Raw genomic sequence first — 55,265 nt, 5'->3', positions numbered from 1 at the left:
TGTTACATGTCTGTTCCACCAGCAGGTCATGCAAGGCTTTGACTCCTATTAGGGGCATATGCAGGCATTGCAGAGGTGGTTTGATACGTTGGGAATAATGTGAATACTTTTTACTATTATGTAATGTGTAGAACAAGGAAAATGCGATTGCTTTATGATTATTATTTAGTTGGTATTCAGTTACTTTATTTTGTAACTCAGAAAATGCAATGTAACCAAACAATCAGTATGTAGATGTGTGCAGGACATGACAGTAGTAGTTCTGAGGCACAGTTGGAGAGTGATCATTTAAGAATAGATGCTTAAATTGTGTATATACTTGCAAGATCTTTGATAGTGCATTTTAATTCATTTTGCATTTCATGTTCTTGTAAAGTGCATCTGCCACACTTCTGAAGATTGTCTACTTGTACAATACTGTATTAAGTCTTTTTTCAGGACTTCCATTATTGCTGGAGCTTCCAACATATGTTTCTTTTGCAAAATGTTCCTACTGTTACTTTTGTAAATATTTTTTGTATTAAATTTGCATGGATAAAACCCACATTTCCTAAACCAGTGTACATACTCTGTGTATAAATACAAACTGTTTCATAACTTTCATGTAGTCAAGTTATTATATTTGATTTCACTTCAGTTTTTATGTATTTGTAGTAAATAATGAGAATTTGCTGTATTTCAAGTGTCTGTGTGGCCATTTTGATAAGTGACCTGCCTCATTACATATCAGGAAGTATGTTCTTTTATAGTGACAAACAAATGTTAACTTATTCCAGGGAAATAAAGAAGACTTTTACATATGCAGTATGTTAGGACTTTGATTTTGACTAACAGGGACATCTGTGGTGAGGATACGTGAAGATGAAGATACTTTCACTTGTAGCAGGGTCTTTGTATGTTTACACACTTCCCTGTGTTATACAATGTGAAAACCACTCAATGTCTTATGGCATATGTATTTGGAGCAACATACTTTTTGAATCTTGCTAATAATCTTAATAGAGTATGGAAAGTCCTATGACAGTGGTGATCTGTTTCACTTCTGTTGCCTGGGTTGGATCTGGCAGTAGTCTAGATCACCTTTTGTGTGGTTTGCAGTCATTGATTGCTGATCCAGCATTAGGGAAACAAAACTGCTGTTCTGTTGGAGCTGTAGTTAAGGTGGGTTGTTCAAATGCAGGTTAAAATAGAATTCTATATGACAAAATTGATTTAACCCTAATTTCTTTCGGTTTATTTAAAGATCTGGACAATTTTATTATTAGACATGAATATTGAAAGTAAATGTTCTCTTTTGAGAGATTTTCTTTTTTCCCTGTGAGACTTTTCATTCTGTATCTGCATGCACCCAGCTGTTCTTTGTTTCCTGATGAAGCACAATTTGGGACTATAAAGCAGAAACAGAGGAACAGCATTACAAAGAAAGTGAACAGCATCCCTTGACAAGGGCACCTAAACAGTTGGAACGTTTTACTGATGAGGGGTTTGTGGTTGAAATGTTCTGTGAGTCTGTTGTTCAGTTTCCAGCTATAAAGAAAACTCTCGTCTTATGAAAAAGCCATTTGGGTCTACAAGGGGAATGGTACTATGTGCAGGGGCCTCTGTTCCAGGCTGAACTCCATGAACCATGAGATTCCCATCTGTCCTTGGTCATCTTCATGGGGAAGGTCAATGTTGAATAAGGAAAGTATTGTAAGCAAAAAAAAAAAAAAGTTATTTCCACATGGGATGTATTGAGAGAAATATTAAATTCATGAAGCTTTGCAGTGTAATATTTTTTTATTTGAGCTTGGTACATTTGATCAGGGTGTCACAAACAAATATGTCCCTTTATATTTAGATTGTCAGCTGTGGATAATATAGTTTAGACATGGACTTTTTTTCACTGAGTCATGAGGTGTTAAAAGCTTTGTAAGTGGCAGGCTTCAGCTATGAACAAAACGCAGATAGTTTACAACACCTGTCTTGGTAAAGGTGTCTGCTGCTGGCAGGCTTCATTGATGCCAGCAGGATTTGAGAACTAATAGCACTGAATACACTTTCTAGATCTTCATTGCAGTGCTTCCTGCACCCACTGGTTCTCCAGGAGCAGTTCTTAGATCCATACAGGTCTTGCTGACTTCAGCAACCTTTTCACATGTCACACTGAGTTTGTTCAGCTTCTAGTTCCTAAATCAAAAGTGGTGAGCTACTGCTAAATAGAACTTTGTTTTCTGATCAAGCCTGAAATCTGCATCTCCTTCCTTAGTCTGTCAGGTAGATGTGATGCATGTTCTCATGCTGTGTCTGGTTTTACAGTCTCTCTCTTCAGTGTCCCACTTACAGACCAGTCGTACATCTTGCTGTCTTCAGCTGCTGCTTTGCATTGGTTAGGATTCATTGTTATGACTGTAACCTTTTAACTTTCGTCTCTGATTAAGCTATGTCTACATATATAATCATGTAACTGCAGTGCCCCAAACGAGCAGTGCTGTTCTGATACTCTTAGTTTGTGGAAACTGTATGAGAGTTAAAAAAAAAAAAATTCAACTTCTCATCCATGGTTTCACAGAATTCTCCTATTTCTGGTCTTGTGTTCAAACACACTAATCAGTTACTCTGAGTGGCTACAAATACCTCAAATGGCTGTTCGAACCCTTCCAGGAATATTTTTTTAAAAATTTCAAGTTTAATGTTGCAATGACTCTAGCAGATTAAACCTATTTGCAAAATGTGTATGTCATTATTTGTGGTTTTGATTAGTTAGGCCTCACTAATAATGGAAATCTCATGCTAATAATCTGATTGTATAGCCAAAGAGTGGATTATAATATGAATATCTGGTTTTCACAGCTATAAGACATTGCCTTCAGAACTGAACAATGCATACTGGGCACAATAGCTCATAGCTACTAGTAAGGGCAATATAAGAAGAATTAGAACATGTTAACTTTTCTGAAATTCACAGGTGATTGTTAAAGGTTTGACTTTGTATCATCTTAACATAGTTTTCGTTGTAGTGGGGAAATGGAACAACTAGACTGTGTGTGGAACTTCTGTAGGGTTTTTTAACATTTAAATGTGACACACTTACTGGAATACTTGTATTTTTCAGCAACTCAATAAACATCTATCTTTGGAGTATTATAATTATGGCTTTATTATAATTATTTCATTACCAGAATTCATACAACTTTTCATATATATGTTCTGTTGCAATGTCCATGATAAAGAATCATCTCTACCACTATATCCATAGGAGGAAGAAAAACTAAGTTCATACCCAAGAATGCGTCTGTGGGGCTGTATATTGGTGCCATTACCCTAGCACACTGCTGTGAAAGCTCGTATTGGCATGGGGACTACCAGAGGCCACTGATTTTTGCATCTTCGTCTTGCTGTCTTTCCATCATGCTTGCACATGGCATTGCATTCCTCTGGATGTAAGAAAGTCTATTGAAGGTGGTTGTCAAAGGTCTCTGGGGCTCGTGGCTCCAATGAGTTTAAGGTGTGAACCTTCCAGAGGACCATCTCCCTTACTCATCCTTTCACAGCACATGGCCCCAGTGCCAGTCGTAAGTTGTCTCATTAAATGGCATACTATTAGTTTGATCTTCCATGAAGTTGTTAGATAGAGCTACATTTCATTTCCTGCTTTTCAGCATTTCAAAGAGGTTTGTTGCTTTTTTTCCTAATGCATTTACAGATATTTTTTGGCTCCAAGGTTAGTGTGTTTTTGAAATATTTTTGCAGCTTGAGTGAGCAATACTGATACCTTAAGTGTAAATGTTAATAAGAAAATTACATTCCAGGTAGACAGGTATGAATTCATGAGCTGATGAGACATTGTTCATTTCAGCCACTTGCTTTACAGCTCCAATATCTCCTGGTCTCCTGTAATCAGAAGAAGAAAAAATTAAAGCAACAGCAAACACTATGCTTCCTAGCGTAAGCTTCCAGGTGCATGAACTTCTGAAAAGTATTTGATAAAACAAACCATCTGACACTCCATGTGTTCTCTAGCCCCTAATAAACTCAAGCAAAAGAAAGGAGGGTTATCTCTGAAAACTTTCAGTGATATTGTTTAGAAGCGGGTAAGTAGTATTGAGTTTGGTCATAAATAATGTTTATGTTAAAGCTATTCTTCACTAATCAGTGAGTGTTGTGTCTAGCTTGCACATTCCACTGTGTACTGAAATGGTCAGTTTGTTCTGTTCTTTCTCCAGTAAGACATTTATACAATGATGAAATTCAGATACTTCTGCCAACAGTGATAACTTTGTGATTTTTGGCTCAAGCAACATAAACTTCTGTTTCCAGGGAATATCAGTTAAGTGATGATTATATTGTTTCTGGTGAAATGATGGGGGAATTATCAGTTTGCTTCTTCCTGTCTTTGCAAACTAAGGATTGCAAAAGAAGAAAGGTAGCGGATAGAATTATTACTCTTGGACCACCCCAGTAAATCAAGCATCAATTGTTACTCAATGTTCTTGCTGTCTCTGAGCAGTGCCATGCTTGCCAGTTTATCCATTATTGTAGTATGCCTGTATATGGCATCATTGAGCCCTATTTGTGTGTTTGGGAACTTCAGAACTCCTTTTGCTAGTTTCTTTAACTTTTGCATGTTGCTTACAAACAGCTGTATCTTGCAGGCTCCATTTGACGCGCACTCTTTTTGATAACTTGCATTAACGTTTTGTTTGAAGTTTGTCTGTTGCAAATTTGAGTTCTGTTTCATGCATAAATTAAAATGACAAACCTTGTTGTATTTAGGAAAAAGTACTTGATTCTTTCAGGATTTATGTGCCCCAAAATTGTGATTTTGTTTCACTTGGTTAAATTATTTGGCCTTTTCATTATCAACAAACATGAAATTCTCTTTTAACTAAATGCAAACTCAGGGTTGCCATAATGCACTTAGAAGGTATCTATAAAACACAGCGGGTCTTACCACTTCTCTTCCTGCAGGGAAAGAAACCTCTCCCCCATCTGTTTTTTTTCTCACTTGGACTTGTACATAAACCAAGAAAGCCTTATGTACAGAAGGTGAAGTTTAGTTTTTCTAAATAGGAAATTTTTAAACCAAAATTTATTGTTGTCTTTTTAAAAGCTGCAACAAATTTGTGACTAAATCAACAGGTTCCTTTTAACATCTAAATTGGTAAGAACATGCGGGTATTTTTCCCTTCCTGATGGACCACATCTGTTTGACAATACTGCAACTTGAATTTTCATGTGATAGCTTCTGAGCGCAGGTCATGCTCTGCCTATAGGCATTGAACCCCCTTTATTTTGATAGTAGAGGACTGGTCCTGCACTGTGGCCTCTAGGAGTACAGAGCATTCTGCCATTTGTCACTCTTTCAGCGTGTTTATACAAAACACCTTTGCTTGATGCCACTGGAGCTGTTACCCTTGCAAACTTATGAACATGAAAAACAAGCAAAGGAATTGGAACCGAACTGTGGTTAAAAATACACATCTGGGTAGGGTTTAGGGCTGCCTAAAGGGGTTTCAGTTCTCCATCAGCTTCCAGCAGTGTTGCCAAGTGTCGCTACAGTCTCAGCATACCTTCACCCCGTTTCCTAGCCAGGTAACTCCATACCTGCCTCTTCTATAATCCTTGCCTCAACAAAGTCTAGGGCTAAAATGTGTCTTCCTTAAATTCTAAACCAGTTGCCCAGCTGTTAATGTTTGACCCGTCTCTGCCCAGGATGTTGGACTAGATTTCCTGAGGTGTCTTCCAGTCTTGGCTCTGCTCAATCCAGGCTGGCAGGCATCTGCTTATGCCGCAGCTGTGAGCGTCTTGTGCTCTGCAAGATCTACAGTGTGCTGCCCTGCCTGCTGGCTCATGGGCTCCCAAGGATAGTGCCTCAGGAAGAGCTGACCAGCCAGCAGATTTTAGGCAACTGTGGAGGGTGGTTTGTACCAAATCCAGTGATTCTTTCTTTTGGAAATGGATGGGGAGCACACAGGCGCTCCTGTCAGCTGGCAGAATAGCGGGTGGGATGTTTCTCCACAAACAAGTATCCTCTGACATTTCCAAAATGAACAGCTGGATTGATAGGAAAATGTGTCTCTGTTGCTGGTTAATGTCAGGCATGCTGCGACTTTGATGGACTGAAGTAACCCAAAGGCATTTTTGCCCTGCCACACACCACGCTCTTTAGTTAAGCTCACAGTTTTGAGTGGACAGTTCATGCATTGTGATGCCATGAAAAGCAGCCACAAAAAGTGCTGTTGTGGGCCAGAAATCTTTTGATAGTGTAGCCGATAAATTTCAAACCATAGTAAGGCATTTGTGATTGAGCTATCAAAAGTGATTAAGGGTGGGGTACAGATTTGCTTGTTTGCTTTGTTTTTTTCTTCCTGCTCTCCCCAGCAGGAAGTAGCAGCTGACTTGTATTCTGTTGAGCAGTCCGTCCTTGTGGGGAGAAATTTCTGACCTCTGATGAATGTCTTCTGTGCCAGACATTCACAGACAGAAAACCTTGGAGTATGGCAAAATCTGTTTTATGCTTGATATTCTCAGACTATAAAATAGAGAGTCAATGAGGGACAGATGCTGCAGGCTGGAAGATAAGCCAAGGCAGTTTCTCTTGCAAACTGTGGCTCATCTGCTTCCTCTGGAGCAACTTCCCCATTATGCTGGGCAGCCAGCTCTCTTCTTCCTTCAGCCCCTTCTCCTCTCCTCCAGCACACACACAACCATTCCGATATCCCCAGTGCTCTTCTATTGCCCATAGCTGTCCCTCTGCCTAAGGCAGCAGGGCAGGCAGGGTGGGCACCAGGCTGAACTGGTGGCTCTTGGCCCAGCAGAGACAGCAACAACCTCTGCCCGTTGCTACCTGTAATCCCAGCCTGTGTAAAGGCAGTGACCTGGAGCAGTGAAGCCATGACTGTTTCAATGGTTGAATGTCTCTGAAGACCTTTCCTACTTATCCTGTTCCTGACAATACATGGGTTTTCTTCAAGCCCTGTTAATTTAAATATAGCTTGGTTTATAATGAGCCATATTATATAGTGGTTTGGGCTGAGCCAGTGCATGGATCAAGGGACTTCTGGTCTTGGGGGACTTAGTAGAATGTATGACTTCACTGAGAAAGCATCAGAGTGTCTCTGTTTCTTCAGTGTGTTCCCAGGGGCTTTCTGCAGAGGCAGTTGGTGCAAGACTGAGAGATGGGAAGTGGTTGTGACCCTATACTTAGCACTGGTGAGCCCACACCTCGAATGCTGTGTGCTGTTTTGGGCCCTTCACCACAAGACAGACATTGAGGTGCTGGAATGTGTCCAGAGAAGGGCAACAAAGATGGTGAAGGGTCTGGAGAACAGGTCTTATGAGGAGCGGCTGAGGTAACTGGGGTTGTTTAGTCTGGAGAAAAGGAGGCTGAGGGGAGACCCTATCGCTCTTTACAGCTACCTGAAAGGAGGTTGTAATGAGGTGGGTGTTGGTCTCTTCTCCCAAGTAACAAGTGATAGGACAAGAGGAAATGGCCTCAAGTTGTGCCAGGGGAGGTTTAGATTGCACATTAGGAAAAATTTCTTTACTGAAAGAGTGGTCAAACATTGGAACAGGCTGCCCAGGGAGGTGGTGGAGTCACCATCCCTGGAGGTGTTCAAAAACCATGTAAATGTAGCACTTCAGGACATGGTTTAGTGGGCATGGTCGTGTTAGGTCAACGGTTGGACTTGATGATCTTAGAGGTCTATTCCAACCTTATGATTCTATGTTTCAGAAGAAGGCAACTCTTCAGGATTCAGGGTTACGGTTGGATTAAAAGTGTATTGTGAAGTCACCGCCCAGTCATCTTGTGAGGAATCTAAGAGAGTGTAACTCACTTTTAGAAGAGTGCATGTTGCTGCACCAACAGGCTTAAGGAATGTCTTTTACAAAAGCAGGCTAACACTGAGATCTTTTCATTAAAATAAATACTTTTCTTTCCTCTGTTAAGAGAAATCTTCCTTCTCCAGCTGAAATCTGTCTTTTCAGTGGCAGTTGATTAACATGTTGATGAAGGATTTATCAGTATATTTTTTCAAAGCCTGTTGAATTTTTTTTTTCCTGTTGTACATCTTTATAGTATTACTCAAATGTACTAAGTCAACTCTTAGTAATGCAGGACAAGTCCCAACTACAGAGCGTAGCACCAGTGAGAGTCAGAAAAGGGAACAAGTAGGAAATAGTGTGGTGATCTTTGGGCTTAATCCTACACACCCGCAAGCCCTTGTAGCCTTAGGAGTTCTGTATTTCTCAAGCATTATGCTTAAGATATTAGGTGTTGGCCAATATTTTTGTGTACAACATGCCCAAGCAATCTTTAAACAGGTGAGGTGAAACTGGGGCAAATGCAAGTTCTTTCCTACCTGTAACTGATCTGCTATTAAGCTATCCCAGCTTGGGTTTGTTTTGGGAGGTGGCAGTGCCTCTAACAGTGCCCAAGCATGAGAAATGCAGAACTGTATTGTTTTGATTAAGAACCACCCTCTCTCCTATTTTTCGTCACTTTGCATATGGGCGTAACCTTTATCAGAGCAAATGAGAATCTACCTCACCGAGGGAAAACTGTGAATCCCTTGCACAGCCTAGCAGGGTGAGGTCAACTTGTGACAGCAAGGTGCCATCTCCTGCTGAGAGCTGGAAGTGGGGGGGCTTTCCAAAGCCCTGGCTTTCAGCATCCCTGTAACCTGAAGGTACACACCAGATTGTTCAGGCAGACACCTGGCAGCTGTGTGCTTGAGGACCTAAATCTGCATTTGGCCATTACAGGGGTAGGGCCTTTATTCAGGCAAGCCATGGACATTGGGACGTACCTGACCTTCAGTTGCAGGAGTCCTTGGAAGAAGTGGCTTGTTGGGTGTTACAAGCTCTGCTTGCTCAGCAGTTGCTGAGTGGGAACTCAGGCATTTGTTTGCTTATAGGGCTTTGCAGTAGTGTCTCTGCTAGGACTGAACCAATAATTCATTGCTTTATAGCCCTTTAGTAGTGCCTTGATTAATCTTTTCAGTCAGGTGCGAACTGCATGTTCTCCATGACATCAGATTTTTGGCTGTGGCAATTTAGCATGCCTTTATCCATGGTGAATCAAACATGATTGATTTATGTTGAAGATATATTTCCTTAGAAATTTTATCCCAAGGTAAAAGACTGTGGGTGATGCAAATGCTGCTCTGTGAGCTCCTCCAAAGGGCAAACCCAACACAGCTCATATTTAAAAAGCATCATGAGGAGATTTGTGTGGGAATGGCCTACCCAAGGCTCTGGCTTTAGAAATACACTGTGCTTTGGAAGATCTTTAAGCAGTATTACCCTCAGGTCTGGTCACATGGACCCACTTCTTTGTCAGTGTTATAAATTGTTCATAAATTATCTGGGAAAAACTTCTGTCCCCAACATCCCAGGGGGTCAGAATCAGTCTCTCCCACTACCAGGGTGGCAGGGGACAGTTTTCAAAGCAGAGCTCTGCTTTTCCAAGCACAGCTGAGCTGCATTAGCCAGACCACCCTGGCAAGAGGCCCTGTGTATCATTTCTTTGCCCTCTTTGGCAGGCCATGGTCCTGCAGCAGCAGCTGGAGGAAGGCATCTTGCACAGTTACACTTCACAGAGAGCAGAGTGGCAAAGCAGCTCATCAATCTCCCCTGGATTACTGTTCCTCTGCTTTTCTTTCTGTTGTTACCTAAGGTGTGCATGGTCCCAAGCACGTACAGGGATTTCAACACTGCCAAAAGAGGCTGGTCTACCCTTTTTCCCTAATCAAATTTCCTGTTGCAGAACAAACCTATGTAAGAGTGTCCACAAGCCAAATTATACCAGTGAAATTCAACCTCTTCCTGATTTCACTGGCCAATATCCAAGAGATCCCAGTTGGTGCTGGGGAAGATCAACCAGCTGTATCTGCACCTCACTAGAGAGCAGTCCTGCCAACAGTTCCTCCTCCAGCACTGTAATTTGTAGCTGAACTGCCAGCATCATCTCTCAGGACATGGAGTCTGCTCTCTTGGTGAATCAGCCCCATCCTACCAGTGTCACTTCTGCCTGTAGCTGATTGTGGCAGTTTTTTCCATTTGTTGTGTTCCTGTCTGAAAGCAGCAGTTGCCTGATCAGGACCTTGGTCAAAATACATTTAATGGGAAATAACAATGGAACAAAGCTATTCCTTGATGAGAAGGACCCTCATGCAGTTTGAAAGAACCCAGGGGAAGCAAAGAGCAAAATTTCCTGTTGGATAAAAAGTTGAAGTGTTTTACTTTGATACACTTGTTTGTTTTCTTTTTCCCCAGAAATGAAGCAGTCCAGCTGTCATCTGCCTGTGGAGACTTGCCCACCCATAGCTGGGATGCTGATCATTAGTTCAGGGTGGGCAGAGCTACAGCAGTCACCACGTTGCAGATGATGGGAGCTGAGAGACCTGCAACCTCTGAAACAAGCCAGGATTTTCAAGGTTTTTCTCGTCTGCTCACTGCAGAGCCTCTAGCCCAGACCTTAGACACCAGAGCCTGTTAGTGAGCCACTTGCTGCTTGGCTGCTGGGGGTTTGCCTGTGACACTGTCCCTGCACTGGGATCGCTGCGTTACCAGCAGCCTTGCTACGAGCTGGCCAGCAGCCAAGCAGAAGACTGTCAGAAGTTAGCTGGAACTAGTGTATTTCCACAAAACACTTTAGTTCACGTTAATCAGTGTTTTCTGATCAAATTGCATCTTGTGACAGGAAAATCCCTCAAACACTGGTGTGGGGCTGTTTACTGTATTCCATGTGTGTAATGTGCTTACTTTGCTATCTGGGAGGGGATCTTGAGCCAGATGCCTGCCGTGGGCAGTGAGCAGCCACTGTCTTCCTTCCCTATTTCTTCATGTGCATCCTTTCAGGCTGGCTGTTCGGATACAGCTGCTTGAAACTTGCTGTCTAGAAACGGGACGTATGCAGGACTTTTTCTTCCATTTTGCTGTTTTCTTTTTTTAGAGCTAAGAAATATTTTCATCTTGTGCAGTACCTGGCTCAAAGGAAAATCCCGGTGTGTTATGGTAAGCCTCAACTATGTGATAAGAATTAAATCTCAGCAACTCTCACGCTGCTGCATTTAGCTGAATGGGGGTGGGAGAATTTGTCTGCTTCATATGGTGGGTTTATTTCGTGTGTATTGAAACTCAACATAGCTTCAGGTGTAATGCAGAATGGATTTGTGCATACCAGCATTTCTGTATGTGTGTGTATATATATATACACACACATTGAAATACAATTTATATATTATATACACAAAAGAGTTTTCCATTACTACTTTCTTTTTTAGTCATACTGATGTTTGTATTCTTGAAATACCTTTGGTTCCATCTGCTCAAAATTCAAGGTGATGCCTGAATTGCAGATTTTCAGACAGGCTAGTCTATACGTTGTGTGTGTGATATAATCAGAAGTACTTATGTCTGTCCTAAATCAGCGTTGGCATGCTGATGAGAGCTATCAGGAGATATCATTGACGGACTGTCTGTTCCTGGCCAAGCAGTTATTCTGGGTTAGTGCTTGCTCTCTTGGGGGAGGTGTCAATGATTTGCTTTCAGCAAAATCCATTCAGCAGTTTTGAGGTGTCTTTTTTTTTTTTAAAAAAAAAAAAGAATTTCTATTCTATTTATGCACCCTCGGTCTAAACTTTGTACCGTTCATAAAACATTTAACAAAGCACGTTTCAGCGCTAGTAAGATGTTTACATGATACATAAAGTCTTGGGCTGCTGTTTGCATTGGTGATCCCTGGTCACTGTATGAGAAATAGGCCTGGGAGAGCAGGCCAGCGCTGCCATCCCCCCTCCAAAGGCACCCTGAGCTTCAGGAAAACCACCTGCCCCCAAGGCAAATGCTGTTTTACATCCCTCAGGGTTGCAGCTAAGGGTTCAAGGATCAGTCTGTGACAACGATCGAGACCTTGCCCTTTCTCCTATTTTTGCCGCCTGCCCTGCTCACGCACTGACCCTGTGCTCATCCCTCTGGATCTGGCTGCCGGATCCTGTTCACCTGCAGCAGAGGCGGGATCAGGCTCTGACTGCAAAGTGCCCCCAGGACTCACTGGCTGCATTGTTAAGGGGGAAGGACCATTTCTCCTGGGCTCCCTGTGGGATCTACCTGCCCAATGTGTGCTGGGGACCCAGCAGTGAGAGGGGTGACGGCTGATCAACCCTTGGTAGATCCTGCCCTGGCCACAGCAGCAGCAGCGCTGCATCCCCAGTGGAGTTGAAGGCAGGAGGCAAAAATGAGATGAGCAGGAATTGCCAGATGCTCCAGGACCCCACGTTAAGCCACTCATCTATACAGAATATCTGCTTTTTTCATGTATTACTCCCACTGCACAGTGATGGCACCAGAAGGACCTCTACCAACATCTCTGTAAACTCTCCAGTACAAGACAGTAGATGGAGTTTAAAGGAGAAGGAAAGGGAAACTCATTTGGCTTGTCACAAGGGCTCAGGCACTTGTGGAGAAAATTTAGTTTTAAAAAATAATGCAGAGAGGTAAAAGCCGTGAGGTCATTTTTATTTTAAGATGTCCTGAAATCAGAGAGAGCATTGGCTCCTTTCACTGTCGGTGATAGTGCCAGCAGAGGCAGCGGTCTCTGCACATTAGGCATGCTGCTTTGCCCACCTCATCTCCTTCCCTCTCTCAGGGCCAATCTGTGGTGTGCTGCACTGCTGTCAGGCTTTTTTTCTCAGTTACTGTGAGAGCACTTCATGTGAAATATCTCTGGTTTTCTAACAGCTTTTGAGACCTCTTATTTGTCTATTTAATTCTGGAGCAACCTGAAAACAAGATTGGAAGTAACTACCAGTGTCCTGTGAAAACTGGTACATGAAATTAGGAAGATTAAAACCCACAGGCAGAAGAGAAATCTACTTTTGGGGGCAAATGCTGCTGGGAAAAAAAAAATCTGTGCAAGGCGGGTGGCTGGTGGGAGGTGGAATGCTGGTGTGATGCCTGCCATCAGCATCCTGCTGGAGGGAGGCTGGGCTGAGACCTAGGCATTCATCACGGGCGAAAGGCTGAGTGTGGCCCTGGCAGGGCTCAGCCATCCCAGCAGGAGAGCCCTGAGGATGCAGCAGGGTGAGATTTTCCCCCTCCCACACACACACTACTTAGCACTGAAGTAACTGTTGAAATCCTGCCTGCTGTCTGTCAAGTCACTCTGGTGACAAAGCTGCTTTTATGGAAATGCACCAGGCTCTGGCAAGGTGTTGCGCACTCAGGTTTTCAACAGCATGTTGGCAGCCGGCCTGGGAGCTTGCTCTTTTTGCTCCGGTAACTGCAGCTCGAGCTGGTTTCAGGATTACACAAAGATTTAAAAGACCTGTGCCATTCCAGGTAAACTTACTTTTGCAGCTGGGATCAAAGCCACATGGTGGGAAGACTTCAATCTTTCCTAAGACAGCCTCTGGGACAGCTGGGGGACCCACGTGTCCACCTGTGGGGACTGATGGATTTGGTGGGAGGAAGCAAATGGAGGTTGTTTTGTAACTTAATGAGCAACTACATGGTCACAGCCTGGTGCCTGGGAGGCTGCAGTTGGCTCCTGCCCAATCTGCAGGACAGGCAGGGGATGACAGTGTGGACGGGAGCAATTTATCTTTGGATATTTCAGGTTCTCTGCTCCAGACAGGCTCATGGCTCAGTCTGATGGGTATGAGGTGTTATTTCTGTCTGCACTTGCCTGAGAAGCAGAAAGTCGTCTTGGAGCAGCCCTGGGCTTCCCAGCATGGAGCCCACAGCTCCCACTGCCTCTGAGCAGCACAGATCTGAGTCAGTGGACAGGGGGTGACAGGAGAAACAGGGGAAATGGCACCTTCCTGTGGACCCGGGATGTGTAGATCTCCATATACCCTGCATTGCCTGGCAGAGCTGGCCATAGCCACAGGACCCAGTTGCACCTGGTGCTCATGGTGCTGGGACCAGCCAGGTCTGCCAAGGGCAGCCACGTAGCAGAGCTCTGTCTAGACGCATATGTAGGGTGGTACTTTGTCCCCCCCAGCTCCTGCTGGGAGCCATGTCAGAGCCTTACTGTTCTGGAGATAATTTTGAGCTGCTTTTGTGTTTCTGTCTGGATGTATTTGTGGTCTGTTTATTAGCTGGTTTTGCTCTGCCAGGTTTGTGTCTTCATTTTAGTTCTTCCTGTAACACCCTGGTGCATTTGGTGGCAGAATTTGGACTCCAGAGTGCCAGGCTGTGCTCCCGATCCCCTTCCAGTTTGCCAGTCCCTGGCATCCCCACAGCCCTCCCTGCACATCCCCAGCTCCTGGAGCTCATCATCTTTGCTACAGACTGGTTCTCAGATGCAATGATACATGTTAGTCAATGCTGTTTAATCCCTCAGCCTGCCTCATATTTTTTTGTATCAGGATTTTATGTGTACTGGTGTGCCAGGGTAGAACCTAGTCACTGAGTTTTGAAAAACTGCCACTGTGCCACAATTAGAATGAAATTATTGTCATGAGCTCTGCTAAACCCCCAGCCCAAGCCCAGCTACATGGGAGAGAGAGTCAGAGCAAGTCCATGTGTGGGCAAAGGGCATGTGTAGGTTGTGGAAGAAACTGCTCGAGGAGCAGAAGACGATGACTCACTGCGATGTGAAGACAGGAGCCAGTAGGTTGCAGATGCTTTGGTCAGGGTATGCTCCCAAGGCAGGAGTCATTCTCCACACAGACATGGTTTCATGGGCAATTAGAGGAAACTGAACTGAGTAAGGGGTGCCTCTTACATAGCAGGGAACCTGCAGCAGGGTAAGCTGAAAGGCAGAGGGAACACGTGACATTTGGCTTGCAGCTGGATGGAACTTTCTGGGAACAGAACTGACTACAGAAAGCAAAGATTTCAGCAGTGCCAGGTTCCACAGCAGCTGCCTTGTTGGCTTACATGATATGAGCACATTCAAACAGCTGCTGTGTCCCTTCTTTGAGATGCCATCTAAGCCAGGATTAGTCTCCAACAGTAGCCATCAGCAAAGAAATAGAGAAAACTGAGGTCTCCGCTCACCACAAGAATAAATACTGACACTGGACATTGCTAGAGAGTCTGGGTTCCTATAGTTTCCTGAAGCCCCATGGAAGCCCCAAGTGTTTAATTTATTAATGCAAAGAAGGGATTTTTCTTGCAACACTCGGTCTGTCGCCACTGCCCCATGCTCCTCTTCCTAGCATGTCTCCTTGTGGTCACATCCCATTTTCAGTGCAATTCATAACACTGTGCTGGAGGCTGCAGGTCTGTTTGGAATTGTCAAGCCTTTTATTCCAGTACCTCGGGAAGAGCTTATTTAATGCAAGTTGTATAAAAGAGACTGGCTTCCCTGAAACATGAGGCATTTAAAAGGCTTTTACAAGTCATTGATTTTTCATGCCACTGGCAATTTCAAAATGATCCCTTTGGATCAACTGAAACATGCTGTTCGATACCAAACGGCCTGTTGATAGCTGGAGCCTTTTAGTTTTTGTTTTGTCGAATAGGAAGCTACTTCTAAATATGGAGCTGAATTGCAAAGTTGAAAGCTTTTATCCTGAACTATCAGAGCCCAATATTTTCATATAGGAAGGCAACGGATTGCTTGACAGAACAATTTAGCACAATTGGGATGAATGTATGAAATACATTTTAACCAAAAAGGACTTGGCCCAGTTTTTTGACTTAGCTTCAGTAATGATCTTTGCCAACCACTTTGCCACTTGCAATGAGATATTTTGGCAATGATGCTGCTCTTCATTATTCCCTCAAACAAAAGCAGGTTTTTACAGAAGTGCTTTTTAATTTCTGCATGCATCTGTCCAGCATATCTGTCGGAGGGCAGGGATCCACCCCAGGGGCTTCTCTGCTCTTTGAAATCTCTTGTTCAGCCTGGCACCTCTACAAGTTTGCCTTCCCTGGGCTTCAGCTCTTTTATTAATCTTGCCCCTCTGAGCAGCTGTGAGGCTCTGGCACCTGGCCAGTGTCCTGGAGGAGGAGGAAGTTTGTGAGATGTTCATGAGCACATAGTGCCTCCAGGAATCACTCACCTGGCTGATAAATCCCAAAAGTCTCCTTTGTGAGTAAACGAGACAAGGCAGTGGTGCTTCCAAACACAGTTGTAATGGGGAAGGCAGCCACACTAACAGTAAAAAGATCCCTGTGGCTTTGCCTGTTGCTGGGCAGAGGGGTATCTTTCTGCCAATACTATGGGGCTCTGAGGAAATGTGAGTGTGGGGCACAGCAGCAGGTGGCTGAGCCCAGCCAGCAGCTATGCCAGCCGTGGTGCCTGGAGACAGCTCAGTGCATGGGGCTTTGGCAGAGCACCTTCCCAGTTGCGTGCAGGGCTTGATGGTGAGCCAGAGCAGGTATATTTTTATTACCATCTTCTTCCATGAGCTTGTCATCACCTTATATAGAAGTTTTTTGCAACTTAACCCCATTTGCGGAATAGTTGGTAAGATGCAAATCGCCTGTGTGCCCCAGCCTCAAGGCCATGAGGCTCTGGTCCAGCACAAGCAGGGATTTGCCCTGTGCTTCCCCCAGCTTGCTAGGACATTGCTGACAGCTACAACAGGTAAGGTCAGTACAAGCCAAGGTCTGAGCGTGTGGCCTGTACAGAGGTGTGCCCTCAGCCATCACTCTCCCACCCATGGGCAGTGCCTCCACTCAGCATTGCTGGAACATGGCACAGATCCTCCCCAGCTTGCCCTCAGCTGATCTCCTCCAGGTTCAGCATGGGGATTGCATTAACACTGGCAGGGAGAGGAACACAGCATGAGCACCAGCTAAGAGCCACGACAGAGCAAGGAGAAGAAAAGAAAAGCATCTGTAGTTTTCAAAGGGAGCTGTTTTGGGCAGGAGCGTGGTGGGAGGCAGCTGGATGATCAGGCGCTTTTCAGCACAGAGCTGCACTCGTTGCTCCTCCCCTGGTGCTCCAGCACTGCAGGCTGTGTCGTGGAGCCCTATTGTTGCAAATCCCAACTATGCTTTTTTCCAACCTAATTTTCTCAGGAACTGACCCAGTTCTAGCGCTTGGGAACTGGCATTCACCCTTCTGGCAAATGTTTCTCATCTGTTTCGAATGATCTGTCCAGTGTGACCTTTTCTGCTTAAGTAGCTTACACAATAAAAATACATAAATGTTAAACCCTAATCTTGCATAAGTCTGAAAGCAGGACCATACATTTACCAGCAGCAAGGGGCTTTTTTCCCCTGTCCTTTGCAAAAAGAAAGAAGAAAACAGCCAGCACTGTGCAATTGCAGCAAAGGGAGAACTCCCCCGTAACCCCCTCACCCCCCAAATTAATAGGGTGCTCAAGGCAACAGGGTTTGTACCAATTTCTCCTGCTTTTTGATTTAGAAAGATGAAAAGCAAGAGGCTATTCACCTGTTTGGTGGTCTCCAACCACAGGCCAAGGCCCCCCCCCTGGTTTTCTAAGGCCTGTTTCCCAGCCAAACCCCACCACGGATCAGGACAGTGGTGGGTCGTGGTCTTCCTGGTTCCCCACTTCAGAGCTCCCCTTGATACCTATCAGGACTAACTGGTCTTCGTAATCTGAGCACTCTTCCTTGCTCTCATCTGTGTTTTCAAAGCTGTGGTCTCAGCCAGCACACAGCAGTCTGTGTCTGTTCTGGGAGGTAATTGCTATAACCAGACATATGGGATCACTTTTTATCATTAGCGTGGTGAAAGTTAAGAAAACTCTGAAATTTTGCTTGCAAATGCCTTGAAAATGTAAACAAATTCAAAGGTGCAAAGGATGGTCGTGCTCTTTCTATTGCCACCTACCTTCACAGCATTTTATTGGAGCCAGAACCAAATAGCTATGACATGATGGGAAAGGCTTCACACCTGAAAAATGACCATGCCTCCCTCTGGTCTGCACAGCCAATGCAGCAGGCTGGCAGCTCTGCCCTGCCTGAGCATGTGTGTCCTGGATTTGACTGGAATTATCTTCACCAGAAGCTGGTAGGGGGCACAGCCAGAACGACTGACCCAACTAGCCAAGGGGATATTCAACACCATATGATGTCATGCTCAGTATATAACTGGGGGGGGAGCTGGCGTGGCTCAGGAATGGGCTGAGCACTGGGTTTACGGTGGTGAGCAATTGCATTGTGCATCACTCACTTTATATATTCTTTTACTACTTTTATTGTTCTTACTACTTTTTCTCTCCTTGTGTTGTCCTAGTAAACTGTTCTTTTCTCAGTCCATGAGGTTTAAACTTTTTCCTCTACTTCTCCCCTCCTTACTGGGGAGGAGGGGTAGGAGTGAGCAAGTGGCTGCATGGTGCTTACTTGCTAGCTGGGGCTAAACCATGACAGCGTATCTGTCTGCGTGTGCACGCTGAAACGGAGAGGATAACTGGCAGGTGGAAAGGGGCCTGATCCTGCCTTTGCTGCTCCAAAACATTCCCATTGACTCCAGCTGGGAAGCAATAACACATTTATTTGGGCATCAGTTCAAACAGCGATACTGTGAGTCTTGTACAGGTGCTTGGAGGGCAGTATTCTTCCTAAGGAGAAGTGCTCCTTTGGCTCCCAATGTTGTTTCTCATGATCTTAGCATGTCTGAACTGTTTGTCAATATGCCTAATTTTGACCATGGGAGTATCCAGCCTCAGCCATTGCTTGTTGGGGCACGCACACCACAGCTCCCCTCTTTCTGAAACATCCTTTAGTGTTCCCCCTGGAGGGGAGTTGCTGCAACCAATTTCTTTTGACTCATACAAGGTGACATGGAGATGACACACCCAGGTATGACCCTGTCATGACCCTGGCTGATCCTTTAGCACAGCAACAGGAATCATGCGGTGTTTTTTCAGCAAGGTGTATTTGGTATCAGAGCTCTCACCTGGGGCAAACCAGGTGTGGTCGAAGCACCTGCTCCAGGCTGGGGGCAAGGGAGGTCTTGCAGGGTGATGCAAGGAAAGGAGGAATGAAGTAAATGGTGACAAGCAAGACTATACAAGGGTCATATTGACCAGCTGCACTGAAGTGCCTAGCCCGCATGAGAGGGGTGAGGGGATGAATAACCTTCAATATTTCCTGCAGAGCCCTGAGAGGCAGGAGAAGCTTGAATCGCTTCGGAGCCAGCAGAGCCAGCAAGCTCGAGGGGTGGCACTGCGGTGGGTCAAACTGGGGCTGTTCCTGGGGGGCCACTGGCCGGAGACATGTGGGCTGAGGTGCTGGGGACAGCCATGAGTGGCCGCCACTGCAAGGGACTCGGGTAGCCTCCAACAGACAGCCTGAACTGATTATGCCATTTGGTTTTCGTTTTAATGAATCATTTAAACATTTCAAACATACCTTTGACCTACTTGAGAACAGCTATTAACAACAATTAACACCAACATGTCATAAAACCTGGCAACGTCCTCTCTGATGCTAGCTTAATAAAGCTGATCATGTGGCATGTGCCGTAACGTTGAGCCAGCAGTGTGCCCAGGTGACCAAGAAGGCCAACAGCACCCTGGCCTGTATCAGCAATAGTGTGGCCAGCAGGAGTAGGGAGGTGATCGTGCCCCTGTATTTGGCACTGGTGAGGCCGCATCTCGAATGCTGTGTGCTGTTTTGGGCCCCTCACTACAAGACAGACACTGAGGTGCTGGAGCGTGTCCAGAGAAGGGCAACAAAGATGGTGAAGGGTCTGGAGAACAGGTCTTGTGAGGATCAGCTGAGGGAACTGGGGTTGTTTAGTCTGGAGAAGAGGAGGTTGAGGGGAGACCTTATTGCTCTCTACAGCTACCTGAGAGGAGGTTGTGGTGAGGTGGGTGCTGGTCTCTTCTCCCAAGTAACAAGTGATAGGACAAGAGGAAATGGCCTCAAGTTGTGCCAGGGGAGGTTTAGATTGCACATTAGGAAAAATTTCTTTACTGAAAGAGTGGTCAAACATTGGAACAGTCTGCCCAGGGAGGTGGTGGAGTCACTGTCCCTGGAGGCGTTCAAAAAACGTGTAGATGTGACACTTCAGGACATGGTTTAGTGGGCATGGTGGTGTTGGGTCAACGGTCGGACTTGATCTTAGAGGTCTGTTCCAGGCTAACGATTCTGTGATGCTATGATTGCAATGTTGCATCTGATCCCTGAAGAGAACAGACGGGCCTGTTTAAAAATGTCCAAATTTCTACAAAATGCAAAGTATTGAGCAGAGCAGCCATGAGGCTGATGAGGAGCTTGACATTCCAGGGGTAGACAGGCTCCCATGCCCTTAGAGGTCCAGGTAAGACCACTTTACTGGTTTTACATCTTTCTGTGTAAGCTGTTGTTTATTTTTAATCACCATGTGAAACCATGTGAATACATTAATGTTAACTGTACTGGAAATGGAAAAAGCTTCCTCCACTGACATTCATGTGCAGTCCTTGGATGCTGTTACTCACCAGCTGTGAGTTATAGCTGGTGCTTTTCCCAGCTCTGCAAGACATCACTCCTTATTATTGCATCCTTATACTGAATCATGAGACCTTTCTGAGGCAGAGACTTCTGCATACAGCCAGGTTTGTACTGACATAAGCTTTATGTTGTGTACAGTAATTTCTTCTGACTAGAACTTCTCTGTATGTTCTCATTTCACAGTGCAACAGAAAAATTACTGGTATTGCTTATATGTATGTGATGGACTTGGGGGGGATTTGATATTCATTTAAATTGAAAATTAGCTGTTAAGATTGTTGTGTATTTTTAATTGCTGCCATGTGTTGCCAGTTAGAATTTCTGGTTAATTTAAACTCCCCCCTCGCTAGCACAACCTGGCTCCTCTGAGCCACTTCTTCTTCAAATGATGGGGGTTTTCTTGGCCCCAGCCCTCAGATTTCCCAAGGTCCTCTGACTTGAAGCTCTGGCATTCAGCAGACCCCCAATTTTGTATTGTCGCACCGTAGCCATGGGTGCTGAGGCGTAAGCAGCCATGCTGGAGTATGACCTGGGAGTCCACCTTTTATAGCTAAGGCTGCATGGACAATGTAAAGCAAGTTTGTAATCTAAAAGGAGCTCAGTGATGCATTGTGCATTTACATAGATGTTGCCATGCTCTTACACAAGCAGACCTCAAGCTTGCGGAAAGATTGATATCTGTATCTAATCTATGTGATCTTTCTCTCTCTAATCTATGTATATATGTGTATCTATATGTAAAAAATAAAGAATATATATATTCTTTTTACCTGTAATCCATGTACTTTCTGGCATAGGGAAGCAGGCTGGGCTGGTATGTCCATATGCAGCGATTCCTACCCACCTTCAGCATGAAATTGGTAGGAAGAAGCCCCCCCGGAAACTCTGCTCCTCTCTCCCTCTCAGTCCCCATATTCCCTCTTGCAGACCTGCTCAGGAAGAGAAATTTGTCCCTTTCAAAAATTGTCATGACAACTAAGAAGACTTTTCACAAGCATTCCTATGATTTCTTTTTTTGCTGGAGGGTAAATTAGAAAGGAAATTATCTCTCTGCATTTTTTTTTCTTCTTAGTCACCAAATCCTGAAACAGGAAAGCCAATAGCACTAGTGACAGTTGCATAAGATGTGTCTGTTTATTGGATAAGGCAAGGTGCAGGCATTCTGGGTTGGATGTTTTTTAAATGAAAATGTCATTGGTCCAAGGCTCTTCCTACGGTAGGCAGGTCAGTTGCTCGGCTGCGTCACTCTTTCCACAGAAGATGCGTGGCAGGCTGCTTGGCGACTGAAGTACAGGCTGACATGCCTTCAGAGAACTATTTTAAATGAAGCCAAAGTCATCCATGTGTTGCCATCACCAGAAGTTACAAATAAAAGTCCTCAGGGAAATGATTAATCAGACTTGGTAAATGAGTAAAAATGCCCTTGTTGTCAGTCCTTCTGCTCACCCTGCAGAGGGAATACCAGGGCCTCACCAATGTGCTGAAGCTTTTCAACTCCGCTTTATTTCTCCAGCCTCATTGCACGTGTGCCGCAGGACCGCTTTTCTGACGCTGCACATCTTCCAGTGGGAACCCTCGACATCCTACCTCCGAATGGCTCTTTGGCAGCTTTATGCTCTCCCTGTGGCGCTGGTGTGGGGATGCATGGCGTCCTCCTTCTCCTCCTACTACACTACAGGTAAAGCCTGCCGTGCTGTTCAAGTCGCTGCCTAATGTGTGCTTCACATTAACTTGGGCACTTTATGAAGTTAGTCCTCTAGCTGGAGCTTTTCTTGTGTGTATTACAGCAAGTGGCTGATTTATAAACCTGTAATCAATTGTGTAAACTCATTGTGTGTTTAGTGGATGTATTTTCTGAGTAACTTCAAAAGGAGCAGAAACTGCCTCTGGTGCACAGCAAATTTATTGTTTGATATAGAGTTAATATAAATACCACTTGGATACATATATGCTCCTGAGTATGCTCCCATCTGGACAGACTGTGCTAGGTGTAAGAAACACACGGCTTATTCATATTTGAAGAATAATACTTTTTTTCTGAAAAACTATTGCTCTGCGAGCTATCATCCATGGCAATGGCACTTCAAGCATCCTTTGCTTCAAGCCCTGTCTTGGTTTGAAAAAGACAGGTGTCTGTGGAGGAAGGCAGGAGCCTCCCTTGAAATGGAGAGTGCAACCCCCTTCCCTCCAAACTATTATAATTTTGAAATTAACGGGCCTTCAGGCAAAGATATGGGGAATAGGAATAACAGTTCTTTACTAATATATATATATATATATAACACAAGGCAGGGAAAAAACAAACAACCCACTGGTTTACACTGACAGAGTCAGGAATACAACCTGACACCCTGTTAGGGTGGCAGTAGCAGTCCGATAAGATGCTGGCTGCAGTCCTCCTGAAGTGATGGGTGTAGTTCTGTGGAAGCAGCAATCAGGTAAAAGAGTCTGGTCTTCCTCCGAAGGTCCAGTGGTCGGCAGGTAGCTCTCGTCCTCTGGAACTCAGGTGGGGGGAAAAGCTCCTCTGGGAATCCAGTGGAAGAAAGGCTGCTAGGGTGTTCAAAATCTCCGTTTTTATTTGGCATGGACTGCTTGGCTCCTTCCCCCCCCCTCCCCGGGCGGAGCATCTCACAATGGGATGGGGAGTCGTGAGGCAGTTCCTTGATGGGCCATTAACAGGAGATAGCCCAGGAGCGAGTTACCGATGGGTCAGGCGATAAGGCATTGTTGTGCCCATTGACAGGAGATAGTCCAGAGGGGGGGAGGCAGGGAGCACCGCCCCACCTGGTCTCAACAGCTCCTGAAGATGGTAATAGAATATATTTTTTTCTTTTGGCACATTTTACACTGTAACCCAGGACATAATCCACCCCTTATTCTATTACCATCTGCACCATACCCAACCCAATGCCCCCTTACAGATACATATATACATATATACACAATGAAACGTTACACAGAGTTCTCACTTAAAATTAGGTCTCCTTGTGGTACACAACGGGTTTCCCCATTTTTCTGCATTACCCACCAAGTGTAACCAGGTCCTTGAGCAAAAACAACCCCACGGAGGGGTGTGCCTTTGCCTGATGTGGGATTAATCCAAACAGTCTTTCCTAACATACCTCTCGTGTGTACCACAGGGACTTTATCTCCGTCCACTGTGTGCAAGGGTCCAGACTGGGCGGGACCAGCTCGATTGATGGACCCTCGGGTATTGACCATCCAGGTGGCCTTTGCTAAGTTCAGTTCCCAATTTTTGAAAGTCCCCCCTCCAAGTGCTTTTAGGGTAGTCTTAAGTAGCCCATTGCACCGTTCAACTTTCCCGGCAGCTGGTGCATGATAAGGGATATGATATATCCATTCGATTCCATGTTCTCTGGCCCAAGTGCTTATGAGGCTGTTCTTGAAATGTGTCCCGTTGTCTGACTCGATTCTCTCAGGGGTGCCATGTCTCCAAAGAACTTGCTTTTCCAGGCCCAAGATGGTGTTCCGGGCAGTAGCATGAGGCACAGGGTAGGTCTCCAGCCACCCAGTGGTTGCTTCCACCATGGTCAGCACGTAGCGCTTGCCTTGACGGGTTTGGGGAAGAGTGATGTAGTCAATTTGCCAGGCTTCTCCATACCTGTACTTTGACCATCGTCCACCGTACCACAGAGGCTTTACCCGCTTGGCCTGCTTGATCGCAGCGCAGGTCTCACAGTCTTGGATAACCTGGGAGATACTGTTCATGGTTAGATCCACCCCTCGGTCCCGTGCCCATTTATAAGTGGCCTCTCTGCCTTGATGGCCTGAGGCATCATGGGCCCATCGAGCTAAGAACAACTCTCCTTTATGTTGCCAATCTAAGTCTATCTGGGACACCTCTATTTTTGCAGCCTGATCTACCTGTTCATTGTTACGATGTTCTTCATTAGCCCGACTCCTGGGGACATGAGCATCTACATGACGGACCCTCACAGGTAGCTTCTTTACCCGAGTGGCAATATCTTTCCACTCATCAGCAGCCCAAATTGGTTTTCCCCTACGCTGCCAGTTGGCCTTATTCCACCTTTCCAGCCAGCCCCACAGAGCATTGGCTACCATCCACGAATCAGTATAAAGGTAGAGCTTTGGCCACTTTACCCCCAGGAACTGGATCTCTCGGGCAGGTCCCTTGACTTTGCTCTTCTTGATGGCAAAACCAGCTTCCAGGAGAATCTGGATGATCTTCTCTCCTTTCCCAAATACTTCCTTTGCTGTGTTCCCCCACACAATGATGTCATCGATGTACTGCAGATGTTCCGGAGCTTCACCCTTTTCCAGTGCAGCCTGGATCAGTCCATGGCAGATGGTGGGACTGTGCTTCCACCCCTGGGGCAGTCGGTTCCAGGTGTACTGTACCCCCCTCCAGGTGAAGGCAAACTGAGGCCTACATTCTGCTGCCAGAGGAATGGAGAAAAAAGCATTTGCAATGTCAATAGTGGCATACCACTTTGCTGCCTTGGACTCCAGCTCGTACTGGAGTTCCAGCATGTCCGGCACGGCAGCGCTCAATGGTGGAGTCACTTCATTCAAGCCACGATAGTCCACAGTCAATCTCCATTCTCCGTCAGACTTGCGCACAGGCCAAATGGGGCTGTTGAAGGGTGAGTGGGTCTTGCTGACCACCCCTTGACTCTCCAGCTCGCGGATCATTTTGTGGATGGGCATCGCGGCATCTCGATTCGTCCGATACTGCCGGCGGTGCACTGTCGAGGTGGCAATTGGCACTTGTTGCTCTTCCACCTTCAAGAGTCCTACTGCAAATGGGTTTTCTGATAGTCCGGGCAAGGTGTTCAATTGCCTAATGCTCTCTGCCTCCACAGCAGCTATCCCAAATGCCCACCTGAGACCTTTTGGGTCCTTGTAATAGCCGTTCCGGAGGAAGTCTATGCCCAGAATGCACGGGGCCTCTGGGCCAGTCACAATCGGATGTTTCTGCCACTCCTTCCCAGTAAGGCTCACCTCGGCTTCCAACAGAGTCAATTGCTGCGATCCCCCCGTTACCCCGGCAATGGAAACAGGTTCTGCCCCCACATGTCCCGATGGCATTAGGGTACACTGCGCACCAGTATCAACTAACGCTTTGTATTTTTGTGGCTCTGACGTGCCAGGCCATCGGATCCACACTGTCCAAAATATCCGGTTTTCCCGTGCCTCTCCCTGGCTAGAGGCAGGGCCCCTCTAGCACTGGTTACCATTCCCTTCCTGGACATACATACTAGAGGTTCCTTCAAGGGGATCTGTCAGATCATCCTCCCTTCTGTAATATCTGGCAGCTCGGTCCTGGGAGGTTGAGGCTACCTTCACTTTAGTGTTACTCCCCCGGTTAGTGTTTCCCTCCTTGAGTTGACGCACCCGTGCTGCCAGGACAGAAGTGGGTTTCCCATCCCACCTTCCCATGTCTTCCCCATGGTCGCGCAGGAAGTACCATAGCTCAGCTCGTGGGGTGTACCCTCTCCCTCTAGCTGGGGGACGTTGGGCTCCGACTTTGGGGCCTGTGACTTGTACCGGTGCCAAATGGGAACTGCTCCTCCTCACCTCCTGCTTTATTTCCCTCATCTCCTCTTGTAGGCTCTTAATCACAGCAGAAACGTTAGCCTGCATTGGGCCATTGATCATGCTTTCAAAATTTCTAAGCTTGCTCGTGACAGAACCCACTGTCTCTCGGTCGTTATCTGCATTAATCATTGCAATGAAGGTGGAGTATTCGGATGGCCCTAGATTTGCCAGATTCCACAACATTTGCCCTGTGCACCTGACTTTGTCAGGGTCATTACCATGCTGTCCATCCCTCCCAAAGAGTACCTCCAATACTGCCACTTCTCTCAGCTGCTGGATCCCTTCCTCAAGGGTCTTCCAGCGCATTCTATGATGGTGCTCCTGCATTCTCTCTCTGTGGACAAACCTCTCTCTCACACTCATTAAAAGCCGCTCCCAGAGGGAAAGGGTCCCTGGCTCCCTTACAAATACCAGATTGACACCTGAGTCCTGAGTCAAGGGTCCCAAATTCCTTGCCTCACTGCCATCCAGTTGCACACCCGTACCCATAAGGTCCCAGACCCGAAGTAACCAGGTTGTAAAAGCCTCACGCCCCCGCCGTACGATGTCTTTGTGCAGATTACGGAGACTGTCGTACGTCAGGGACTCTGTGATTATCTCAACCACTGGCTCGCCTGCAGGTTCTGAGGGCCCTCCTTTCTTAACTGAGTGGTCTGATTTCATCTTAGATTTCCTCGTTTCCACAGGGGCGACTGCTGCTGGCTCTGACTGCCCTTGCGTTTCAGCTGGAACCTGGACGGTTGTAACGTCTGTGGGTTCTACTGCTGCACCATTAGACTCTCCCTCTTCAAGGCAGGAGGAGGGATTCCCAGCAGCTGAGAGAATGCACTCCTTCAGCATCTGGCCCATCTCACGTATCTCCTTCACCCAATCCGAGTGGTTCATTTCTGATGTGAGCTGTGAGGCAGGGTCAGATTCTGGAGCAGCATTCCTAGTCAGGGTAGTTATCCAAGCCAATCTCCCCTGATCTCTGAATACTGAATAAAACAGGATTATCAGCAACACCAGCCACTGTATGATATCATTAGCACTTAGGAAAGCTCTGAATCCTTCGAAAACTGGTGGAGTAGACCCAAAGAGCTGGGTTAGGGGTTGGGAGAAAGTTTCTCCCGGTGTCATTTCCTCACAGTAGGTACCATTATTAAAGTAACCCCAAAAGCATACATTTAGTGTTTGATAGCTCCGAATCCATGTGCCCGCCTTCCAGAGGAAGTTAATAAGCCATGAATTCCTCACCTTATTAATCCATAAAACAAACTGGATAACAGTCACGGTAGCCTTAGTTATAGGACCCATGTTTAGATAAGGGCCTGCAAATGGGAGAAATACAGCCACCACCACATGCCACACGAACCGGGATAAGCTAGCCCACATGATGCCACTTAACAAGGAATCTATATCCAACGCACAAGAACCGTTATTCCTTTTATCTCTCGATGCCCTCGGGCCCCACGTTGGGCGCCAAAATCTGTCTTGGTTTGAAAAAGACAGGTGTCTGTGGAGGAAGGCAGGAGCCTCCCTTGAAATGGAGAGTGCAACCCCCTTCCCTCCAAACTATTATAATTTTGAAATTAACGGGCCTTCAGGCAAAGATATGGGGAATAGGAATAACAGTTCTTTACTAATATATATATATATATATAACACAAGGCAGGGAAAAAACAAACAACCCACTGGTTTACACTGACAGAGTCAGGAATACAACCTGACACCCTGTTAGGGTGGCAGTAGCAGTCCGATAAGATGCTGGCTGCAGTCCTCCTGAAGTGATGGGTGTAGTTCTGTGGAAGCAGCAATCAGGTAAAAGAGTCTGGTCTTCCTCCGAAGGTCCAGTGGTCGGCAGGTAGCTCTCGTCCTCTGGAACTCAGGTGGGGGGAAAAGCTCCTCTGGGAATCCAGTGGAAGAAAGGCTGCTAGGGTGTTCAAAATCTCCGTTTTTATTTGGCATGGACTGCTTGGCTCCTTCCCCCCCCCTCCCCGGGCGGAGCATCTCACAATGGGATGGGGAGTCGTGAGGCAGTTCCTTGATGGGCCATTAACAGGAGATAGCCCAGGAGCGAGTTACCGATGGGTCAGGCGATAAGGCATTGTTGTGCCCATTGACAGGAGATAGTCCAGAGGGGGGGAGGCAGGGAGCACCGCCCCACCTGGTCTCAACAGCTCCTGAAGATGGTAATAGAATATATTTTTTTCTTTTGGCACATTTTACACTGTAACCCAGGACAAGCCCTCAAGCACCTCTTTGCTGCACCGCATCTGCCAGCTGGCCCCCCCCGCCCAGCCTTTTGGGCCTCTGGTAGCTGGGACTGCACCCAAAAGCTTTGAGGTCTGGCCTCCCTGCCATAGCTGGTCATGATGGAGAGGTGAAAACTTGGCCAGGAGGGCACTGAGAGGCTCCAAACCTTGCCAGCCAGCACAGACAGAAAGCAGCCAGCAAACACGCTGCCACACCAAGCAAAGCAGCATTGCCTTTAAAATGGGCTTCTCAAAACATGAAAGTTGCCTGCACCTCTCTGATGAACATGGAGAAGTGCAGAAACAGGTGTGGGGGGGCACCTAGCAGGCTGCTGTTTTTCCATTGGCAAAATAGGCAGAAAAGTGCAAAACCTGGTGCTGCTTGCACCACCTAAGGCACTGCATGGCATGGGGTGAGGCAGTGGGAGTCAGCTGGGGATGAGCAGGAGGTTTGTCATCAAAGCTGTGATGTTTGAGGAGCGTGCACAGCTGTCTAGCCAGCACATCATTACGTGACTCACCACCATGCAAATCGAGTAGAGAAGGTGTTGAGTGTGTTCTCCATGGAACATTCAAGAGCATCTTTCCTTCAAGACTGGATAATGAAATAGAGTTTTTCTAGTTCTCTGTTCTGTATGAATGACATGATTGTGACTGGTTTGTCATGTAATAATATGAAAACAAGAAGCTGCAAGAGGCAGTGCTGACTTTTAAAAGCCAATCAAATCCAGGAATGCAAGCCACATCCCAAAAAGAAGCTTTTTTTCATTCTCTCTTGAAATCTAGTCAAAATTTATTTTGCGGGAATTCTTGTTTGCAGTTGTGTTGCAATTGTTTTGAAAAAATATTACTGCTCAGGATGGAAACAAATTTCAGAGCATTATTGTTTCCAGTCAGATATTCTTTTTTTGACCCATTTAATTCTCTATTGACAGCTTTTCACCAGGCTCGTGACAAAGGCTGGTAGCCTTTTCTTCCTTGTTTGCATAGCTGCAAGGTTCAGCATTTATCCACTCAGGAGGAGCTTCCTGAGTGCAGGAGAGTTTAGCTCACATCCCTGCCAGCAGATCTCCTCAGCCAGCCTGTTAGGGAAATTAATGCATGCCAGTCACCATAACAGGGTTCGACTTTAGGACATGGTGCGCTGGCGATGTGGCACTGGCCCTGGCGCGCTGGCGATGTGGCACTGGCCCTGGCAGGCTCTCAGCCCGGGCTGGCTGGTGGGAGTAACACCCCTTTGCCTTTTCCCCTCCTGCCTCCTCGGCACAGCTATGAATGGTCTTTCCTGACAAGCCACTCATTCATTTTTTACCTGCTTCAGCTCTTCAAGTGTCATTCCCACAGACTTGCTGTCCCCCATGCTGCTTTTCCCTTTCCTGGAGCTTTTGTGGAGGTGGGTGAGATGCCCTCACCTTGCCGCTGCTTCCATCTCTGATGGTTTCCAAGAGCGCAGCTTGAGCTCTCTTTGTACAGGCAGAGCTGCCTGTGCCCCCATTGTGCCTCCTCTGCCCAAGCTGGGTAATTGTGCCTGCCATAGCACAGCAATGTTAGACCCTTGCCTCCTGTGGGAACATGGGGCTGCTGAATGCAAGATATTGTACATGCAGGGCTGTGCCCCATTGCCCCTGGAGCTGGAGCAACCCCACCACCTCCCTCTGAACGCAAGCTGCATTCATCGGACTCACAGCTGGTGGTAGGAAGAGTGTTTTACTTGTTACATTGAAAAACACATAAAATCTAATTTTTCTCCAAATTTTTTAAGTCTATTTATCCTTGCACCAACGCCTCCCTAAATACATTGACATGTTATCCTACTTTGCCATCTAATGTAACAACAAAACTCCCATGGAGCTTTATGTGCTGGGAAAAGTGGCATCTTATGACTGCAGCCTGCATGTGTTTCATTTGGGAGAGGTTCCTAGAAAAAATAAATCCTCCAACAATGTTCTCTGCAAACTTTCCAAGGAGCACATTAAAGTTTGATTTATATCACTGTCTTCCACTGAAAGATATTGTCAGGGTCTGCTTTCATGATGGATTAATTTAAAATAAAAAGAAGGAAAAAATTGTGCGAATCTTGATGAAGACATGAAAAAGGTGGCAGAGAAGCCAGTGACCTGGAGGCCAGACTCAGAGAAGCAGTGGAAATACTGGACTGACACTGCCAGGAGATGGGCTCCAAATCACCATGAAAGAAGTGTATCATGCAATGAATATGTAGAAACCCAAATGGATAACCTCACCTCTAGACAGTGGAGAAAAATGACCTTAGATGTTACAGAAATTGACTTAGTTTGAACTAATAAAACTGGATAACCAAACAGCTTTCATCATGTGAATCACAGCTCCATACAAAGCTGGGCTTTTAGGAAGTATGGAATACATCCATAATATATGCTGATTTATCACATATGCCAGCACCTTACAATAGCCAGATTGACTGTAAAAAAAAAAATCACAGTTTTGTATAGCTGATACATGTCCAAAATATGAATGATTTTAACTCTCTGCTTTTCTGCTTCTCTATGTTTTTTGTCTTGGTTTTTCATTAATCTTTAATATACTTGAAAAGAATATTTAAAGCAATACGGGTGATTTGTGTCTGTTACCGTTAAGGAATATAAATTTCCCTGACAGCATGCTTGGACCTGTCATGCTATGTTGGTGTACATGCCAAACACAATGTTTGCAAGGGTACTTGTCCTGACAGTTGGTAAATATAATGAGCTGAAAGTAAGAAAATAGAGGATTTGAAAGATCATCCCAGGACAGTCGTTTTGCTTAAAACATCTTGAAAGAGAGTGTCAAAGATGTGACATTCTTTATGGCTTTTCAATGGTCCTTGAGTGTTTTCTCTGAACATCAGCAGAACCTGTTTTTTTGGGTGGTGAGCAGGAGTGGACCTTGTGTGTGTTTGTAGAGAACAGGCTATTAAACAACCAGGGCTGGACCTGGACCAGCAGTGCTTCCCTCTACATCCAGCAGCTGCATTGGTCATCTCATCAAATGTCACAGCTTTTTTTTCTTTGTTTCCTTTACCTTGACACTCTTTTTTGCCCCCTGCTTTGTTTTCAATTTAGTTGCTTCTCCACAAGACCTTCAAATCACTGATCCTGGACTCTTAGGTTCTCTCGATATAGAGTGGAAACCTCCACCCAATGTACAAACCTTCAATGAATGCACAGTAAAATACAAGTTTGAATACCGCAACACTGGTGACAGAGACTGGAAGGTAAGAGAAAGCACGGTTTAAGCCTCTAAAATCCAGGGTATTGTTCTGTTGTTAGTTCCTGCATAGGTTTATATTTGCATTTCAAGGAGGAGTGGTACCAAAGCAGTTACAGCTGTCCATGAGAAAAGCCAGACTGTTCCAGCGATTTGAATCTTTTGCCAGATGGGAATGTATCTTGAAACATAACAGCCGCAGCAGTCAGAGAAGGGGCTATTTCTGTCAGAGGGTGTTGTGCTTTCTGCCAAAAATAATCCAATAATATCTAGCTAACATTCCTCATTGTAAAAGGCACTACGCATTTTAGAAAGTTTTTATGGGGCTTGAAATGAAACTCAGTGTCAACAGATCCTTAGGGATGCAAAGTGGGAATAAATAAAAGATTGAATTTCATTAATTGCCCTAATGCTGTAACATTCCCTTTATCCAAAAGGGTGTTTTCATTACCATTTCCTTTTGTCTTTTAGATATGGTTGACTCTAATTGAGCTCTATGATAAAATTGACAGTCTTGTTAATGTGTAGCAGGGCAATAGACAGGCACAGTACAGGAAGGGTTGTAGGATATATTTTAGGAGTACTTAGAAGATGAAAGCTGCTGCAGAGTTAGGAAGGTAAATGGAGTGGAGAGAGGAGAAACCCAGCAGTAGACTGTTTGGTTGGCACAAGGTACTGAAGAGCGCATGAAAAATACACTGAGGATGTCTCCCAACAACCCAAAACACAGACTGGTGTCCTTGAAACAAAGGGAGATACTTTTGCACGATCCTAAAGCAGGAGTGCTAGAAAGCTTGCCAGCTCAAGAGACCAGGGAGAGAGAGAAGGAGAAGTCACATTGGGTTAGCAGTGCTGTGGACCCGAGCCTCTTGCTGAGAATGGTTTCCACATGTCCTGTGTGAGCCAGTCATCCGCTTCATCCGCCTGAGGCAGCAAAGCCAGGCTGCGCTCAGCCACCATGCAAATGGGTTTTGGCCCAGCCATCCCATGGGAGCCTGCAGAGGTGGAAAAGCATGGTGCCTCCCACCCTATTTCAGCTATGGATTGCAATCATGAGGGCATGGAAAGGGGCTTTTTGACCTGACATCAGTCATGATGCATGTTACATGCCCAGCCATGCAGCAGTGTGCAGCTCTGCAGATTCTTCTATGATGATTTTAACTGGCATTTAAAAAGTATGAAGGAAAAAAATGCAGTTTTAAAAAAACATGTCAGAATTCCCTAAATCACAAGTAATAAAAGTGTCTTATACAAGGCAGATCTAAAAATTAGGAAAAAAAAAAAATCACCTCTGGTACCTTGCCAAAACCTTGCCCCCAGATAGAGTCACAAAGAAGAGTCAATCTGAAAAAAATACATGAGACATCAGCAGAAGCAAGAGTCATCGATGTCAGTTAGAAACACATGGCTCAACACGCTCTTACACTCTGGGACTGCTGACAAAAAGCCTGACTGTGGGCTCTGCCATTGCAGCTCCCGCTGCAGCACATGTATGTGTTTTTCAGCACATTACTTCTGTCCTGCTTGGGCTAACGCGACACCCTCTCTCTTTTGTTGTTTATTGTAATACTTGTCAACTTATCTTTCCCTTGCATAAAGTAAGAGGGAATAAGTCTGAGAGGAAAAAAAAGAAAGAAAAGAAAAGAAAAATCTTCGGAGGGAGTGCTCAAAAAATCCCACAAAGGGCTAAGCCCAGTGGGATGTGGTGGTGAGCCCGCGCTGCACTTCCTCACTGCTGCTCCATCCTTGCAGGGTTTTGTTGTGCTTCCCATGGGAACCACCAGTTACAAGACTCATTGTTTCTTCTGTTTCTGATGATCTCAGGTCATGAACAAGTGCCTTTTATCTGGATTTACAGTAGTATCCTCATCAGACCCTCCCTGGTGCTCCTGGCTGGTGGGGATCCCTTGAACCATAGTCTGCTCTGTCTTGTCATTGGAGTGGAGGAACCCAAAGCCAGCGAGGCTGGGCGGAGCAGGTGGTACAGAAGTGCTAGAGAAGCACTGGGCAGGAGAAGCAGGACATAAATGCAAAGAAACATTAAAGTGCACGAATGAGCCTACTCATAGCTAGAGCGGGAGCAATTGTAGCTAATTCTGCAGCCCACTTAGCGACAAAAGAGATGCTTATAAAGTCTTCTTTCAACCAGGTTATTTTTACTAGCAAGCTAAAATTCAGAGCTGGATTTGACCTCAGCAGGACTGCTGAAGTGAAGGTACAGACACTGCTCGAAGGACGGTGTACCAATGACGTGGAGGTGCAAAGTGACTGGATTTATGCTACTTTTCAGGTCCCATTGCAAGGTTAGGAGCAGCCTTCGGTATCTGGTGCAGTTTTGCACTTTGCATGAGCCTGTTGCATGAACCATTGCTGGCCTGAGGGTTGCTGGATAGATAAGCCATTGCAGGGCTTGTTGAGGTATAAGACACCAGAGCATCTCTGTTTCCACTGGCTGTGGTTGTGCTTAAGGGATACCTGGGGCTCGTTTCCTTCTGCCCGTACCTCAGCTCTGCTGGGTTGCCCTGCACAAACTCCACTGCTGAATGAAAAGGTCAGTTGTGCATCTTTCTGCTCTAAGTACAGGCTTTTATAGGAAACAGAGCACTTGGCAGCAAAACTATCTAATAATGGTGACTGGCCTTTTTTTCCTTTTTTGTCTTTCAACCGCAGCACACAATTGTTCAAAGATGTAAAAAGATACTGCTGCTGAGCCTGACTGCTATGTTGCTAAGTAGTCGTTATTTCCTTCTCATTTGACAGGAAAACTGGAATCAGAGGTTCAGAATTTCCACTGCATCTATCATGACTGGGAATACCTCAAGTGCACTTGGCAACCAGGTCTCCTCGCTCCTCATGGCGTACGTTATGGACTATATTATTGGTATGTATCAGCAAAATAGAAAAACATCCAGGCAGCAATCAAGTGAACCTCTCAGAGTACTAAAATGCCATGGCAAATATGCTTTTATGGTTGGCAATGCTATTACACAATTAATCTGGAATAAGCAGGAATAATGCTCCAAGCAACATGTGCTTAGTGGTGAGGAAATACCAAATCTCTGCTTCTTTTCTTAAAATCAGACTTGTGCTGACCTTCTACAAAGTCCTGTCTCCCTTCCTCCTTTCCCTTTTCTTCACCCCCATGGAGTGCTTTCTGCATGTTGTCCATCGTGAAGCCCTGTGCTTTCCGTTTGCTGAACGTACCCAGATCATTCTAGCTGCACATTTCCCTTGGTCACACTGCAGGACAGGATTCAGCAGGAGGTTACCAACTTAGTGAACCCTATACAAAGAGCGGGGCTTCTTGGCAACTCACAGTTTCAGTCTTCAAGTATATTTTTACAGCCTTAGCACATCTCATACAAGGAAACACTCTGCCAAAAGGTAGTAATAATGCATGTTTCTCAGTTGTTTCTTTTATACGGCTGCCTAATGATTCTGCTCTGCAATAAAAACAAAGCTAGACTTAGTGTGTTTGGACAAAGTAAGTGCTGTATTTGTGCTTTGATTCCTGTGATACTGTGGTAAATATCCTAGTTAGGAAATCATTTGGTTTCATGCCTTTGGGCTACGAGTAGAAAACCATAGCTGCTTTTTAAAAATAGTTTCCATGTAGCTCTTGGAAATCATCTCGATTTAAAACTGTTTCACTAACTACAAAGGTCTGCTTGAAGGAAACCATGGAAATTCATTATTTGTTCCTAAAAAACCCAAACCAACTCAAAACCCCAAAACTCCCACCCTTATTTAAATGCCTGTAACAAAACCAGGCATTTGGATCTGGGTCCCGTTGTATAACGAGAGTGGGTGGGAACACACTGTGAGTTAATTTTTATAGCTCTACCACATGAAGTTTTCCCCCCAAATATAACATGCTGTGCAGGGAGACTTTCATTAGGTGTAGAGTACAGAGGCTAGATTCAGCATCCCCTCAAGGGCACTACCCTTAAAAGGTAACATGAAACACCATTTAGTATTTCCAGGATGGGACCAGCAGCTAAGCTTTGGAGAGTGGCTCTCAAAGACAGGAGGCAGTTTGAGAGAACAGGGTTGTGGCTGCACATTAGCTAATAACCAGCAAACCTCCTCCTCTCTCCCACCCCTGGGTTTTCTTTACATGCCCATGTAGACGCATGGGACCTACCCGCCATCAGCCGTAGCAGCTTGTTAACACTCATTACATTCATGGCATATGTCACTTGCCACAAACCACTGCATTTTGGCTTGGGAGGGGACCTTTCTGCAGCTCAGAGTTGGTGGCTGATGGTGCCCTAAGTGCTCCATGGGAGGACGGGTGTCTCTGGGAGTAGGGGCCAGATTCTGCCTCAACTCCACTCACACAGTGGCACCTTATGAGGCCTCTTGTGTTCCAGGAATGGGCTTGAGGAAAAGCTGACACAACGTGCAAACTAACCTGGGAAGCCATCTGGGCATGTTGATTTGTTGGTTTGGTTTTTTCCTTCACTTATCCCATAGCAGGAGTCCAGGTGATCGATGCATAACACTGTGCTCTGGACCACTTGCAAAAGGCAAAGAGTGGGTAGGACATAGGTGATACTTGAGGCTTAGGTCCCATCTTAAAAAAAAAAAAAAAAAAAAAAAAAAAGCCTTACCCAAGTAGTGACTGCCATTGCTTTGGTTATGTTTTTCTTTCTGTTTTCCTAATACACCACCAGGTACGAGGGGCTGGGCCACGCAGTGCAATGTGTTGACTATATTCAGGATCACGGTATAAACATCGGCTGCATATTACAAAATCTGACCCAGGCAGAATATAAGGATCTGAGCATTTGTGTCAATGGTTCGGCGGCAGCCACTCTGCTACGGCCGTTGTACGTCACCCTTCGCCTTCACAACCTAGGTAACACTGGCAGGAAAGCAGCAGGGCTCTGGGGACCTGCATGGCCACCACGCACCCAGGGCTCACACCTTGCATGAGGGGGCTCAAATGAATGTGTGCTCTTTTAGATGGGCAACTGTAATGTGTCTGGTTGGATTTCCCCCTGGAGAATGGGCTGTGGCATGTGCCACACAGGACTTCAGTTTCCAACAGTGGTTGCAGGCTAGCAACACCACTCAGCACCCACCCTGGAAGGTCAATGGTCGCCTCCAAGTGCTGCACTTGACAGATAAACAACTTGGGACATGAATGGTCTCCTGGGCAGATGGCAGAGCAGCTATGGGTTTTTTGGCTCTAGCAGCACTGCCACAGAGATGGCTTCATTTACTCATGCTGGAAATGAAACTGCTGCTCTGCTCCCGCAAGCACAAGAGAGATCTTTGGGCTTTGCCATTCAAACCAAGCTAAGGGCTGGGGAGAAGTGAGTGCAAGGTGTCATGGGGTCTGCCAGAGCAAAGGTGGATTTCAAACCCATCAGAGACAGGGAAAGAAAGCAAAGCACAGCATAATGTATAACCCAATACATGTACTTGCTCTTTATTGTGGGCACTTACCATGCTGATACATTTACCCACATGTAAATGTCAGGGGGATAAATAGCTAGTCCTCCACACTGCTAGCCACTGAGCTAATAAGCAGGATTTCTGGATTCAATTAGTGTGGCCACATGCTTCATGTGTGGCTTTGGGCATCTGACATAAGCTAGAGCCTCTTCTGAGATGGAAAGAGTGTCAGGCCACCCCTGTTGCAGTGTCTCACTGAAGGGGCCAAGGCTGACCTTACAGCACTGGGAGGGCTGGCTGGCTGCATTGCAAGGGGAATGTGCCAAGCACAATGCTCACACCCCAGCACCATTCAAAACCCCTGCACTGCAGCCCAGAGCAAGGACCTAGACAAGCCCACATGCCAAAATAAACAACCTCCCCTCCAGCCTCAGTGGCATCCTGCTCCTGCACGCTGCATTGTGGCTGATAGCAATGGGAGCTCAGAAATGCCATCAACAGGGAAAAGGGACAGAGGTTGGCAATGATTAACAAAAGCCTTTCCCACCAGGAGCTGTTTGATTGCATCTCTTGACCTTCTTTCTTTTTGTTTCCCCTCTTCCAGCAAAGCCCTCACCCCCGAAGCAGCTAGTGGTTTCCATGTCCGCATCTGAGGAGCTCCACGTGGTGTGGAGCCCGCCGGCTGGTGAAACTCCACCGCAGTGCCTGGAGTATGAGGTTCAGCTGGCAGATCAGGGGGAGGCCAAGGCTGCTTGGGTGGTAGGGAAAACACACACCATGCTGCAGGGAAGGGAAGGGGTGAGGGAGCCCTGCCTAATGGCCAGCAGCCGGGAGGCACAATGGAAAATTGGGGTTTGAACTGAGTTGTGGATGGCATGTTATCTGCCCTGTGTGTGGACTGTGCAGAGGTGTTAGCTGGTACTGCTGGTGGAAAATGCTGACCGGCTGTTCAGTTGCATATGTTGATACTTAGCACCCTGACCTCCAGCCATAGCATCTCCTTTAGCAGTAATAGATCCCAGTGCAAGTCTCCGAGCGTTTACTTTCTCAGGCCTCCTGCCTGTTATCTCAGAAAGCTGTCATCATGGAAGTTTAAAAGTTGTTGTGGTTTGTTTTCCTGATTATGGTGGCACAGCTTGGTTCAATGAAACTATAATTCTAATCTCTCCAAAGAAGTGGCCTGGGACACATGTCTTTTATGCATGGTGCTTCTTCCTTGTTCGTTATCCACGTGCAGTTTTGATAGCGAAAATGGCAAGAACTAACTAATTGTAGGGGGCATCTGAAGGACATTTTTTCTTCATTTGCCATATTCTACACAAGTTTTCTTAGCTAATTCAATGAAAGGTTCCATAAATTAACAGGCATAAATCGCAATATACATGATGCCCCCCCCCCCGCCCCCAAATACATGTGTTTTCAGTAGATGCACCTCCACAACCATCTTATTGGCATTAGCTGGTCCAAAACATTATGAGATCATTTAAAACTGCCAAAACATAATCCAAGTGTTTGCAGAGCCTGGAGAGTATGTTCAGAAACATCAAACCATGCCAGAGAGCTACTGGTGGTGGCACGTAATTCCTTGACATTTGCTATTTCTCTTTTCTTTCTCAGTCTGTGTCAACCCAAATGGAGACCACTTTAACAATTTCCAGAGCAAACCAAAGCAGCATTTCATGTGTTCGTGTCAGGGGGAGAACAAGTATTTTCTGTGCTGACCAGGGCTTTTGGAGTGAATGGACACAGGAGTGTTTCTCTGGTATGGAACTCAAAGTAACCAGTGTTTTTTTTACATCCTTTATAAAGCCTGTTTGGGACCAAGCACTGATGGCTGCCATGGGTATCTGCTGGTACCAACACTGGAGGTGGGATCGTGGTTCAGATGCACCCTCAACCTACTCCAGCACAGCCACTCCTACACCTTTGCATCTCCATTACATTTAGCAGGCAAGCCCCAAAATATTAATGCTTCTGCACCAACACCTTTCCCTGCTGCACAAGGACAGCTATGATGGAGGAGTGACTGCTTTGTGAGAAAGGGCACATGGTACTTGGCGTTTCTCTGCAGAGCATCCTCCTGGCTGCCCCACACCACAGAACAGCTCCTTTGCACCCGGTGGGCTCTACAGGGCTGTTCCTGTGTGCACTGGCTCTGCCGCAAGATGCGGAAGGAAGGGAAGAGGCACATAGCAGTGGCTACATATATGTATATATGTATATATATGCAAGATATACGTTACCCTGAAGAAGTATTTTACCCTATACAGTAACATATACCTGGTATATGTCTGTAACAAACAAATAAATATAGGCTAACAAACCTGGACATACAGAGTTTGCATCTGAGCCCAAGCTTTGTGAGAGGTACTATAACCTATTCTGGAGGCTACTGTTTTCTTATTTGCTGTCATTTATCTTTACAGTGTCCAGAAAAGAGGACAAGCAGCTATTTATCCTCATTCCAGTCATTCTGAGTTTGTCAAGTAGCTTCATAATATTTATGTTGACTGGCCAGTGCAAGAAAAGGTAAGCACCAAGGCAGTCTGTCCATGTAATGTCCTTTTACGTGGGTGTTTCAGACTACAGTTATAAATACTAAGACCCAAACATTAATAGATGCTCTAAGATTGGACATCAAACAACAGTTTATTTTCAGGAAACAACCATGTAAGTCTGGCTGTTTCTGATGTGCAGTGCCTCATGACAACCCATACACTCACAGCAGAGACCCAAATCCAGACTGTTTCTGTTAAATGCAGCAGTTGCATGTGTAAATGCATGACCAGCAACATAAATAATGGCATTGTCTTGCCCCAGACTGCTCAGGCAGCAGCAATTTGTACTGGTTGTATTAAAGAAGTGCCATTGTTATGGGCTGAAGCCTCATTCTCTTTGCACTGCAGTCCCAGTTATTTGCACTTACGTCAATGACTGCACGTGGGGGAAGCAGACGCAGTGGATGAATTTGCCCATATCCAAATTATTGGTACTCATGACATTTTCTTCGGGTCTGAAGGATCACTTAGAGAGAACGGATCCCTTGGTAGTGATAACTATTATCTTTTCCTTATGGCCATATAGTGTAAGTAAGTGGGTAGCTTTTCTAATATGCCTTTTAGTGCACCACTGATGAGAGAGAACTGGCCTTAGAAATACTTTTGTGTTGTCCTCAGAGATGAACTAACACCTGTTTGGTAGCTGAATGTGTGGAGTCTGAGACAACACATTCCTTCATCTTTGTTTTGTGTCAGCCTTTCGAATGTTTTGGTTCATGAAATTTGAACAAAGTGTAGATGCTAACATGAAACCTGTGGAAAGCAAATGCTTCCCACATTGACACTGGGATGCAGTGACGGGTGACGGAGATGCTGTAGCATGTCCCCAGCTGTCTCTTAGTGCTGGGAGTAACAGTTTGTGCCCATTTCAGATCCCCAGCCGGAAAGCCATTGCATGCATCAGTAGGATGCTAACTCTGCTTGCAACTGCTGTACTTCTTATGTTTGATGGATTGCTCATAGAACATCATCCCAAGGACAGACGAGAAGCCCTGAGCTTTCTATAGCTCATGTGGGTCTTCCTTATCTGCTGCCATTTATGAGGCTGGTTGTGGCAATTCAAGTCCTCAATGGGCCCAGGAAAACATGGGAGGAGTTTTAAACTGAGTCTGGAGCAAGCTCTTTCTGATAACAGGACAAGGGAGAAAAAGGAAGTAGTGGAAACTGCCATGAATAAAGATAACGCATTGCTCTGTGGGTTTGCTTGGCTTTTTTTTAAGACTCCAGAAATCTATCAAGAGGACACATACCAAAGGGCAACACCTCACACACAATGCTAAGTATAAATGCCTGCATCTAACCACCGTACCCCACCTCGCTCTCACCATGTCTTCCTAGTCCCCAAATACTCAGCCTGCCGAGAGAATCTAAATGCTGAATGTGAGCTACTTGAGCTATTTATTTCATCAACTGACATGCCTTATCTGTTGCAAAGCTGAAGTAGGGAGGCCTTGAGAGAAACTTTTGCTGTGAAAAGGCATGATCACAACTACTGCAAAGGGCAGATGGTTCAGAGGAGAAGTGATTTACTCTGCTAAAGGCAGTGTGAGAACCGGGCATTTTCATTATTGAAGCTGGGCTCTGGCAAGAGTGAGGTAGAACATTGGGACGTTTAGGCGTGTTAAGGAAGGTGGGAGCTGCCGTGGTGGTGGGGCTGTGAAAGGTCTGCCAAAGGAAGGCAAGGGCAGTAACAGCTTTCCATGCTGTGACTTTCCCTGTGGGAGCAGTCAATGGACATTTTCAATTCTGTTACCAGAATTCCACGAAGGACCCAAGATGTTTCCCAACACCATGTATTCAGCTGATGAAATTGCTGCCAGAGTTTTAAGGAATCATTCCCTCTGATGATGATAAAAAAACTTTTTAAAAAATCAGCACTAGATGAGACACTGTCCTCGAAGTCCATTCTGGGTTTTTTTTGGTCAAAGAACTAAGCAACTCAAACCCAGAGGTTTAGTGTGGTTTCTGAACAACCCAGAAAACATATGTTCTTGCAGGAGCATTTATTCAAAGTGGGAGTTTCTAGTGATCAGTGGAAGCTCAGAGAGAAGATCAAATTTGCATCAATCAGCTATGTAAAGAGCTATGCTAATCCAATCAGGCACAAAACAACACAGCAAGTGCTGTCTTACACATCCAACTCCAAAATTCTTCAATCATTATCAGCTGCTTCCACTGCTAAATGGGCAAAAACCCAATGTTTTTTGGGGAGCAACCAAAGGAGGAAAGCACCAGAAAAAAACGGTCTATGCACAGACAGGAGCAGAAGTGAAGTTTCCTGGTGGTTCTTACTGCAATGAGACACAGCCTCTCCCTCTACTGTCTCCTGGGGCTTCTGGCCAGCCAGCATGGTATGGCTTTACATTTAAAAATACCCGTGAGCATGCAATAGGCATTGAAATGCTTGTTTTACCTTGATGAATGCAGCATTTTAAAATTGGAAAAGGGAGCTGGACCTGGAAGGCACTGACTGATCCAACAGAGAAGGTGAACAGAACCACAAGAGAGGAAAGGATGCAGGAATAAATCTGGCTTGGCCCAGAAGCAGCCCCCAGCCCCAGCTCAGGGAGATCTGGCCTGCAGACATCTCCAAAACATGCTCATCAGAGCAATTCAAGGGAATGAACGGTTGATGCAACAGGCCAGATGCAGGAGGCTCAGGACAGAATTTCCTCTTCAGTACGATGGGAGAGAGCAGCTTCTTGGTTGGTGCGCTCCCACCAGCTGCAGAGCCCCCCTTCCCTCTCTGATCTCCAGCAGGTGTTTTTTTGCAGTGACAAGGGCCACAGCCCTACACAATAACTGCCTCTGGCCAGCACAGGGTTTTTTTGTTCTGACTTGCTCTGGAGGCTGGGCTGTGTGTCCCTCTCTGCAGAGTGATGGGCCATCAGGCCAGGGCAATCTCTGGGAGGACCAAGCCTGGATCTCCTGCTCTGCAAGACCAGGATAAGCACAGATGCTCAGCCAAGTTCATTCTGGGGTTTTTGGGTACTTTCAGAAACTAGAGGACTTTTTGGCACATCCAGAACTGGGTAGCATTTGGGTTATGGGTTTTCAGAACTGCCACCAAGGCAACAGTTACTACACTAATAATAATGGTTAAAGCCAGAAAAAGCACTGGAGAAAACTATTTGGAAAGACTCCCATTGAGATTTGCCATTACTGGAAATAACTCCTGGTAGGCCTCTGATGTTCTGCCAGCCTCTTAAACAGTTTAAATGTGTACTAAAAACACATGAATGCATTGTGAACCTCCCCCAGGGGAAAAGTGAGGGAGGCAGCTAGAGCCCACTCTACTGCCCTGAGTACATCTGACACAATCTCATGCACTTCACCATGTGGGAATGCTGGGCACGGGCATTTGGAGTGAGCCAAATGGTGTGGCAACCCCAACCTCTGGATGGGTTTAAGCTGGGTTGAAGTTTCTAGTCTAATTTTGTCCAAAAAGAGGTAAGGGAAGAAGAATTAAACAGAATGGCCACAGGTAAGACGTGGCAAAGGAACAGATGTTGTACCTCCGCAGCTAGAACTCACCCCAAAAAAGATCAGAGCTAGTTCAGTAACCACAAAATATAAGGCTGAAGCCTGCTTAGAAACCTGCCTAGTAACGGAGTGATAAATTAAGTACATCTACTTATGGTATCTGCATGCTGCAGCTTTACAGGAACGAGTAGGTAAGGAAAGCTGGGCTTGGCCCTGGCGTGGGGCTCCCTACTCACCAGACTCACCTCTGCAGAGGGTCCTAGCTGGAGCAGCAGCAAGACACCCCCCACCCGCTTTCTTACAGCACCACAGCTGCAGCATGGGAAAAATTTAATCCTAATAGGTGGCCAGCTGCTAGTCCTTCCTAACATCCTAAAACTTGCTAGAATTTCAGTAGTATGCTTTTTTCTCTATGTTTATAGAATTAGACTAATTACGTATTTCTTTTGCACAGTATTTGCATTACAGTGGTTTAATTCATTTGCTGTAGTCCATAATTAGTGTTTTCAGTAAAGTGCTTTCAAAATCCCTCCTTTGGCATACTCTGCTCTTATTGTTCCCAGCTCATGTCTGTGTTCCCCAGTGTTTTTACATCTTAGCCCCACATGTCTGGTGAGGCATGTCTTTGCCAACATACGAAAAGAACTCCTTTGTATACCCTTGAGTTCAGGCTCTTTTTTCTGTCTTTGATAAAGTCTTAGAGCCATTTGCTGAAGAATAAAAACAACCTTTCCTACAGAGGTTTTTTACCCTAGAGAGTGTCAATACTTGTCAAGCATATGAAAGCACAATCCTGTGCATGCTGCGGGGAAATGCAAACTCAATTTGCATCTGTCATATTCTAACTCCTTTTGGGAAGTAGCAAAACAGGGAAGGCGAATGCCAGGGTCTCTGAACTCACAAAATCGCCCTTCTTCTCTCACTGAGGTCTATTTTCAAGCTGCCAAGACAATAATTTGAAAACCAGTTTACTTTCTGTTTCCTTATTATGCATCCTCATATTTTTTCATTTTTCTGATTGGCCTCTGAATACAAGATTTTGCAGTGTTTCAACCACTGTAACCTGCCAACGGCTGAAAGACATGAAGCAAGCCTGGCATCTCTCAGGAGCTCTTTAATCCTCTTGCAATTGAAGAAATGAAAAGGTAGAAGTTTTATCTCACCGGCTGAGGCATCTCTGCTGGTTTTGCATCTCATACAGGCACTAGAAACTCCATGGCCACTGGGTGTCAGCATCTGTGCTTGGACGCAGAGGAGGAGGAAAGCAGGTGCCGCATAGCTTCCGCCAGAATTCAGCATTTAGTGCATGAAAATTAAACAGAGGGGACAACGACTCTCTCACTGTAAGACAGATGAATTTTGTTCTTTTTGTGTTGCTAAGCAGAGAAGTGCCACACCTTCGCTCCATCATTCAGAGCCAGGCTGACTGCTGAGTAACATCGCCCCTCATGCCTCATGACATTGTGCCCATGGCCCCGCGCTGACTGGAGCTGCATCTCCCATGGGGTATGCCAGTCAAAACCAGCCCCTGCCCCTGCCGTCCCATGCTTGTGCCATTGAACACCCACAGAAATACCCCATCGGCTCAAACCAGAGGCCTGGCTGAGCCGGGACTGCATCCCACTGCATGTCACTGCCTTGCTCTGGCATCAGCTCCTGCATCCCTGAGGCACCATGAGTCTCAGCACCCATCCTGGAGCCTCTGCAGCTCTAGGAAGTAAAGTACCTAGATCTTGAAAGGATGTAAAGCAGCACAGCCCTCCTGGCTTCAGCTTGTAAATGTCAAATGCAGTAACTAATGATATAAACTAAAATCTAAAGAGCTTCATGGGCCACAGCAGGTTTGCAGCTCACTGCCTTCTGTGACAGGGTTCATTTGAGACATTGACAAGCTCTTTATGTCTATGTAGAAGCTGAATTTCTAAGGAGGGTCTGTGGTTCTCATAGCTTCAAGGCAAACAAGTACAGCTGATGCATGTGCTTAACAAACATATTGTGGCTGAGCTGCCTGAACAGCTGAAACGATTCTGCAAACCGTTTGTGTAAAGATCCTCTTCCCAGAGTACAGGAAGATAAAACGACCAGCTGAGAAACAACGTCCACCAAAACTGAGTATTTGCCTCCCTGTCATCCTGGGCTCCTTGCCTCCTGTACTGGATCCCTATCCAGATGTACCATGGGACTGCTCTGCTTAGGAAATAAAAAGCCATTCAGCAAGTGTTACACCACCAGACGCATTTCAAAAAAAGAAAACTAATTTAAAAATCCTAAATCATAGAATCATAGAATGTATTGGGTTGGAAGGCACCTCTAAAGGCCATCTGGTCCAACTCCCCTACAATAAGCAGGCACGTCTCTAACTAGGTCAGGTTGCTCAGGGCCCCATCAAGCCTGACCTTGAATGTCTCCAGGGATGAGGCTTCCACTGCCTCTCTGGACAACCTGTTCCAGTGACCCACCACCCTCGTATGTCCATCCTAATGTCCAACCTAAATCTACCCTTTTCTAGCTTAAAACCATTACCCCTCATCCAATTGTTGCAAACCCTTGTGAACAGTTCTTCCCCTGCATTCTTCTAGGCCCCTTTGAGGTATTGGAAGGTGGCCATAAGGTCTCCCCAGAGCCTTCTCTTTTCCAGGCTGAACAACTCCAACTCTCTCAGCCTGTCCTCATAGAGGAGGTGCTCCAGCCCCCTGATCATCTTTGTGGCCCTCCTCTGGACGTGCTCCATCAGGTCCATGTCCTTCCCAGCTCAAGACATGGAGCTGTTGGAGCGGGTCCAGAGGAGGGCTACACAAGACGATCAGAGGGTTGGAACACCTTTCCTACTAGGACAGGCTGAGAGAGTTGGGCTTGTTCAGCCTGGAAAAGAGAAGGTTCTGGGGAGACCTTAGAGAGGCCTTCCAGTACCTGAAGGGGGCCTACGAGAAGGCTGAGGAGGGACTTTTTACAAGGGCTTGCAGTGATAGGATGAGGGGTAATGGTTGGAAGCTGGGAGAGGGCAGGTTTAGACTAGATATAAGGGAGAAGTTCTTCACCCTGAGGGTGATGAGAAACTGGAACAGGTTGCCTAAGGAAACTGTTGATGCTCCATCCCTGGAAGTGTTCAAAACCAGGCTGGATGGAGCCTTGAGCAACCTGGTCTAGTGGAAGGTGTCCCTGCCGTGGCAGGGGGGCTGGAACTGGATGATCTCTGAGGTCCCTTCCAACCCAAACCATTGCATGATTCTGTGATTCTTATGTTGGGGGCTCCAGAGGTGGATGCAGTACTCCAGGTGAGGTCTTACCAGGGCAGAGTAGAGGGGCAGAATCACCTCCCTTGACCTGCTGGCCACAATTCTTTTGATGCAGCCCAGGATGAGATTGGCCTTCTGAGCTGCAATTGTGCATTAGTGGCTCACATCCAGCTTTTCATCCACTAGTACCCCCAAGTCTTTTTTCACAAGGCTGCTCTCTAGCATGTCTTCTCCCAGCCTATATTGATACCGGCAGTTGCCCTGGCCCAGGTGCAGGACTCTGCACTTGGCCTTTTTGAACCTCATGATGTTCACCTAGGCTCACCTGTCCAGCTTGCCCAGGTTGCTCTGGATGGCATCCCATCCCTCTGGCATATCAACTGCACTACCCAGCTTGGTGTCATCAGCAAACTTGCTGAGGGTGCACTCAATGCCACTGTCAATATCATTAATGAAGATACTAAACAACACTTGTTCCATAGGGACACCACTTGCCACTGTTTTCCATCTGGACATGGAGCCATTTACCACTACTCTCTAGATGCGACCATCCAGCCAATTTCTTATCCACTGAACAGTCCACCCATCGAACCCATATCTCTCCAACTTAGAGAGAAGGATGTTGTGGGGAACCGTGTCAAAGGCCTTGCAGAAGTCCAGACAGATGACATCTGTAGCTCTTCCCTTGTCCACTGATGCAGTCACTCCATTGTAGAAACCCACTAGGTTGGTCAAGCAGGACTTGCCCCTCGTAAAGCCATGCTGACTGTCTTGAATTACTTCCCTGACCTCCATGTGCCTTAGCTTATCTTCTACGAGGATCTGTTCCATGATCTTCCCAGGCACAGAGGTGATGCTGACAGGCTGGGAGTTCCCAGGGTCCTCCTTTCTACCCTTTTTAAAATGGGTGCAATGTTTCCTTTCTTCCAGTCACCCAGGACTTCACCTGACTGCCATGACTTTTCAAACATCATGGAGAGTGTCTTGGCAACTGCATCAGCCAATTCCCTCAGGACTATGGGATGCATCTCATCAGGTCCCATAGACTTGTGTATGTTCAGATTCCTCAGATGGTCATGAACCTCGTCTTCACTTACATTGGGAGGGACTTTGTCTCCCTGGTCACCGTCTTGTGGGCCATTAATTTGAGAGCTGTGAGGAGAGAGGTTGCCAGTAAAAGCTGAGGCAAAAAATTTCTGGAGAACCTCAGCTTTCTCCTTGTCTGTTGTTACTAGTTCACCATTGCTGCTCATCACGGGGGCTACACTTTCTTTCACCCTTCCTTTTCTGGTTTACATATCTGTAGAAGCCCTTGTTTTTCTTTGCATCCTTTGCCAAGTTCAGCTCCAGCCATGCCTTGGCCTTCCTGACCTCGTCCCTACACAACTGGGCAATATCCCTGTACTCTTCCCAGGATACCTGTCCCTGCTTCTACTGCCTGTGCCTTGACATTTCATTTTCTGATGGCTCTGCCTGGGAATCAACCTCAGTGATTAAGCAGGTCTCACTCCACGGAGAACTGAGTGCAGGCACATCCTTAAGCATGGGGGTTTGATGGGCATGGTGGCAGCTCTGCTGCAGTCCTCAGTGATGTGTGCACTCATCTCCGACAGCAAGGACAGTCTGTGTAACACCTTTGCCTTCTCTGAGATACTGAATTACGCTGGTTTGCCCTGCCTTTGCTGGCAGGTACAGAAGGCCACCCAAAGTTCCTGCAGCTGCAGTGGTGGGATTTGAGCCATGATCATCAGTGATCATCCGTAAACCATGTTTTCTCTTTCCTTGCCTGGGAAGCTGTGAATGGAGGTGGTAAAGTCATGTCACGCTTTTGGTGTGCTCGGATGTCCTACCAAAGCACCAGGGACTTGCAGGAGTAATTTTCATTCAGAAAAAAAGACCCAAGTAGTAAATACCATGGTTTGTTTACAAAATAGGGAACACCTTCTTTTAATATAATTCACTTATCTAGGTATCTTTATGATTTAAAACAAATGAAGGGTGGCAAAATGTTCTTCATTAGAATCATGCAGTGGTGGAGAAAACATGCATACGAAACAGAAACATGGTGTTCTTGGGAGAGGAAGCTCTATATTTCAACGCTAAAATCTGTAAACACATCAGTCCCTCATCACCCAGGCACAGAGTTAGGCTCAGAACACTGAAAAGCTATATTTATCTGCCCACATTTGGAAAGAAATATTGCACTGGAATATAAGCCAGATAAACTGAAGATGCAAAGTTCCCTGTGCGAATGTTGGTTGCCGTAAGTGTCCAGTCGTCCCCATCTCCATCCTGCTTCAGATCTGCTGATGATTTGCCTGTGTGCTAACTGCTGCAGCAGTCCACAGCAAGCCTTTTCTACCATTCTGCTTGTGCAAAACCTGATCTTCACAAGGATTTCAGCCTCCCGGCTGCCCTTGGACAGGTTGACCTCCTCTCCCTAAGCACCCCTCCCTGCATGGCCATGACACACAAGTGCAACTTCAGTAACTGCAAACAGATGCGAAGGGTGTGTTAAACCATCTGGCACATTCAGCTTTCTCCTTGGAATAGCTACAGAAAATTTACACAGGAGAAGAAACCAGAGACAACAGATTCAGGTTCCTATCCTCTTCTAGTTACCTAAACATCCTTTGCAACCTCACAGGGTCTGACCACAGAGCAAGGGGTGCCCAGGGAGCCTGGGAGAGCTGCTGTGCCACTGAGAGGTCCTCATCTGATGCATAAGGCCCAGGAGAGGATAGTCCTTGCCTTTTATTTGATGATGTTTCAGCTCTTAACTGGAAATATGTCCCAACCTTTGGTACTCTTAAATTGGTCTTGGCTGGTAGCTGCCCAGAAGTTTGTGCCCATGCTGTCAATTTGTTTAGAAACATCACACAGAGAAAACAATAACCTTGCTGCCTTCCAGGTTCGGCTGAGTCCACCTTTAACAACAGAGAGCTTAAAAGGCCAATAACACTATTTATTTTACTGAAGTAAAAGCACTGAAGTTCCTGGCTGCACAGTTGGAAACGCAGTGACAAAGAAAAGCATTTTAAAAGTCAGTGAAAGCACAAAGCAGGCTCTCAGCCCTTAAAGCTGCTCACCAGTGTTTTCTCAACTACATCAGCTAATAACAGCCCAACAGTACATTACCTCAACACTGAGGCTCTCCACAGCAGTCTGAGACTGGCCCTAGTAATGCTCAATGTCCATGAAAATGCTGTTGTGGGTGAATAAAACTTACTTATGTGACTGTGTGCAGTAAGGCTTGGGCTAGCCAAGCTGGTTGATTCTGGATGCTCCTGTGAATGCAAATGAAATATTGCTTCATACAGTTTGGGTTTGGCTCAGGGCTGGGAACACAGCCTTCATGATCTGTTGACTTCACGTTGTCCTACTTGTGGGAGATGCGGTGACTTGGCATGGCCTTGCCTGCCTTCCTCCAAAATTGTGGCATTTTTCATGGCTTTGCTAGGACTTGGAAGGACCATAGCACAAAAACAGTGTTCTTACTTCAAGATGTTTGTTCCTCCCACACTTTGGAACACACCACCAGGGAGGTCAGAGGTGCTGTTGTGCAGATGGCTGGCTTGGCGCCCAAGCTCTGCCAGCCAGGAGGCTGAGCACATAAGGGTTGATCCAGGCCCTCCCACTGTACCCCTACAGCATAAACTCCTGCATGAATGCAAGAGCTGAGCCCTTAATAAGCTTTTCAGTTGCTGTTACTGCTGCCTCATCAGGAAGTGCAGTCCCAGACCTGGAATACTCCACTTGTTAGATACTTGCTTCTAATTCCTACTTTATTTCTGGCCCTTTTTGTATACCAATGTTTTCTTCTAGCCTAAATAGCTCCTGTCCCTCTTAGTCAGAACCAGCACTCCCTGATGTCCTGATGGAGAGCTTTTTTCACCCATCCTTGACTGCTAGGAGGAACAAGCCGAGCTTTCTACTCTCTTCTCATTAAAAGGGCTTTCTATTCCCCTGCCTGGACTTGTGTTCCCCCACCGTGCATATTGCCAGCACTGCTGCTCAGGCCCAACACAAGGTCCTGTCTATTTTTTAAAGCAAAAGTGCCAACTAACTACAGCACAACAGGCAATCACATTCAGTTATCCTCAAGGAGTAATAATCTGGCTAAGGAAAAACTCTGCTTGTTCACCATGGTTTGCTGCATCATCTGCTTTGTCACACAGAGTCAGTAACGCATCCCACCATTTTGCTAAATGCCATCATAGAACAGCCTGGTAGAGGATGCAGGCAGTTTTCTCTTCAGCAACACCTAGAAAAGATGCAAGATAGACCAAATGCTCATTTGAGGGTTAGCCCACCTGTGTGCCAGCCTTGTGGCTGTGCTACAAAAGGAAGGGGGAGTACTTAGCTGAAGGGGCTAAACTTTGCCATGACTTCATGGGTGAGTCACTGCGACCTGTAGATCCTTTCTGAAGACATTTTGGGGCATGAACTGTGGGTGCGATAGGGGAGGAACCCCCAACACAGCTGAGATCTCTGCTGGGCAGTTGCACTTACCTGTTGCTTTGAGCAGTCTCATGATCTTTGGGAAGTGTGGGCTCTGCAGGAGGGGCGCTGATGTCTTCCTCCTCAAAAAGTCACAGAAGAGTTGTTCTAGCCTTCAGCCAGCAAAAAGGATCCTGATTAAAATCTTCAGTGGCTTTGATGAGCATCTGTCACCAGCACCCACTTTTCCTGCAGTAGGAGACACTAACACCAGCACCACACTCAAATGTAAAACTGCTCTAAATTTTAACAAATGCAACCAGGCAGTGGTCTAACAGATACCAGCCTACAGATCGTTTTTAGTGTTTCAGCAACTTAAATAACTCAAAATGCCACAATTAGAGCCTATTAAAAACATATGTTGGATATTTAGGTTGTATTTTAATTAAACATTAATTTATCCAATTTGTTGAACTAATTACGATTCAAGCACAGGAAAGTTCAGAACAGAAGATTTAACATGCCCCTATGTGATGCTGCATGATTCATTTTTCAAGCCAACAAAGTGTTGGTAGCCCACTGGAGTGAGAAAGCAGCAGTTGCTGTCCCAGGAAACTGCTGGGGAAATTGTATTTATCTGCTAAGAGATCCTTCGTTTTTCAGGGAAGCAGAATATAAGTCAACGTTCATGAGAGATGTAATACGTAACAAAGATTTTTTCACAGCCTCAGTTTTCCACAGTGATTTTTCACCTATTGGCTGTTGTGAGCAGTCTTTATAATTCTCTTGCTTTCACAACCCCAGAGCAATCAGAGCTATTGGACTTGTGTCACAACTAGACGCTTATCCACTTGCTAGGCCCCTCCTCAAATCTCTGAAGTTGTGGCCTGGGAGGTCAGGCTTTTGCAACCTTTTGTGCAGTTGCACTGCTCAGCACAGAGCAGAGTAAATCATGCTGGGCAGTGTGCCAGGACACGCTGTACCAGGTCGTAAAAGAAGCACCCTCCTGGAGGGAGCGTGCCAGAGGGCTGCCTGGAGAAGCATGCAGCTCAGGGCACCCCATGCTATCGGACTTCCTCCCCATGTACCTACACACCCTCCTGCTGTCAGCAGAACCCATGATTTAGGAGAGTTTTAAGCAAAATTTTTCGGTGTGTAGCTCATGCACTTGGCTGTGCACGCATCTTCTGGTGTGGTCCTTTAATCTGCAAGTGTGCCTTGCAGCACTGATTGTCTCTCATATGTATTTAAAATTACTCACCTGAAGACTCTCCATCTCCATGTTGTTCTGTGATAGCAGCATCCCTGCACGGCTGAGAGGGAATGACACATCAATAGATATTTTGTCAACTTCTGACAGCTTCTTGGGTAAAAGCAAACAAGCAGAATACCTGGTTCTTAAAGAAAAATGAGGGAGGTGTAGAACAGTCAATAACAACTTCATAGTTAAAAATGAAAAAATAAACCCATTTTTTGGTACAGGCACCCCCACCATTACATTATCACTAGAACAGCCCAGATTTCACAGTGACACTTATAGCTGTATTTGATCTCTCCATCACAGGTTTCCTCCCCAGCTGTTCAGCTATTCCCATGCTTTCAAGGGAAGACTGAAGCACGGTGACATCTCCTGTATTTCTCTGAGAGTTCTGGGATATGTGTGTTCATGTGTGCAGATATGTGCGTATACCTGTCCATCTCTGTTCTTTTGCCACACCTGCCCAAGGCTTGGTGGTCTTTGTATGTTTTTTCCAGGAAAAAGCTTCTGATGCTTTTTCTGCCCCAGTCTGAAATGGAGACAAAGCCAAGTGCAGTTCTTGGCTTGGCATGTAGCTAATCCTAGTGATACTGTGACCCAGGAAGGAAACCCACCCAAGAGACATCTGTATCTTTATCACATGATGAACGCTGCTTTTGGAATGCCAGATTAGCATAATTTGTCTGCAAGAATATCAGACACCCTTCATTAGCTCAAAGCTAAACAATATTTCTGAAGAGCTGTTTGTGGTTTGCTTTTTCTCTTTAAAATATTTTTTCCTTTTGAATTTGAGTCTTTATCTCCAGGGCCCTCGTGGCTCCAGCATGTCAGATGACTGCAGTCAGCCTGCTGACTTGGAAGGGAAGAGCACTGGCCACACTCCATGCCAGTGATGAACCACTTTGTAGGGCTGTGCAGAAGAAAGGCACTAGTGGTTGACATGAATGTCTCTATAGAGAAAAAGGCACTAACCACACTGTTCACACTCACTACTCACATCACCTAACATCAACATCTTTAAATTATCACTCAGATAAAAACTATTGCTGACTTAGAAGTCATTAAAATGAGGAGCGCCATGCTGAGGTGGGATGCCTTGAGGGTCCTCAGCTTTGGCTCTGAACCGTATTGCCTCCCAAATGCCACAGCCTCTAGGTAGCTGCTCTTATCTTCAGTGAACAGAGGACAGCAAGAGCAGGCCCTTGTCCCTCAAAGGACAGTCTTTGAGGCCCTCAGAGGGAGCCACAAGGCTTTGTGCCTGAGCAAATGTGGCCAGCCTTGCTTCTGGCCCCTGATGAGTAATGCCGCAAGCCCCTCCAGCCCAGGAAGGTGCTAGTTCAGAGGCTGGCCCCACGAGTAGACTCCCTGATGCAGTCAAATGGCATGGTCTGTTTGCTGGGTCAGAGCCTGCACATGTCCCATCTGGTTTGGGAAATAAAGCAAGCAACGTGTTTCAGCCTAGAGCACCATTTCCAAGGGACCATTTTCACTTGTTCAGTTCAAACTCAAAACAAAGCACCACAACACACACTATTTGTAAGTCAAATCCATACCTGAGCCGAGGTTTGAGGACTCACACAAAACTTCCAGCGGGTTCTCCCACCAGGCAGCTAAAGGGCAGAGGTTCTTGAGGCATCGCCATGATTAATGACTACAGCTCAGGAGAAGCAAAGCTGCCGTGGGGACAACCTGACTTTGGTTAAGTTGCAGGGAACTAAATCCATTCTTCAAATTGAGGTAACTTAAAAAATGTCATTCTTAACAGTTATTCCTGGAGGGAGCAAGGAGAAGAGGGGGAATAGTTTATCACCATCTTTCTATTTAACAAGTTTTGGGGTTGGAAGTGTTAGGATATCTGCTGACACTAATTTATGTGATTAAGCAACTCTGGGCCATACTTCAAATATGGAAGGAGAAATGAAAGTTATCCTCATCCTTATCCTCATTTTTTTGTCGTTGTTTTGTTTTTTGGCAGGACATGTTTTTCACTCAGGAAAGATTTTAATTGGGGACAGATGAAAGAAAGAGAGGGCACATTCATGTATTTATTTTCTGACAGACCATGAAAAAAAATTAAGAGTGATTAAACCAACAAACTTTCTTTAATAAATTAATAGCAGCATCACAAAACCCTGATGTGAATGACCCAAAGGAAGCTGGGTAAGTGACAGTATTTAAAGTATTTAACCATTCACAAAAATTTTATCACCTGCTGGCCGGGAGAGAATGCAGGTGCTGTAAGGCAGTCCCCTTGTGTGTTTATCTAAACAAGTGACATACATCAGAACGGGTCCAGCTGAGTAGCCGCAGTTGACATATTTACAGTTCTGATGCTGAATTTTTTAAAAAGTTTATAAAAATTCTGTAAATTCTCTGTTCAATTCTCATTATTTACATCCAAATATAGTAGGTTCCCTTTTTTGCCCATACAACAGAACTGGCAAGTGTGAGACATGAAGGCTCCTATGTGAAGACAAAGCCTGTGTATGGACTCCTAGTAAGTTTGAGGATGCTGTGGAAAATGAGCTATTCACACATGTGCTAGAAGCTACTGTGATTCAACTTATTGCTGAATGCTTTCAAAGTCAGTGGCTGGCTTTTAAATATATATATGTGTATATATATATGTACAGACTAACACATATATATATATACACACACATATACATGTTTGGAAAAGATATGCTATGAATTCATTCAAGGTAAAAAAAGAACTTAAAAAGCAGTGCAATCTTTCTGATTTTTCTGTACTGTTTGAGATAATCAAATCTGACTCAGAGCAAAGGGCAGTCACAGGTTTGTGTCTCTGGCCAGTCCTTTTCCTACTGGTTGCCAGTAGGAGAGGCAAGTGGATTCCCAAGCATTCAAGCCCATGGAGGTATCAGCAGGCTGGGGCATGGTGCATCTCTGCTGCCTTCTGCAAGCAGTAAGCTACACTCTGCACTGGGATACCTCGCCTGCCTGCACGGAAGTATTACGGTTTCTTCCTGGGAGGGGATGAGGGAGAAAAGAGGATCAACTTCAACGCATCAAGCTGGGAGCAACCTAGCAGTAGATGCAACCCCTATGTTGTGTTTTGGTAGTGGTCTCAGTGAGGTTGTTGCTGCACACAGCAATGCAACAGCACAACGTTACGCTAAAGCACTAGCAGAATTTCCCATTTTTTCTACAAGTTAATTTTGGTGGGATGAACACAGCAAGCTTAGAGTACAAGCAGTTCATGTTAGTAAAATGCAATTTATCCATGCCTAGTGTAAGCTTTTCTGTTCTGAGGATTTTCGTAGCCAGAGGTTGTCAGTGATGTTAAATGAATCCATGTTATATTGGCACTGCAGCATCTGTGCATTAGTTAACGAAGATGTGAAAACCTTATGGGTGATAACTGGCATGAGACAATACTCTACACAAGGAAAACTGCACGAGATGCATCACTCCAGAGGCATAGTGACAGAAACACATGATGCCTTGGAGGGTTTGTCTACACAAGAAATAGAGG

At 45.8% G+C, this 55,265-nt stretch overlaps 1 protein-coding gene across 1 annotated transcript; it reads left to right on the top strand.

Moving 5' to 3' along the window:
• The first annotated feature begins 21,686 nt into the window (after positions 1-21,686).
• Positions 21,687-40,267, top strand: IL13RA2 (interleukin 13 receptor subunit alpha 2). Its single transcript, XM_009950424.2, has 9 exons — positions 21,687-22,030; positions 31,247-31,398; positions 33,541-33,694; positions 34,152-34,272; positions 36,068-36,252; positions 37,399-37,553; positions 38,412-38,556; positions 39,221-39,323; positions 40,225-40,267. The coding sequence occupies exons 1-9, from the start codon at positions 21,760-21,762 to the stop codon at positions 40,265-40,267; spliced, it is 1,329 nt and encodes a 442-aa protein (XP_009948726.2). The 5' UTR covers positions 21,687-21,759.
• Positions 40,268-55,265: the final 14,998 nt, after the last annotated feature.

Source organism: Leptosomus discolor, chromosome 9 (assembly GCF_034619465.1).
Source record: "Leptosomus discolor isolate bLepDis1 chromosome 9, bLepDis1.hap2, whole genome shotgun sequence".
Taxonomy (NCBI): Eukaryota; Metazoa; Chordata; class Aves; order Leptosomiformes; family Leptosomidae; genus Leptosomus; species Leptosomus discolor.
Note: the sequence above shows the minus strand (reverse complement) of the source record. Positions and strands in the feature narration are given on the sequence as shown.

Excerpts from the sequence above, each read along its gene's own strand:
- IL13RA2 (XM_009950424.2), top strand. The coding sequence starts at position 21,760 with ATGAGTAAAAATGCCCTTGTTGTCAGTCCTTCTGCTCACCCTGCAGAG. Across the intron at positions 36,253-37,398 it reads CCTTCGCCTTCACAACCTAG|CAAAGCCCTCACCCCCGAAG; the intron begins GTAACACTGGCA and ends CCCCTCTTCCAG. Across the intron at positions 37,554-38,411 it reads AGGCCAAGGCTGCTTGGGTG|TCTGTGTCAACCCAAATGGA; the intron begins GTAGGGAAAACA and ends TTTCTTTCTCAG.